Source organism: Carettochelys insculpta, chromosome 7, assembly GCF_033958435.1.
Source record: "Carettochelys insculpta isolate YL-2023 chromosome 7, ASM3395843v1, whole genome shotgun sequence".
Classification (NCBI taxonomy): Eukaryota; Metazoa; Chordata; order Testudines; family Carettochelyidae; genus Carettochelys; species Carettochelys insculpta.
In genome coordinates, this window is record NC_134143.1 from 780,436 (window position 1) to 848,968 (window position 68,533).

Here is a 68,533-nt window from a genome sequence, read left to right on the forward strand (position 1 = left end):
TGAATTTGAACGGCAGCATTTCTAGAGATCCCACACATGGAGCCAAACAAAACAAGGATTAAATGGTCAGCCTGGGCTGTGCAGCGACAATGTACATGTGCCAGAGACACCACAGCGACCTCATGTGCAGCCGCTCTCCCGTCAGGGCTGGTTCTCTATGCAAGGCAGGGCACAAACACCCTCCTGAGCTCCAGCTCTGAAAATGCCTCGGAGAAAAGTCATAGAATTAAATAAGCAAGAGACTGAAATTCTGTCTGTAGCCAGTCTCAGCTCAGGGAAACACCACTGCAGAACTATGAACTCTGCCTCCTCCGACAGGTGGAATTTCCCCATTTAGAGACCATCCCCCACTCAATGCAAGGGGCCAGATCCTTGCTGCACCTGGTGCAGCTCTGGGGGAACCCAAAGGAGCATCGATGTCACATTTCCACTTTCCCCTCCACACCCAGCTCCTGCAGAACTGAGAGCAGCACCAGCAATGCTCTCAGGTGCGCTTACCGGTCTCTGATCACTCGAGGCCTCAACGTCAGCGGCTCATCAAAGTGCGGCTACACCCGCATCTCTGTGGCTTGCTGTCCTCGCACAGCGCATCAGAGAATGCAGCTCACACGAGCGTTTTCTTCACACGAGTGTTTCCTACAGGCTGAGCGCTTGGGTCACCACCCAGGAGCAATTCAAATGCCGCCCAGCTGATTAGCAGAGCGCGCCCAGCTGGCAGTGTGTGTGTTCATTGGCGGTGCTGATCCGCACATGCCTCGGTGTCTGTCTGTCCCATCCCTCCCCTGGGAAGGGCAGGTCGTTTCGACAGGGCTCATTCCCGCCCCCACACTCTGCTGTCTCTGCTCATGGCCTCTCGTCTGCAGGCTGCTCTGAACATGCTCACCAAGTGCCAGGCCTTGGGGTGAAGTGGAGACGGGATCCTGAGTGGTGTTGTCCCTCCTGGCTGGGTGCAGACAGCCATGGGGAACTCCAGCTCCATCCAGGTAAGTACCAGCCTGGAAGAGGCCAGGGGTAGCCAATTATGTGGGGTAGATGTTCATTGTTGGGGTATCACCAATTCCTGGTGCTCTTTTCCTGCCCAGAAAGGTGGGTGTGCGGCTGCTGAGGGAACACATAATAGGCATCTCAGAAACATGGTGGAATGAGGACAATCAGTGGGACACTATCATACCGGGATATAAATTATATCGGAAAGACAGAACAGGTCGTGCGGGTGGCGGAGTGGTACTATATGTGAAGGATAATATAGAATCAAATGAAGTAAAAATCCTAAAGGAATCAAAATGTTCCATAGAATCATTATGGATAACAATTCATTCCTCTAATATGAATATGGCATTAGGAATATATTACCGACCACCTAACCAGGACAGTGATAGTGATGCTGAAATGTTAAGGGAGATTAGAGAGGCTATCAAAATAAAAAACACAGTAATAATAGGAGATTTCAATTATCCCCATATTGATTGGGTGCATGTCACCTCAGGACGGGATTCAGAGATTAAATTTCTTGATGCCTTAAATGACTGCTTCTTGGAGCAGCTAGTACAGGAACCCACAAGGGGAGAGTCGATTCTCGATCTAGTCTTGACTGGAACGCAGGATCTGGTCCAAGAGGTAACTGTTACTGGACCGCTTGGAAATAGTGACCACAATATAATAACTTTTAATATTCCTGTGTTGGGAAGAACACCGCAGCGGTCAAACAATCTGGCATTTAATTTCAAAAAGGGGAATTACACTAAAATGAGGAAGCTAGTTAAACAGAAACTAAAAGGTAGAGTAATTAAACTAAAATCCCTGGAAGCTGCATGGAAACTGTTTAAAGACACCATACTAGAGGCCCAACTTAAATGTATACCCCAAATAAAAAAACACAGTAAGAGACCTAACAAAGAACCACCATGGCTAAACAGCCATGTTAAAAAGGCAGTGAGAGAGAAAAGGGCAGCTTTTAAAAAGTGGAAGTCAAATCCTAGTGAGGAAAATAGAAAGGAACATAAACACTCCCAAATTAACTGTCATAATGTAGTAAGAAAAGCCAAAAAAGAGTTTGAGGAACAGCTAGCCAAAAATTCAAAAAACAATAGTAAAATGTTTTTTAAATACATTAGAAGCAGGAAGCCTGTTAAAAAAGCAGTGGGGCCCTTGGATGATAAAGATATAAAAGGAGCGATCAAGGAAGACAGTGCCATTGCGGAGCAATTAAATGATTTCTTTGCTTCAGTCTTCACGGCTGAAGATGTTACAGAGGTTCCTAAATCTGAGCCAGCCTTTTTAGGCGACAAATCTGAGGAACTCACTCAGATTGAAGTGACATTAGAGGAGGTTTTGGAATTAATTGATAAGCTGAATAGTAACAAGTCTCCAGGACCAGATGGCATTCACCCAAGGGTTCTGAAAGAACTCAAATGTGAAATTGCGGAGTTATTAACAGTGGTTTGTAACCTATCCTTTAAATCCACTTTGGTACCAAATGACTGGAAGACGGCCAATATAACACCAATATTTAAAAAAGGCTCTAGAGGAGATCCTGGCAATTATAGACCGATAAGTTTAACATCAGTACCAGGTAAAATAGTAGAAACACTAGTAAAGAGTAAAATTGCAAGGCACATAGAAGAGCACGAATTGTTGGGCAAAAGTCAGCATGGTTTCTGCAGAGGGAAGTCGTGTCTGTCTAATCTATTAGAATTCTTTGAAGGGGTTAATAAACATGCGGACAAGGGGCACCCAGTGGACATAATATACCTAGATTTCCAGAAAGCCTTTGACACGGTTCCACACCAAAGGCTTTTATGTAAATTAGGTGGTCATGGGATAGGAGGAAAGGTCCTTTCATGGATCGGGAATTGGTTAAAAGACAGAAAACAAAGGGTTGGAATAAATGGTAAATTTTCACAATGGAGGGGGGTAACTAGTGGTGTTCCCCAGGGCTCAGTCCTGGGACCGATCCTGTTCAACTTGTTCATCAATGATCTAGAAAATGAGGTAAGCAGTGAGGTGGCAAAGTTTGCAGATGACACCAAGTTGTTCAGGACAGTCAAAAGCAAAAGGGATTGTGAAGAACTACAAAAAGATCTCAGCAAACTGAGTGATTGGGCAGCAAAATGGCAAATGAAATTTAATGTGGGTAAGTGTAAGGTAATGCATGTTGGAAAAAATAACCCAAATTACACGTACTACATGATGGGGTCAAATTTAGCTACGACAGATCAGGAAAGGGATCTTGGAGTTATAGTGGATAGTTCTCTGAAGACATCCACGCAGTGTGCAGCGGCAGTTAGTAAGGCAAATAGGATGTTAGGAATTATTAAAAAAGGGATCGATAATAAGACAAAAGATATCATACTTCCCCTATATAAAACTATGGTACACCCACATCTCGAGTACTGCGTGCAGATGTGGTCTCCTCACCTCAAAAAAGATATATTGGCATTAGAAAAGGTTCAGAAAAGGGCGACTAAGATGATTAGGGGCTTGGAAAGGGTCCCATATGGGGAGAGGCTAGAGAGACTGGGACTTTTCAGTTTGGAAAAAAGGCGATTGAGGGGCGATATGATAGAGGTATATAAAATCATGAACGGTGTGGAGAAAGTGAATATAGAAAAATTATTTACCTTTTCCCATAATACAAGAACTAGGGGACACCAAATGAAATTGATGGGTAGTAGGTTCAAAACTAATAAAAGGAAATTTTTCTTCACACAGCGCACAGTCAACCTGTGGAACTCCTTGCCCGAGGAGGCTGTGAAGGCCAGGACTCTATTAGGGTTTAAAAAAGAGCTTGATAAATTTTTGCAGGTCAGGTCCATAAATGGCTATTAGCCAGGGATAAAGTATGGTGCCCTAGCCTTCATAACAAGGGCAGGAGATGGATGGCAGGAGATAAATCACTTGTCTTCTGTTCTCCTTCTCTGGGGCACCTGGCATTGGCCACCGTCGGCAGATGGGATGCTGGGCTTGATGGACCTTTGGTCTGACCCAGTATGGCCATTCTTATGTTCTTATGTTCTTATGTTCTAACACACGAGGGAGGCTGTTGGCATCATCATCACCATCATAATCAACCATGGGCTCAGCGCCCGTTGGTGTCCGATGCCTCCCTCACTGTTTCCTTCCATGGCTCCCTGCTGTGTGAGCAGCAGCCCAGGAGAAGGCCCAGCACAGTCACCTCCTGAATGGGTGGGGGTGGGGGAGGTGGCACTTGGCCGGACCAGATAGAAGGCTGTGGCCAGGAGCAAGAGGCTGGCAGGGAGGGTTTTGCCTGGGGTGGGTGAGAGAAGAGGCAGTTCCCTTCATTCTGAGCAGTGCTGGGCGAGATGTGCCGCTCGTATCTCTCTCTTCCAGGGTTACGATCGAAGCAGAGGGAGGGGAGGAGGGAGCTTTGCTCCAGGCCTTGCCCCAGGGCCGTGTCTCAGGGTTTCCCTTTCCGCTCTGCAGAGGCAACGGGTGAAGGGGTTTCAGGGACAGCCCTGGCCCTGGGTGCCCCACCCCTGGGAACCACTGGAACAGCTCCCCTGCTCTGAACTCTCCAGCACAGCCCAGTGTTTCTGCAAAACAGCTGAGAGGCTGCCAGAAATATTTGGCCAGGCACCAGTGAGTGCTGGTTCCCTCCCCTCCATTTGCCTGGCAGGTGCACGGCCAGGGGAGCCACAGTGCCTTGCTGGGACTTTTCTCCCAACTCATTTGGGTTTTGTCAGTGACAAAGGGACACGGGAGGAGAGTGACCCTTCTTGTCCTGCCCTGCCCCACCTGCAGAGGTTGCCATCTTCCAAGCAGCTGTCACAGACGCCTTTTCCCAAGCTCCAGGCTGCAACTGGATTCTTTCCACTGCTCCTCTCTCATCCGCCTTTTCCGACCCCATCATGGGCTGGGCCTGCCAAGGGGGGTCTCCTCTGCTCCCCTGCCAAGCATAGGAGAACTTTAGGGAATACATATGTCAGGAATGTGGCAGCAGGAACACAAGGCTGCTGAAGGCTGGGAGGAATGTGTCTCCCAGAGATCATTTGCATGAGAATGCAAAGGTGTGCATGTGTGATACCTTTTCAGGCAAAGCCTAATGGGTAGCAAGTCAGCCATGAGATTTGGTCTATTGTAAACATGTAGTTGTAAAATCACAATTGAAGCTGACACTCAGTGTGGGAGCTGTGAGCTCTCGCCAATGCTCTGGGTTGTTGTGGGGGACAGGGCAGTCGCCATAGCTGTGTCAGACATTGATTACACAGGGCTCCCTGGTTTAAAGCATTGTAAAAAAGAAGAGGAAGGGTAATGATAGAGTTAGCTTATTCAATGTCATGGTCTTGCTTATGTTTTGGCCATATAGCTATAAGCTCGTTTTGACTAATTTTTTCTATCTGTTCAAAGGTAGAGTTGGATACTCGGGTGTTTATGAAACCTCATATGAGAGCTATGAAGAGCTGGAATCACAGACTGGCAGCTGAGGCCCTGCAGAGCTGGAATCACAGGGTTCTGTCTTAGGGTGATCCCAAGCAGTGGGGTTGAGAGTGATGATGGTGATTGGCAGGCAGGAATGAGAGCAGCGGGTGGGCAGCTGGTAGGAGCAGCAGGGGACAAGGGCAACTGGTGGGCAGCTGGTAGGAGAAGCGGCATTGGACGAGTGTGGGCTGTGGCTGGTGGCAGGAAGGGGAGGCTGCAGACAAGTGGACAGCTAGTACTGCCCTGGTGATGTATCTGCGGGCTCTGGGTTTGGGACTGCACCGCAGAAGGTTCACCCTGTAACTGTGTGTGGGGTAAAGGGCCAAGAGCCCCAGCAAGAGACTGGGTTCTACTGCATATGGGGATGGGATCTGGGTGAAGGGGGTTTGTCTCTTCTTTGCTTAGATACACTGCGTCTGTCACTGTAACCTTGGGGTAGGTTATGGTCATTAAACAAGCCTTTTCTATCTCAGACTCTGTGCTTGCGACGGGGCTGGGGGGGGAAGAAACAGCCTTACAGGCACCCAGCGGTGGGCGGGGGGGGGCGTGAAATTGTCCCAGGCCACTGGGCGGGGGCTCGAGCCAGTTGGTTGTATCCTTGACAGGAAAACCCCACAAGAGCTGAACTGGGCCCTTCTGGCAGGCATCTGGCATTAATAGAAGGGTTACACATAGAACAAGACACCACTAGGGATTAAACCCCAGATCTCCTTCTTATGCGGTAGATATGGTAATCAGCTAAGCCAGGGTGCCCCTCTCTCAGGAGTGCTCTTTGGTGACTGGAAGTCGCTGTGTTAGTCTGTATCTTAAACCAAAAAACAGCCCTATGGCACTTTAAAGACGAGTGAAATAATTGATGAAGTGATGAGCTTTGGTGGGGCTGACCAACATGGACTGCCCAGAGCAACACCTTCCAGCTCCCCAGCACAGACATAAGGGCAGTGGGAGTTGCAGCCCAGAGGGCACTGAGGATTGGAGCAGCTGTTGGGTTTCTTATGTGCCTTTTTTGCTCCAGATCCTTAGGGGGTGTTTACACAAGGGGCTGCCAGGGGCAGGACATGAGCCCTGGAGGGCAGGGGTGGGTGTGGCAGTGACATCACAAGGGCTTGTTGAAGAATCTTAGCTGATTGGTTAAAGGCGGTGGGGAGGCGGTGACCTCAGACAGTCCAGAACAATAGGGCCATCTCAGAGCCCAGGAGAGGAGAACTGTCTGCCAGCGGGTCAGCCAAGGAACTCCTCGCACCCGGAGATGGCCGGCTTCCCAGTGACCGCCGTGCTGGGCGCAGCAGGCTCAGAGACGGACGGCCTCCTGACGGAGCCCTCTGGACTGAGCTCCCCCTTGGTGCTTGACATAAAACATCATGGCTGTATTGTCCATGAAGACCCAAACCACTTTACCTGCAAGGTGAGGGCGGAAGATCTCGCACGCTCTGTGAACCACCTGTAACGCTTTGACATTTCTGTGGAGGGGCACCTCCTGCACGGGCCAGCTACCTTCAGTGCACCAGCTGCACCTGCGCATGCAGCAAGCGCACACACCTCCACTGAATGGACACGAGCAACCGCCTGGAGAAGAACTGATAGCAATAAATAGAAATCAGATGGCAGAATGATAGAAAATTGATAATAGAAGCAAAAGGACACAGGAGAAAACGCTATGGGCAGCAAATTTAAGGACAATAAGAGGGAGTTATTTAAGCATTTTAGGCTAAAAAAGAATCAGTATTGGTCTATTGCTAGATTGAAATGGAGAAAAACATGAAGTTTTGTGCGTAAGCTTGTCTCTTTCACCAACACAGAATCACAGAACTGAAGGGAACCGCGAGAGGACATCTAGTCCAGTCCCCTGCACTCATGACAGGAGCATCCATTCATTCAATAAAAGCTCTTACTTTGCCCACCTTGTTGCTACTAAGTTTAGACATTTTAAATGCAGCAAATCTGAAAAGATCCAAGAGTTTTAAAGGAGCTAGCCAAGGAGCCTGCTGAACTATGAATGTTGATTGTGAGGAACTGGAAGAAAGTGAATGTGCCAATGTTTAAACAGGGAAAACAGAATGAACTGGGTAGTTCTAGGCCTGTTTGCCAGAACCTGATTTCAGGAAAAATAATGGAGCTTCTGGTATGGGACTTGATAAAAAATGAAAGGAAGATAATGCTAATCACATGGGTTTATGGAGAACAGCTCCTGTGAAGCTAACCTGAGATTTTCACCAGATTACAAAGCTGGTCGAATAACAGCATAGAGTTGATACAATTGACTTATTCTGGTGTAAAGCACTTGCCTTGGTACCACACAACATTTTGATTAAGAACCGAGAATGATCCAATATAAACATAACACACACGACATGGATTAAAAGAACTGTCTCACCAATTGGTTTCAAAATGTAAGTGTAAACAGGGAGTCCTACTCAAGCTGAGGGTGTTTCTCATGAGGCGTTACAGGGACTCTTGACTCACCGCTATGTAACATTTTTAGGAGTGACCTGGAAGGCAACATCAAGTTATTATGGACCAAGTTGAGAGAGGACACAAAGGGTGAATCTGCACTAGAAACTAACTTCAGAGTTAACTTCCAAGTTAGGCGCGACTTCGAAGTAGGCAGCAGAGAGTCTACACACATTTGCCCTTTGGGAGCTAACGTCGAAGTCTTTACTCCATTCCTGGGGATGGAGAAGTGCCCAGCTTCGCAGTCTGGTGTGTGTCCATACTTAACTTCATGGTTATTTTTGTAGTGTAGATGCAGGCAAAGACTGCGGGAGCAGTAAACAATGAAGGGGACAGACAGGTCACTAACCCAAACCAATCTGGACACCTTGATGAACAAAGTGCAATGAAATATGTGTTTCTGTACAGCCCAATTGAAGGTCATACATATAGGAGCAAAAGAAGGACCATTCTGACAGGGTGGGAAACTTACTGGCAGTGTGGGGCTCGGGCAGCTCAGGCTAGAGGGTGGGTGGCTGGCCCCAGCAGGGTGGGGCTTGGGCAGCCAATGGCTCGGGTGGCTTGGCCTGGAAGGCTGCCTACCCTGCTTGATGGCTCATCCTGTACCGCCTGCTATCTTGTTGGCCCATTGGGAAAACAAGGGTACAGCTGAAGGCTCAGCAGGTCGGTTTGGCCATGTCCATGCACATAACCCTGAGGCTTCCAGGCTACACGCTGGGCAGCTTGTGGCTGGGACAGAGGAAACACAAGCCACATGGCACCAGGAAGGTCAGAGGGAGGCTGCATCTATCCCAGGTTTCTGCTTCTTCCCTCTGGGGTCACCTTTGTACAATCAGAGCTCTGAGAAAAGCACTGAATGACCCACCCCAGATGGGGGTGTGTTGCAGAGGGACTTTCAGGCCTGCTAACTCCCCAGCACAGCATGGAAGAAGGCTTCTGAAAGCTTTGTATGCCTGTGACCTGCCTTGTAACACCTCCCGTCCTGTTCCTTTGTTTTCTCTTGGTCACAAACTTTTGTTTCCCACACTGCAGGGATGGGCGGCAGGGGGCCTATTGGGGTCAGAAGAGCGCTGTGTACATGCGAGTGGGGAGTTTAAATCACTTCTCACTGCACCAGAACCTTCAGCAGGAGAGACACGGCATTTCCAGGGAGGGCCGCCCCAGGCTCACAAGATCACACCAGCATCAGGACTCCAGGGAGCTCTGGGCACACTGCCAAGTTCCAGCGCACCAACCGATCGCCTGAACCCTTCCATCTGGCTGGGCGAAAGACCTGGCTCCACCAGGCGCCAGTCACCCCACTCACTCTCGTGCAGGACAGGAGAGGGAAGCAGCTCAGAGAGCTTTAGGGCTGTGCCTCAGTAAGGCAGCCCCAGGAGGTGCTTCTGACATTGAACTCAGACTGCAGGAAGCAGAGCCCTGAACAATGGCTCCAGCCCTCCCCACCTGCCCCTCACCCTTTGGGGCTGGCTGGCATTGCCCTCTGGGCACCTCTCACCCTCAGCTGGCAGCATGGACTGTGTCCTTATTGCTTCTCTGCAGATCCTGTGTCTCCCAGGTCTCCCTCTCTCTGCCCGGGGCTTTCTCAGCACCTGGGCCCACAAAGCTTCCACTAGACAGATAATCTGCTTTCCAGGCCCATTCCTGTAGCTATGGGCTTAGAACCACAGAATCCTGGGGCTGGAATGGACCTGAGGAGATCATTGAGTTCAGCCTCCTCCCCAAAGCAGGAGCAACCCCAACTAAATCATCCCAGCCAGGGCTTTGTCAAGCCAGGGCTTAAAAACCTCCAGGGATGGAGATTTCACCACCTCTTCAGGTAACGCATAGCAGTGCTTCACCGCCCTTTAGGGGAAAATAAAAGCGGTACCAGCCCTGTGCTATTACTGTCATGACTTGGAGTTGAACCAAGGTTTCTGCAGCTACGGTGCAGAGTACTCAGCACGGTACGACCATGGAAGATTTCCAGTGAGTTTTCCTTTCTAGGGCATCACCCCACAGTCTGGAGCCTGGACCACTTCTCCAGCTGTAGGCAGGACTCTTTGGGCTCCAGGGGCACAAAGCAAATTAACAGCCAGCTGCCCAGAGAAGGGCTTGAGCCCGGCACTGCCAGATTAAGAGCCTGATGGTCATCCAACTTCTGCTGGTAAAATGGGCTTTTCCTTTTGGCCCTCGATACAAGTGCAGTCAGGGCAGCATTAGAGGAATGTAAAATGTTCAAGAAGACCACATTGGAAAAGGCTGGGGGAGTTGCCTCAGGTGGGAAGCAGATGGTTCTGTCTTTTGTTGTACTTTTACATAACAGCTGTTCTCTGTGCAAGAAAGTGCCTCATTCTCCTGAAAAGAAAGAACCCTCTGGCTTCTTTTACAATGTGTCTCTTTTGACACAGATAGGCTATGTCTACACGTGAAGCCTACATCGAAGTAGCTTATTTCGATGTAGCAACATCGAAATAGGCTATTTCGATGAATAACGTCTACACGTCCTCCAGGGCTGGCAACGTCCATGTTCAACTTCGACGTTGCGCAGCACCACATTGAAATAAGCGTTGCGAGGGAACATCTACACGCCAAAGTACCACACATTGAAATAAGGGTGCCAGGCACAGCTGCAGACAGGGTCACAGGGCTGACTCAACAGCAAGCTGCTCCCTTAAAGGGCCCCTCCCAGACACTGTTGCACTAAACAACACAAGATCCACAGAGCCGACAACTGGTTGCAGACCCTGTGCCTGCAGCATGGATCCCCAGCTGCAGCAGCAGCAGCCAGAAGCCCTGGTCTAAGGGCTGCTGCACACGGTGACCATAGAGCCCCGCAGGGGCTGGAGAGAGAGCATCTCTCAACCCCCCAGCTGATGGCCGCCACGGCAGACCCCGCTATTTTGAAGTTGCGGGACGCGCAATGACTACACGGTCCCTACTTCAACGTTGAACGTCGAAGTAGGGCGGTATTCCGATCCCCACATGAGGTTAGCGACTTCGACGTCTCGCCGCCTAACATCCAAGATAACTTCGAAATAGCCCCCGACGCGTGTAGCTGTGACAGGCGCTATTTCGAAGTTAGTGCCGCTACTTCGAAGTAGTGTGCATGTGTAGACACGGCTATAGAGCCCTCAGCCTACAACCTACCCACACCTTAAAAGGGCAAAAATTATGCAGCACACAAAAAATTCAATAAAATCACAGATTCATCCACAGAGCATATAAAATACATTTGGAAAAAACGGCATGAAACATTCAAGAGCATACACATAAAACGCAAATTGTTAATACACATGAAACACAAACCAGGTAAAAATTCTCACACGTCTCTTTGCAGAGACATTTTTTCAAACAGACGAGAGAGAAAGAAGGAAAAAAAAAAAAAAACAAGGAAGAAATTACACACCAAACCCACTGAAGGAGCTGGAGCGGGGAGAAAGCAAGTTCTTCTCACATCACAGTGATGACACAGACAACTCCCAAAGCCTCCCCTTTGTGCAGTCCATTACCCAGAGGTGCTTCCAGCCAAATTTCAGCACCAGAACCAGGGGCTCCAGGAGCAAAGGCAGCGCGTGGATGAGGGACTCTGGACACACCACGCAATGAATTGTGGGTATGCAAAGGAGCATCACTGACTCTACCCCACAGAGCCGAGGAGCCGGGGTCTCCCAGCTGTGGTGGCTGCCCCAGAACAGGGGTGATGACAGTTTTTACGCTGTGCCCCCTTTTTGGCCCTGCACTAAGCTGGTCCCCACAACCTGTGGGAGAACCATAGGAAGGGACGCTGGCCTGTGTCCGGTTGTGTAGATCAGTCTATTGCTGTTGGGGCAGAGAGGAGATTGTGACTTTCATTCCCCTTGGGCAAGTGTCTGTCCCTTTCCCAGCTGTGTACTGCACAGCTCAGGAGCTGGGAGAGACCAGAGCCCCTGAGCCAGCTTTGGGAACAGGCCCTTCCCTTAGAGGCAGCTGCCCTATCTCTGGCTGCAGATGAACCAGGGCTGCCCAGTCCTTGCCAGGGCATTAAACAGGTGAGTGTCACACTGTCAGGCTGACGTAGGAGACAGGCTGGGCCCAGCAGCAGCCAGAGCAGTGACCATGCCCCAGGGTCAGCATTTCCCCCAGGCACAGACTCCCCTCACCTCTTGCACACACTGGTCACAGACAGCCCCTGAGCAGTGTCTCAGGGCCTGTGCTGCTGTATTGTCCTGGTTCCAGGATGTGGCTAAAACACAGCCCTCGCTGTAAGCAGGAACTGAACCTGCGTAGGGAAACCCTATTGAATTTCTAGTCCAATGCCTTAACCGCTCGGCCATCACAGCTGTGAGAATTTTTCCACCTCCAGGCCAGAAGCCCTGGTGAATGCTCGGTGGGCTGAGGCTGGTCAGGAACACTGCCAGACAGCTGGTGGGGTTTGCTGCCCTCCCCTTTCCTCAGCCCCGGCCCCGGCAGTGTCCCTGGAAGCTGTGTGCTTGGGCGGCTGCTCAGGAGAGATGCAGGTGCTGCTCGGCTAATTAGCAGAGCCCCACAGGCAGCAGCCGGTGTTTCTCTTGGAGGTGCACATCTGCCCAGGCCTTGGTGCACAGAGCAAAATGTATTTGACGTCCCCAGGGAGCATTCGAGGGAACTGTGGCCCTCGGGCAGCAGATGGTGGGGGAGGGGGATCATTCTGCCCCAGTGAAAGTTACATGGGGCAATCCATGGCCATTGACCACAGCCCTGTATCCCCCAGACCCCCCTTCAACCCATCTGAGGTGTGTCAGGAGCCCAGCCAGGGGACGCAGACGAGGGCCCCTCCTGGAGTGAGACGGAGTTTAAGGACTTCTGACACTGGGGAATGAGGAGCTGCTGCTCCACATGACTGGCTGGTGCCAGGATGCTGCAGCCTTCAGCCACCTGTTCTCTGGCCTGAGCTCTGAGGGTCACCCCACCTGAACAGCTGAACTACTGGGGAGAAAAGTGAAGGAACTGTGGCAGGCCGACTGCCAGGCCCAGGATGAGGCCAGCCACTCGAGGGGCAGTGGCCGCTACCTGCCCCACTTCCAGGAGCTCAACGGCCGCCTGGGACCCAAGGAGGCAGCACTGACCACCCACGTCCTACAAACCACCAGGTCAGATGGCGCTTGCCAGGGGGCTGCAGGAGGTGTCAGGACCAGTATCAGGCAGCAGCTCCCACCCAACAGGCACAGGAACAGAAGCCCAGAGCCATGACAGGGGTTCCAGCAATGGGGTCCTCATCATCTCTGTGTCCTCAGAGGTCTCCATCTGGGCCCCCTCCACCTGGGCCTCCCCTGAGTTCCTCTAGGGACACCAAGGTAGGTTTTGTGCATGTTGGATGCCTGGCACAAGGGGAGGGGAGGCCAGCAGTGGCCCACTCACACAGCCACCAGCTCCAGTCTGGATGCACCCCACATGGCTGTGCTCCCTGAGCCTCAATGGGGGCCTCATGCAACACTCAGCACCTGCCCCTGTGGACAGCACCACAGGCTGCATGCCCAGGGAGGGAGGCTGAGCTACACTGCATATGTCCCACCCTCGCAGGGACCCCCCAGCCACACAGATCCCTCAGGGACCCTGGGCCAGATGGGGGGACAAGGTGGAGTGGGGCACACAGCCCCCAGGGCCAGGTCATGGTACTGATGGCCTTTCCCTGGGTCCCCTTCTGTCTCCAGAGCTGCACCATCCAGGGGCCAGACAAGGCCTGTACACAAGCCAGAAAGGCCCACACCAGAGGGCGAGGGGGCTGGAACTGCACCCCTAAGAGCGCCCACATGGGGCCAGTGCTGGGGCATGTGCTGGTGCCACTGTGGGGAGGAGGAAGCTGCTGCTGTCACTGCTCACACCACCACCCTGCAGGACGTGACTGCTGTCATGCAGGAGAGGCTGGTGATGGAGCAGGAGGCCTGGGATTGGGTGGCAGGCAGCCTGGACACCCTCACACAGGCTGTGCCCACGTGCCTGGCTCAGCCTCCCACCCCATCACCAGTCCCTCCCACAGCCCCTGTAACTCCTACCTGCACATGTCCCTCACAGTGTCCCACAGTTCCCCCCACCCATCCACCCACAGTCCCTGACATTGGTGCCCTGCTCCCACCCAACCTTCCCCCATCCCCTCCCTCCCTTCCTGTAGCCCCCAGTGAGCCCAAGCCTGAGCCCACTGGACCCCTTCCTTGTCCCTACCTCCTGATGGTCCAAGCTCCATCCCAGCCCTTGTGAGAATATGGACTGTGGCCTCCCACCCGCTCCTCAGATCCCTTTCTGAGTTCTGTTACCCCACCCCCTCTCCAAGACCTCCTCTAAGTTCCATTGCCCCCACTGCCCACCCCAGGACCCCATTGTCTATAGTCCCCCATCCCTCTTATCAATCATTTACACTTCTGTTTATGCAGTTTGGAATCCATTGCCAGAGTTTCATGAAATACTTTGCTTAGCAACACTCCCTGTCCCTGGTGTCTATTGGGAGGCCGGGAGGGTATGGGAGTGTTGGGGGGTGGGGTTGATAGCGAGAGTTGGGTGTGTGGGAAGGGAGTTGTGGTGGTGGCTGGATGTTGGGGGGTCACATGGGCCCCCGCACAAAGGCCTCCCAGAGGAACTTCCTGACCTGCACCCTGACCCTCTGTTCCTGACAGCATGGGAAAGCAGCCAGCTGCTTGGAGCCGTGGCCAGACCCAAAACCCACCCCTGCATGAACGGCTCTTGCTTTACCTCCACGGTGTTGTGGAGGAAGCAGCATGTACCCACCACATCTGGTACATTGCACGGGATGACCTCCAGTATCCTGAGGGGGCCCTGAAAGTGCCCTTCAGCCACCTAATATTGCAAGCCCAGTTTAGGAACTAAATAAAAATGTCCTGGCTGGGCTCAGTGTGTCCCCTGTAGGGCCAACTCAGCCACTCATGCAAGGGGTAAATGGCATTGGGCATTATATCGGGGGGCTAGTGCTGTCCCCATTTGGTAGCTCCCAGGTTGGGATGGATGTCTTCTCCTGCATGCTGCAGCAGAGCCATGAGTTGGAAGATACGGGCATTGTGGGCTCACCCAGACAAACCCACCCAGAATGCCACAAATCGTCCCTTGGTGTCCACGCAGGTCTGGAGCACCCCAAAATGGTACCCCTTGGAATTGATGAAAATGCCTGTGCTGCATTCTGGGGCCTGGATAGCAATGTGGGTCCCATCCAGAGCTCTGAAGCACTTGGGGAAGTCCAGCTTCTGAGCCCCCATTAGGGTGACTTGCAGATCCCAGACATGGACAACCCAGTAAAGTAGGTTGTTTTTGATTGCCCAGAAGACCTGAATGGTGTGTGGGGAGAACATGTCCATGTGTGCGTGGTGGAGTGCCCCATGCATCCCCTTCCCCTCCTGCCACCAGGTCCCAGCCACCCCCCGTCCCTCTCCCCTGTCTCTGAGGGTACCCCTTGCCTGGTAGCCCTCCTCCCCATGGTGGGGAGGTGCCCCAAGCATGCCCTACCTCCAGCAGAACAGCCGCAATGGTGGCCCTGCCCACCCCCAATTGATGGCCAAATGACTGGTGGCTGTCCAGGGTAGTGAGCCTCCACATAGCAATGGCTACCCCCTTGTGCAAGGGGAGTGTGGGCTGCACCTGTGTGTCATGGTGCTGGGGGGCAGGGGACGGCCAATGACTTAACTCCAGAAATAGCCTCTTTGTCATACTGAAGTTGTGGGGCCAGCGGGTGTCATTCCAATCCCCCAGAACCAGCCTGTCCCATCACTCGCTGCTGGAGGGTGGCAGCTCGGAGCAGTGCCTACAGGCTGACCATGGCCTGGATGGGTCGGGCATCAGGGAGTCTCTGGGGGCCATTGTGTGCCACCAAGTGGCTTCTCCATGTGGTTGAGTTCTTGGTGCTCTGGGTACAAGCCAGCCCTTGGCATATGCAGAATGAGTGTGTTTTGGAGGAGCCCTTTAAAGGAGCACCAGGCTGCAGCCCCCAGAAGGGCTTATCTGCCTTGCTAGCGCAGCCACGGCATTTTCTTCCCCTTTTCTCCCAAAAGAGCACCCGGTGATATGTAGCTGCTTCCTTGCAAACCAAGGGCCTGGTCTTTTCAAAGAGCGGCTCACAATCTCCTTTCGCTTGGGGCGTGCGGACGCTCGCTTTCAAAAGCTGATCTGTCAGAAGGTGGCTTTGGAAAGTTTGCCTTTTGACATCACTCTGTGGTTCAGATTCAGCCAGCCACGGAGAAAAGGGTAGAAAAGCAGAACCAGGTCCCCACGTGAAAATTGCAGCATAGTGTAACAAAGGAAATGTGTGTGTATATCAAAAAAGGATAAAATTCTTTTAATAACTAAGAAACAGAAACTTTTAAACACCATTTTCACTCTCTCTGCTCCTGAACATTTCATGCAAAAGCAGCTAACACAATTCTCCCCACTCTAAAAACTTCTTTTAAACTTTACAATAAAAACCAACCACTCAGACTAGGTTCTCTTCTTCTTGCTTCCAAAAGAAAACAAGAACAATCATCAAGAACAAACAGCAGCACTGCCTGTTTATCTCAGGCTCAAAAGAGAACACTTCAATTCATCATCAAGGTTAGTAAGACCAAGAACACCCACATGCACTTCTCTAGCTACACACTACAGAAATGATCCCTAAAAGTACAGTCTTAAACACATACTCCTCAGCTGCACACGCAGCAGAACAGGCACAAGTTTCCCGCCCATGGGGAACGTTTTCAAACAGCTGCTTCCACCCTCCTCCAACTAAGGGACAAAAGTCTAAAATCAACCACCACTTTCGCTGAAGCCCAATTCATCCGCTTTGGGACGCAGTGTATCAGAGGTGGTTGCATGTGGCTGTTTGCAGACACACCCCTCCTGATTAGCATACAGCGCCCTTTGGAGTCAATCAAACCCTCTCACTTTTACTTCCCCAATCTGCCACTTTTCTTACAGGCTCTCATGTGACAGGTATCAGGCACAGAGGACTCTGACAGGTTAGTTCCTTCTTGCGAGCTGTGCAGGTGATGTAAAAGGAAAGTAGAGAGGCACTGAAATCAACAGGCACCAATTGAAATGAAAACAAAAAAGCAGTCAAGTAGCATTTTAAAGACTAACAAAAGAATTTATGAGGTGAGCTTTGGTGGGACAGACCCACTTCTTCAGACCAGAGCTAGCCCAGAACAGACTCAATATTTTAGACACAGAGAACCAAAAACAGTAATCAAGGTTGACAAATCAGAAAAAAACTATCAATGTGAGCAAATAAGAGAGCAGAGTGGCAGGGCGGGGTGAGGGTCAAGAATTAGATTAAACCAAGTATGCAAAAGAGCCCCTATAATGTCCCAGAAAATTCGCATCCTGGTTGAAACCAAGTGTTACTGTGTGGAATTAGAATATGAAAGAGAGTTCAGCAGTTTCTCTTTCAAAAGCAGACTGAAAATTCTTTTTCAATAAGACGCAAACTCTTCAGTCATTAACAGAATGGCCCACTCCATTAAAATGTAGACTAACTGTTTTGTGGATCAGGAGTGTTTTGATGTCTGTTTTGTTCCCATTAACTCTTTGTCGCAGAGAGTTTGAAGTCTGTCCAATACACAAAGCACCCGGGCATTGTTGGCACATGATGGCATAAATGATGTTAGCAGAGGAACATGAGAATGTGCCTGTGATTCTGTGAATACTCTGGTTAGGTCCAGTGATGGTATCTCCAGAATAGATATGTGGGTAAAGCTGGTAGTGGGCTTTGTTGCAAGGAAAAGTCCCAGAACTGGTGTTCCTGCGGGCTAGACTGTAGATATTGGTCAGAATCCTCGTAAGGTTGGGAAGTTGTCTGGAGAAGAGAACAGGCCTGTCACCAAGGGCCTTCTGGAGTGTGGCATCCCGATTAAGGAGAGGTTGTAAGTCTTTGACAATGCATTGCAGTGGTTTGAGTTGGGGGCTGTAGGTGATGACCAGTGGTGTTCTGTTCTTGGCTTTTTTGGGCCTGTCTTGGAGTTGCTGGTCTCTGGGTATTCGTCTGGTCCTGTCAAGTTGTTTTTTTTATTTCTCCTGGTGGGAAATTCAAGTTTATGAATATTTTCTAGAGATCTTGTAGTTTTTGGTCTCTGTCAGTTGGATCAGAGCAAATGCGATTATATCTAAGGGCTTGACTGGAAACAATGGATCTCGTTATGTGTGCAGGATGGAAGCTAGAAGCGTGTAGGTAAGTATAGCGATCAGTGGGTTTCCGGTACAGTGTGGTACTGATCAGACCATCCTTAATTAGTACTGCAGTGTCCAGGAAATGTATCTCTTGCGTGGAGTAATCGAGGCATAAGTTGATGGTGGGGTGGAGATTGTAAAAGTCTCTGTGGAATTCTTCTAGAATCTCTATACCATGAATCCAAATCATAATAATGTCATCAAGGTATCTTAAGTAGAGGAGGGCTAATAGGGGATGAGAGCTGAGGAATCGTTGTCACTTCCACAGCTAGGTCAGTGCAGGGCAGCTGATGTTAACATAATGGTGTAATATAGACAAGGTCTTAGTCTCACTTCCCAGGTGGTGTTTCCAATTCAGCCGAAGCTGGTGGTGGTGGTCGTATTTGGCTAAAATCAAGGCAACTCATCTTTTAGGCTCTTGTGGACCCAGCTCAGGCATCCTGATGCTCATGGTCTTCCGGCCCCAAATGGTGAAAGCCTGGTCTGTGCCCTTTGCCTTGGGCTGGAAATATTATTTACTAAGCGATGATCTGGCTCTTTCTGGCCCAACCCAATCTGATGAGGACATTTTTCAGGGCTGGGATGAAAATGGTGTCGGGTCCCAGGAGTTGGGGGGTCAATGTTCCCTCTGACCTTTTCCGTCCAGGTGTGGAATGCATTTTATGCACACTCGTGACTGAGCAAATGTGCACCATCAATAGAAACAAGAAACCGAGCTGGGGATGCTCTGCGAAGGGGCTGGGGAGCATTGGAAACTCTGCTGAGCACTCGCACGAGCCCACAGCTTACAGGGAACACCGACGGCGGCTGCAGCACAAAGATGGAACTTGCTCAAGTAGGTGATTTTTCTCCCCATGTCTCTTTTTGTAAGGCAGCAAAAAGGGAAAGGTGGCTGGGACCCCCCCGTCGTTTGTCTGCCAACTAGGCCTGATTTGGGACAGAACAATTGTGGTGACTTAACATGGAGTCTTGGCCAGGGGCCTGAGACAGGGGAGCGTAAGAGGGGGAGCAGCAGAAGGCGCTGCTGGAGAGGTGCCAGTGAGTGCACTGTGGTTTGGTGGGAGTGAAGTGAGTTTGCTGGGTGTTTGCCGTTTGATGCTGATTGCAGGTGATTTCTGTGATGGTGTCAGGTGGGATTGTGTGTCTGGGAGGGTTTGATCCCTTTTTCCCTTTGTTGCCTTTGATCAGCCTGAGGCTCAGCCTGCCCCTGTGTGGCTAAGGAGGGGGAAGGCCTGAGCTGGGTGAGCAGCTTTAAAAGCCACAGGCAGAGCAATAGGGGAGGGATGGAAACAGGGAAGTGTAAAAGGGAGTTTGATGGGATCAAGTTAATGCCTTTGGCTCTTTCTGAGCCCCTTGATGCTATTGAAATCTCCACAGCAGTTCCCATCCCCTGTGTGAGCAGAGAGGGACTCAGCCTGTTTTCTTTTCTCCCTTCCCTTCCACACCCCCAGGGCGTTGCAGGCACCACAGACAGGTGTGTGTCTCCCTCCCATTCCCGTGGCATCCTTCTGGCCACAGGCTGAGACCAGCCAACTAACCCAAGGCTCAGCTACCAGGCGGAGCTGGTGACACAGCTCCTGTGCTGCATTACAGAGCTGGCATTCATGCAGTTCTCAGAGCAGAGAAGAGAAGCCTGGTGCAGATGGTGGGTGTTGGGCCCTTGACTGTGTGGTCACACTGCCAGAGTGGGAGGTTCACCTTCACTCTCCCGAGAGGTTCATATCTGAATTCTGCCTCACTCTTGCCCCTGATCTAACAGAAATCCAAAGCAACCACTGGTGCGCTGTTCGGTGAGGCATTGAATCAAGGCCAGTTCAGCATGTGGAGAAAGCCACTCGCCTCAGGAAATGGATTTGAACCCACCTTTCCTTCTGGAGGCCAGAACATCCAGGGAAAGGAAAGACAGTATTTTACATCTGGCACCTTAGACCACGCAGCCATCTCGACACTGCTGGAAAGAATGCTCTTGAGCCACTAATTTTCTTTAATATTTTATGAGTCAGGCAGACAGTTTCCATACACAACTGTAGCACAACTCTTTCAACACCAAACAGCCGTTCTTCAGCACAGCAGGTTTTTATACAGAGTCACCCTGACCTAATGCTGGGACGTGCCTTGACATTAGATGAAAAGAAATGGATGAAGGAGAAACTGCCAGTTTGCCACCCTGAGGGTTGGAATTCTTCTATCATCATCTTTGCTAGGAGGTGGCAACCAAGCACCCAAGTGATGGGAGCTCTTATTGGCTCATATTCTCCCCCATCCTTAGATATTAAAGTTTCATGAAAGGAAAAAAAATAACCAATGAGGAAGAAGGCAGAGCTCTTAAGGATTCTTCCAGAAATGAGCTGGCCCCACAGAAGAGGTAGCAGGACTGTTTCTACCTGGCTTAGAACAAGCGACTAGTTACAAGTTAGACCCATGTGCTAACCAGTACACTGCAGAAAATACACACTGGTGTTTTGGTGCTTTTCTGAAGTGTTCTCGGGAGCCAGTGCATCAGCAAGTTTCCCTTCGAAGAACGGGCAAGCAAAGGGTACGAAGAACTTCTAAAAACTTCATCAGTAGCAGTGGTGCAACAGCTTCTCCAATTCGCCTTTCTCACAAGGAGGAGAAACAGAGACAAACCTTCCAACCAACAATGTTCATATCTGCTCAGTGTTTCCTGCCACCGCCCAGGGACCCCTTCAACAAACCAGGACAGCAAAATGCAAGACCCTCAATGGATTCTCTTCTTTCCATTGGTTGCACCCACAGCACTTAGGAGAGGCAGACGTGGTGTTCCCAGGCTCCAGCCCCAGTGCACAGGAGGCCCAGCAGCACAGTCACAGCCCTGCCAGGCCCAGGAGAGGGAGCAGATGGAAACAAGCCCTAAAGGCAGAGTGCAGCGTGTAAGCTGGGGGAGAGAAGAGTCAGTGATACACAAGCAGCCGGTCCTCTGGTGTAAAGCACAGAGCTCAGGACTCTGCCTCTTGCAATCTGAGTTAAACTCCTCAGTAGGACTGCCTCAGTGTCCCTTCCTCACAGCAGTGCAGGCTTGTTCCACCTTTACTGCTCTACCCAGCTCTGAGCCCCTGCACAGGTAATGGCGCACAAGCTGCCTGCTTCAGTGACTGCTCCGCTCCTGTCCCCAGCGTGTGCAAAAGCTTTCTCCCAATAGCATGTATGTTCCATACTGTTCAGGGGGTCACCGTCATGCCTGCCCTGCAGACAGCCACAGACACCCCAGCCAGGCTGCCACCTCCCCTCCGGCAGCCCCAGGTTTATTTAACACAAACCATCACCTTCCCCTTCTCAATGACACTTTTCCCATCACGCTATTGAACTCTCCATCTCTTGTCCTTGTGTAAGTGAGTCGGATGAGCACCGAGCTCCACATTTCTCACCGTCCCCTGGATAGTCATAGCTCATGTACATGCCCAGTGCACAGCTGGAGCGAATGCAGAAAGCCCTGAAGCTGCAGAGCACTGAAGGGGGACAGTCAGCTGGGGAAAAGTTTTCTTCTCTCCTCCTTGGGCAGGGGAGGATAGAAATGAAGAGAAGAAAATCCTCTGCCACACTCCAAAGAGGATGAAATTATCCATTTGTACTGTCTTTGCTTCCACCAAATCGGAGAACAAGAACAGCTGTGTGCTACCAAAGGCCAAGACATCAGTGCAAGCTGGGAGAGAGCTGCTGTATTGGCTGAGAAAATCAATATCCAGGCGGGAAAGAAACTGCCTGGGATGTGATGTGAACCCCTGACACTGGGGGGTAGAAGCCTTTCCACCATCTACCACAGATCACAATCACGACACCAATACACCTCACATTCTGCTCCCCAGCAGGTGGAGTCAAGGGTGTATAGGTGTAGATGTGTATAAGTGTGTATAAGTGTGTTGCACAAAGTTCAGATCTCCTCAGGGTCTCTCACTACTACTGAGATGGAAACACAGGTAATATCAGGCAATTCTATGATATAAATCACTGATAGCAACTCCAGTTCCCAATTTCCTCTCCTCCAGCCCAAAGGCAGCTCTCTGGCGTAAACCACACCCCAGCCCTTAGGATTTAGCCTCACTGTCCCTTAACCCCTTCCCCTCAGTCCCAAGTGGCCCCAGCTCCCCAGCGGGGGCTGCCCTGCAGAAGGGTTTAGTACCTAACAGGAAGTGCCCCACACCAGCTCTCCTTTGACACTGCAGAGTTTGCCTCTGTTCCCGCACTGAGAGATCCGTTATTTCCTTACAGCCTCTCCTGTGCCAGGAAGGCTTCACGGGCTGAATGTCGATTGTGTCAGGAAGGTGCCAATCAAATTAGCCAGTGATTTGATTTAAATGTAAGACTGAATTTCCCGCCCTTGTGCTCCTGGGCAGCCTCCTCTGTGGGCAGCACCGTGGGAGCGCGGTGAGCCCAGGGTCCGTCACAGACCACACAGATGGGGCTTTGATCCTCTTCACAGAACAGTTTCAGAGCCTCCTGGTGCTCCCCACACACCCCGTCCCCTCCGGCTCCCTTCACTGCCAGCAAACTCAGCCCTCTGAGCAGTTCCACTACGTTTGCAGCTTCCTGTTGGGCCGGAGGTGTCTCTGCCACACAGTCTCTCTGCACTGAGGGCAGGAGGGGGCTGGATCGTCCCCCCCCAGCACTGGCTGAGGCAGGGTGGGCAGAAGTTGTACCCACACTCTGTAATCACGTGGTCCTTGAAATTCTCCAGACAGACGGGACACGTTGCTTCCTCCTGGAGACTTTTCACAGGGCTCACTGCAGCCCTGGCTCCCTCTGGGCTGGGGAACAGGGCTAGTTTCAGCTTCCTCACTTCAGACTAGGCCCGGCCTGCAGCAAATACTGGTCATTCCCCTTCCCGGAACTGACTCGGCTCTTGGCTGAAGTGGGCAGAGCCAGCTGGTGTCATTGCAGCCCTGGGGGCTTTGGGGAAAAGCCGACCATACTTGGGCGCCCAGCCTGCAATCTGCCACTTGTGCTGCTGTGGCAGGTCACTGGGGCTGCACGTGGACACCAGAATCCCCCACTCCTGATAAGCTGCCAGAACTGGGTGTGTCTAAGGGGTGATATTCAGCCCTAGGCAGAATTCAGTGAATTTAATACATAGTTCTGACAGAATTAATATTTACAGTATTTTACATTTATCTCCTGACACACTCCCAGCTGCAAAGGTTTTATCCATTTCAATGGGCAGAGCCATGGGAAGCTCTGCATGGTAGGAGGTGAAACAATCCGGTGCTCAGACAGTATTTACTGAACGGCAGCAGACACCCACTCCAAACTCCAAACTTTGTAACCGTTAAAACCAAAACTGTCTAGAGCAGATGTGGAACCCTCAGAACTCCACAGCCTGACATCCAACTCTGCCAAGGGCTCCCGTCGCCTCATTCCTCTGGGCCCTGTCTGTGCCCTTCAGTAATTCCAAATCGGAAAAGAAACATCAGTTTCTGGAGTGAAATGGATATTTAGTGGCATCTACTGATCACAGAATCATCGAGTGCTAGGACAGGAAGGGACCTTGAGAGGTCATTGAGTCCAGCCCCCTGCCCTCATGGCAGGACCAAGCACTGTCCTAGACCATCCCTGATACACATCTACCTAACCTGTTCTTAAATATCTCCAGAGATGGGGATTACACAACCTCCCTTGGCAATTTATTCCAGTGTCTGACCACCCTGACAGTTAGGAACTTTTTCTGAATGTCCAACCTCGACCTCCCTCGCTGCAGTTTTAGCCCAATGCCTCTTGTTCTATCCTCAGAGGTTAACAAGTACAAGTTTTCTCCCTCCTCCTTATAACATCCTTTTAGATACCTGAAAACCGCTATCATGTCTCCCCTTAATCTTTTTTTCCAAACTAAACAAGCCCAATTCTTTCAGCCTTTCTTCATAGCTCATGTTCTCGAGACCTTTGGTCATTCTTGTTGCTCTTTTCTTGACCCTTTCCTGTTTCTCCACACCTTTCTTGAACTGCGGTGCCCAGAACTGGACACAATACTCCAGCTGAGGCCGAACCGGCGCAGAGCAGAGGAACAGAATGACTCCTCCTGCCTTGTTCACAACACACCTGCTCACACATCCCAGAATCATGTGTGTGTGTTTTTTTTTTTGCAACAGCATCACACTGGTGACTCATATTTAGCTTGTGGTCCACTAGAACCCCTAGATCCCTGTCTGCTGTAGTCGTTCCCAGACAGTCTCTCCCCATTCTGTGTGTGTGACACTGATTGTTCCTTCCCAAGTGGAGCACTTTGCATTTGTCCTTATTAAACTTCATCCTGTTTACCTCAGACCATTTCTCCAGTTTGTCCAGATAATTTTGAATTATGACCCTAACCTCCAAAGCAGCTGCAACCCCTCCCAGCTCGGTATCATCTGCAAACATAATAAGCGTACTTTCTATGCCAATATCTAAATCATTGATGAAGATATTGAACAGAATCGGTCTTAGAACAGACCCCTGCGGAACCCCACTTCACTTTGATGTGATTTGTTCTCTACAAATCCATGCTGACTGTTTCCTACCACATTACCACCTTCCAAGTGCTTGCAGATTATTTCTTTAATTTCCTGCTCCATTATATGTCCTGGAACAGAATTTAAGCTGACTGGCCTGTAGTTTCCTGGGTTATTCTTATTCCCCTTTTTATAGATGGGCACTATATTTGCCCTTTCCCAGTCTTCTGGAATCTCTCCTGTCTCCCACGATTTTCCAAAGATGATAGCTAAAGGTCAGATACCTCCTCTATCAGCTCCTTGAGTATTCTGGGATGCATTTCATCAGGCCCTGGTGACTTGCAGACATCTCCTTTTTGAAGTGATTTTTAATTTGTTCTTTTTATATTTCAACTTCTAACCCTACTCCTTTCCCTCTAGCACTCACTGTGTTAGGCAATACTTCCTCAGACTTGTCAGTGAAGACCGAAACAAAGAAGTCATCCACCCTAAGACTCTGGAACAAGAAAGGAACATAAAAAATAATCTGTCTGTCTGTCTGTCTCTTCAAAATCTTATGCCCTGCATGGATCAATCTCATTTTTGAATAGTTTTTCTAAATGCTGGGGTCTCAGAGGTGTGTCACTGTGCTGTGAAGGGCACAACCCCAGCTGGGTGCATGAAAGAATGAGCTAAGTCCCTGGAGGATAGGTGCGTTGATGGCTCTTTAGCCAGGCCTGTCAGGGAGGAGACCCCATATGCTGGGTGCCCCTGGCGTCTGAGTGCCAGAGGAGAGGATGTGCTGTATAGCACACAGGGCTCTGGGGTGCAATGGAAAACAAGTTAGACTCCTAAGCTGCCATGGCTGTGTGGAGTTAAGGACAGTCATTCAAAGGCTGTGGGTTGAAATGCCACCAGAGTCACTGTAATGCACATTGCCTGTTGGGAGGGCTGGGGAAGGTGGAAGGGCAGGTCCTCCACACAGCAGGGATCTGCCCTCCAGAGACCTCAGCTCTGTCCACTCCCTCACTGGTACTGCCACAGTTGCCACATGTTTAGGCTGTTATTTCCGCCAGTCACTCTGCTGCCAGGAAACTCCTCCATGGGGCAGCTGCCTCATTCACCAGCATGTCACAACTCAGGGGGCAGCTCCTGCTATGGGGAAACTCCTCCATGGGACAGCTGCACCTTTACCCAACGTGACAGCCCCACTACGAGGGATCCCTGCCATGGGGTGGCTGCTGCATTCCCTGGCCCCCCTCCTGGGAGGTTTCAGGGACCCGATTCTCAGCACACACCCCCCACGAGGAGGCTGTGGATCCCCCATTCTCTGCTCCCCTTCATCTTGCTGTGGCACCTCTATCTCTGGGGCATCATCATGAGGCAGCAGCCCCCCATCACGGAAAAGCCCTGACACATGAGAGCAGCTCCCCTATCCCCAGAGACTGGTGTCTGGTGTTTGCCAGAGGGCCATGTGGTCACTCTCTGGAGTTCCCTTTCTACATTGTCCCAGTTTCCCTCTCCTCCGTCTCCGGGGAGTCCAAACTGCCCACCCTTAGATGGAACCACTTCTCCAGCGTGACACCAGCTTCCGCACACTGAGCCCTTTTATCCCTCCCAAGGCCAGTTCCCTAAGTGCCAGGTTGCAACCCTCACACACCAGGGAGTAAACACCCGCTCCGATGAAAGGCTTCAAGTCCCAGCACGGCTACTTTGGGGCTCACCAGAGACGTCTCCACCCACTTCCCAAAGATCTCAGTTCAGCTCCAGTCTTGTCACTGACGTGTCTTTATTTGTCACCTCTCACACGGCCAGTGTTCCCCAATCGGTGTTCCCCAAAGTGACAGTCAGGGTTCCCCGGTCGGGGTCAGCAACCTGTGGCTCCAGAGCTGCACGGGACTTAACGCATCATTTGCTGGTCTGGATGCTGCCACTGCTGACTCCTCTGCCACTGCTGGAAGGGGAGTCAGGCAGGTTCTGCGTTGTCCTATGTCGGGCCCTCCGGACTAGAGTTGGAGGAGCAGGGGTATATTCAAGCCTCAGATTGGGTGAGGTATTTTGGAGGGTTTGGGGCTTAGAGGGGTTAAACCTGGGGGTGAGGGTGTCAGATTTGGACTGAGAGGGATTAAGCCTGGGGATGAGCGGGGCAGATTTGGTCTGAGAGGGGTTAAAGCCGGGGATGAGCGGGTAGATATTGGCTGAGAGGGATTAAGCCTGGGGAAGAAGGGGGCAGATTTGGTTTGAGAGGGATTAAGCCTGGGGATGGGGAGGGCAGATTTGGTCTGAGAGGGGCTAAGCCTGGGGATGGGGGAGCAGATTTGGGGCTGAGAGTGGTTAAGGGGTTATTTGGGATTCTGTAAAATTCTTTCAAGTTTAAAAGGGTTCTGTGGCCAAGTAAAATTGGGAAACACTGACCCAGGCAATCACACACAGCCGGCGTCCTCCGCCTCCCCCGCCAGCCCCCCGTGCTCAACAAGGGAGTGCAGCTCATCCCTTCCAGGGTGGGGGTCTCAGCTGACTGCAGAGAGAAAAAGTGGGTCCTGATGTCGAAAGTTTGCTCCTGCCTGATGTAAACCATCAGAACAGCCCTTATGGGTCACAGAAAAGGATCAGAAAGGCAAGTGGCCTGATAGTGGCCAAAGCCAAGTGCAGCAAAACCCAACACCCAGGCAGCACTGGGAGTGGAACGTAGGGTCTCCTCTTTACAAGGCACCTGCTTTAACCAGCTAATTCATAGAGCCCGTCATCATCAACAGCCATGAGCTCAGCGCCCATTGCCGCCCAACGCCTCCCTCACGATTTCCTTCCGTCTTTCCCTGTCCAGTGCGGAGTGGCTCAGTTTGCGTGTCGACCTCTGCACCCATCTACTGTGTCATCCCCCCAATCTCTGTGGGCTCTGCCTCTCCTACAGAAACAGTCTGTTACTGCAAATACCAGCAGTGTGATTGCTGGTTCATCGTTCATTCTGCAGATCCACCCAAACAGCTGTAACTTCCGTTGTGTAACCTTCTGGAGCAGGGTCTCTTGGGGGTATCTTCCTGTATAATTCCTGGATAGGTCCCCATGTGTTTCTCCCACACATTCTTGTTTGTGAACTGTCCAGAGTGTGAAGTTGGTTTCTTGCTTCAGGACTGTGAAGAGACCTTGGAAAGGTGAATTTGGAAGCAGCACTTAGCTGAGCACTGGCTGTTTGTTCAAACCTGTTTCTGGAGAAAGCCTTTCAAGGGTGGCTTGTTGGTCTAGGGGTATGATTCTCCCTTTGGGTGGGAGAGGTCCTGGGTTCAAGTCCCAGACAAGCCCTTCTTCTGCCTTTCTCTAATAACTCACCTGTGCAGTTGGGGTCCCAAATCCTCAGCTATGTCCTTCTTCTTCCTTTGCTCAGTGCAATGGAACAGTCAGTTGCCACTGGATGGCTCAGCTCTGTGAAGATGAGGCTCTGCCAGTGACTACACCCTTCGTGCCAGAGGTCACTTTCACAGCCCTGAGCAGAGGCACAAACAGGGCACATCTCCACTACTCCCTCCCTTTGGAAGGGGCAGGACAATGAGGGATTTTGGAACATGTTAATGAGGTGCTGACATGAATATGCAGAGCCTCATTAGCATAATGGAGGACGTGCAGTTTGTGAAAGTGCCGCTTTGGACGTGCAGGCTGCACACGCAGACTGGGGCCCCCAGGCTCCCAAAGCCCTTCTTCACAAACAGCTGCTGCCAGCGCTGGAACCTCCCGAGAAGTGGAACCTTCATTTGAGCACTTGGAGCTCTGTAGGAGTGCGGGGGGGTCACTGGTTTGCTCACTGGGCCCCGTCCCCTCCACACTCCTCGCTCGGCCTCCTCCCTCTGAGGCCCCACCTGTGCTCTCCCCTCACTCCCGGTTCACCTCCTCCCATCCCTGCTCTGCCTCTTCCACTGCAGTCTGCCTGCTGCTCTCACCTCTCCTCCCACCGGCCCACCCATCTGCTGCTCTCTCCCCTATCCCCCCAGGCCTCCCCACCTGCTGCTCATGGCTCTCCCTGCCCTACGCCAGGGGCTGCCCACTGCCCAGGGAAGCCCCAACATTACAAGGGGAAGGACCCCTGTTTAGCCTCTCCCTTTGGAGAGCGGTGGGTGCCGCTCGTTCACAGGTCGTACCCCTCAGCCCGGGTGGGTGCTTCAAACAGCTCTGGCTCGTGAACACACCCGGGTGGGGCACTCCCAGAACAGCTCCACAAATAAATCACAGACATGGCCTGTAATTAAAAGCATAAAAATATGCCCCAGAGCCCCAATGTGAACCCCTCCTCCCACAGACACTGACTGTTCATCATCTCCTCTGCAGCTGCTCTCAGAAATGAAGCGTCTGCCAAAGCAGCGCGTGCTACAGACCTCTGCAGTTCACAGAGCCACCCCTGTTGCATGTCGATCACCTGCCCAGGCAGCTCAATGAAAGTCTGAGCCCAGGGAGGTGACACAGGCAGCGGAACCTGGTCAGAGGACACCAGGCTCTGCAAAGCCAGGCTGCCAGGCACCAGCACCCCCAGGCAGTGGCATTGTGATGCAGGCAGGGACTCCCTTACAGCCCTCCCACAAGGCTGGACCTGCACAGCTCCCTGTGCCTGCTGGAACCTCCCCATCCACAGCAGCCAGGCCACTTAGTCAAGATGCCCCAAGGGCTCACCTAGAGCTTGAAACCGCCACCGTGGCCTTGTTAGCAGCTGTGTCTAAACAGCTCAGCCAGCTGATAGGAACTGGTTTTACAAATGTCATCTTAGGAAAGGAGCCAGGGGAGTGGCAGGGACAGATGGACTCAACAATGAGGTGACTGGGGCACAGGCTTTACTTACCCAGAGGGGAGTTAGCTCAAATGGCAGAGCGCTGGTTTAGCATGTAAGAGGAAGTGGGATCGATATCCACATTCTCCGCTGAAAGTCATTTTCTGCAGCCTTTTCTTCCAAGGCAATGTGAGACCAGTGCCCCCTTCCTTCTGCTTGGCTGCTCCCCAGGAAGCTCTCAATGTAGAGGGGGCATTTGGAGCTGTCTCTGCTTGGCTGTGTGCAATGGCACAAAAGAGCATTTGAACATCTCCTCTCCCACCTGCTGAGAAGAACAGCTCTGACCTGGAGGCTGAGTTTGAAGGAGGAAGCCATGGCCATGGGCTGCCTCAGGTGAGAGAAAGTGGTGATGCACATGTGAGCCATGGACCTAATATGGTGATGCCCCAGAGCGGGTGGCAGTGAGTTGTAGGTCAGTCATTGTGGTGGGCAGGTTCAGCACTGCACACACAGAAGGTTCTGGAGTTGGGGTGACAGCTGTGGGCTCTGCTCCTCTGGGCTCTGTGCCTGTGGGTAGGAGAGCAGACAGGGCAGCTGCTGGTGCAAGGCCATGTGCTCTGGGTGAGCTGGAGCAGCTGAACTCAGGAGCAGGCAGAATGCTGGGGGTCCCTCCATCGGAAGCACCGTGCAGCAGGGGGTGATGGTGTTACCCTCTGCCAGGGAACATGGGCTGTGTTAATCTCGTGATCAAGGCAGCGGAGGGAGGGGATAGGCAGGGTCTGTGGGGACATCTCTCAGGGGCCTGGGACAGGGGGTGAGGGGCAGCAGGGTCAGAGGGAATTCCCAGCCATGGCTCAGGGTAGTGGGGAATGCGAGACAGAGTGTGAGGGGGGATGCCGGGTTGGGGTTCAGGGTGGTGGGGGAGGGGCAGAGGGGATGCCCAGTTGGGATTCTGAGCAGTGGGGGAGGGGTAGCAAGCTAACTCCAGACCCTGCAGCTCCCTGTTGCTCCTTTCTGAAAGGGCCCTTGTGAGCTGTCACTGTGCAGGCCGGCTCGCTCAGTTGCTCATTCCTATGAGCAGATGGGAATAAGGGGCCTTCGAAGCAGGCGGGGTCCTGTCGAAAAGGAGCCCCGTCGGGACGAGACGTGCGGCAGTGAGACGCGTCAATTTCGAAGTGCCGCGGCCGCCCATATGCTAATGAGGTTTTGAATATGTATTTCAGCGCTTCATTACTAAACTTCAAAATGGCCATTTCGAAGTTTTTGGCTAGTGTAGACACGGCCATAGAGACGCTCCAGTTTGGTCAATGTAAATCGCAGTGAGGCGTTGCTGGTGCATGATGGCATATATTATATTAGTAGATGTGCAGATGAAGGAACCCCTGAAAGTGTGCTTGCTGTTCGGTCCTGTGATGATATTTATGGTGTAGATATGTGAGCACAATTGGCAGCAAGGTTTGTTGCAGGGCTTGGTTCCCGGTTTTAGAGTTACTGTGGTGTGACCTATAGTTGCCGGTGAGGATTTGTTTAAGGTCGGCAGGCTGTCTGCAGGCAAGGACAGGCCTGCCTCTCAAGGGCTGTGGGCGTGAGGGATCATTGTCCAGGATGGTTTGCAGATCACAATTTATTCATTGGAGAGGTCTTAGGTAGTAGCTCTGTGTGACGGCCAGTGGTGTTCTCTTGTTTTCTTTGCGAGGCCTGTCTTGAGGCAGGCGGCGTCTGGGGGCCCGTCTGGCTCTGTCAATCTGCTTCCTCACTTCCTTAAGTGGGTGTTGTAGTTTGAGGAAAGCTTGGTAAAGGTCTTGTAGATGTTTGTCTCTGATGGAGCAGAGCAAACATGGTTGTGCCTGGGTGCCTGGATGAGCCGCGTCAATTTCGAAGTGCAGCTGCCCCCCGCATGCTAATGAAGCGCTGAATATGCATTTCAGCGCTTCATTAGTAAACATTTGTGTGGCCATTTGGAAGTTTGGGGCACGTGTAGACGTAGCCATACACACTTGACTGCATCTGCTATGCACTAGAATAGGAGCTGCGTTTTAGTAGGGATTACTACCTCTGGTAGAAAATGCAAAGGGTTTTATCCCCAGTGTCAGGGGTTCACATCCCATCCTAGACGGTTTCTTTCTTGCATTGATATTGATTTTCTCAGCCAATACAGCAGCTCTCTCCCAGCTTGCACTGACGTCTTGGCCTTTGGTAGCACACGGCTGTTCTTGTTCTCCGATTTGGTGGAAGCAAAGACAGTACAAATGGATAATTCCATCCTCTTTGGAGTGTGGCAGAGGATTTTCTTCTCTTCATTTCTATCCTCACCTGCCCAAGGAGGAGAGAAGAAAACTTTTCCCCAGCTGACTGTCCCCCTTCAGTGCTCTGCAGCTTCAGGGCTTTCTGCATTCGCTCCAGCTGTGCACTGGGCATGTACATGAGCTATGATTATCCAGGGGACGGTGAGAAATGTGGAGCTCGGTGCTCATCCGACTCACTTACACAAGGACAAGAGATGGAGAGTTCAAAAGTGTGATGGGAAAAGTGTCATTGAGAAGGGGAAGGTGATGGTTTGTTTTAAATAAACCTGGGGCTGCCGGAGGGGAGGTGGCAGCCTGGCTGGGGTGTCTGTGGCTGTCTGCAGGGCAGGCATGACGGTGACCCCCTGAACAGTATGGAACATACGTGCTATTGGGAGAAAGCTTTTGCACATGCTGGGGACAGGAGCGGAGCAGTCACTGAAGCAGGCAGCTTGTGCGCCATTACCTGTGCAGGGGCTTAGAGCTGGGTAGAGCAGTAAAGGTGGAACAAGCCTGCACTGCTGTGAGGAAGGGACACTGAGGCAGTCCTACTGAGGAGTTTAACTCAGATTGCAAGAGGCAGAGTCCTGAGCTCTGTGCTTTACACCAGAGGACCGGCTGCTTGTGTATCACTGACTCTTCTCTCCCCCAGCTTACAAGCTGCACTCTGCCTTTAGGGCTTGTTTGCATCTGCTCCCTCTCCTGGGCCTGGCAGGGCTGTGACTGTGCTGCTGGACCTCCTCTGCACTGGGGATGGAGCCTGGGATCACCATGTCTGCCTCTCCTAAGTGCTGTGGGTGCAACCAATGGCAAGAAGAGAATCCATTGAGGGTCTTGCATTTTGCTTTCCTGGTTTGTTGAAGGGGTCCCTGGGCGGTGGCAGGAAACACTGATCAGATATGAACATTGTTGGTTGGAGGGTTTGTCTCTTTTTCTCCTCCTTGTGAGAAAGGCGAATTGGAGAAGCTATTGCACCACTGCTACTGATGAAGTATTTAGAAGTTCTTCGTGCCCTTTGCTTGCCCGTTCTTCGAAGGGAAACTTGCTGATGCACTGGCTCCCGAGAACACTTCAGAAAAGCACCAAAATGTCAGTGTGTATTTTCTGCAGTGTCGTGGTCAGCACATGGGTCTAACTTGTAACTAGTCGCTTGTTCTAAGCCAGGTAGAAACAGTCCTGCTTCCTCTTCTGTGGGGCCAACTCATTTCTGGAAGAATCCTTAAGAACTCTGCGTTCTTCCTCATTGGTTTCAACCAGGATGCGAATGTTCTGGGACATTATAGGGGCTCTTTTGCATACTTGGATTGATCTAATTCTTGACTCCTCCCTGCCCCTCTGCTCTCTGATTTACTCACCTTGATAATTTTTTTCTGATTTGTCAACCTTGATTACTGTTTTTGGTTCTCTGTGTCTAAAATATTGTGTCTGTTCTGGGCTGGCTCTGGTCTGAGGAAGTGGGTCTGTCCCACCAAAGCTCACCTCATGAACTATTTTGTTAGTCTTTAAAGTGCTACTTGACTGCTTTTTTGTTTTCATTTCAATTGGTGGCTGTTGTTTTCAGTGCCTCTCTACTTTCATTTTGCATCACCTGCACAGCTGGCCAGAAGGAACGAACCTGTCAGAGTCCTCTGTGCCTGATACCTGTCACATGAGAGCCTGTAAGAAAAGTGGCAGATTGGGTAAGTAAAAGCAAGAGGGTCTGATTGGCTCCAAAGGGCGCTGTATGCAAATCAGGAGGGGTGTGTCTGCAAACAGCCACATGCAACCACCTCTGATACACTGCATCCCAAATCGGGTGAATTGGGCTTCAGCGAAAGGGGTGACTGGTTTTAGACTTTTGTCCCTTAGTTCGAGGAGGGTGGAAGCGGCTGTTTGAAAATGTTCCCCATGGGCAGGAAGCTTGTGCCTGTTCTGCTGGGTGTGCAGCTGAGGAGTATGTGGTTAAAACTGGACTTTTAGGAATTTTTTCTTGAGTGTGTAGTTAGAGAAATAATTGTGTCTGTTTTTGGGTTTATCGACCATGACGATGAATTACAGGGTTTTCTTTTGAGCGTAGAGTAAGCAGGTAGTACTGCTGTTTATTTCTGATAATCGTTCTTGTTTTCTGTTGAAAGCAAGAAATAGAAATTTTAGTCTGGGTGCTTGGCTCTTATTATGAAGATTAAATGGAGTTTTTAGAGTGTGGAGAATGGCTTTAACTGCTTTTACATGAAATGTTCAGGAGCAGAGAGAGTGAAAAAGGTGTTTAAAAGTTTCTGTTTCTTGCTTGTTAAAAGAATTTTGTCCTTATTTGATGTGCACACACATTTCCTTTGTTACAATGTGCTGCAATCTTCACTTGAGGACCTGGTTCTGATTTTCTACCCTTTTCTCCGTGGCTGGCTGAGTCTACACCACAGTGTGATGTCAAAAGGCAAACTTTCCAAAGCCACCTTCTGACAGATCAGCGTTCGAAAGCGAGCGTCCACACGCCCCAAGCGAAACGAGATTGTGAGCTGCTCTTTGAAAAGACCAGGCCCTTGGTTTGCCAGGAAGCAGCCACATGTCACAGGCTGCTCTTTTGTGAGAAAAGGGCCAGAAAATGCCGTGGCTCCGCTAGCAAGGCAGATAAGCCCTTCTGGGGGCTGCAGCCTGGTGCTCCTTTAAAGGGATCCTGCAAAACATACTCATTCTGCACATGCCAAGGGCTGGTTTGCACCCAGAGCACAGAAAACTCAACCACGTGGAGAAGCCACTTGGTGGCACACAATGGCCCCCAGAGACTCCCTGATGCCCGACCCATCCAGGCCATGGTCAGCCTGTAGGCACTGCTCCGAGCTGCCGCCCTCCAGCAGCTCCAGGGGTCTAGCCTAATGGCTGCCCTGGCACAGGCCACTGCCCTGGGGAGACGCTTGCTCTCCCTCCCCTGGGTTGTCCGGCCCTGTGGGACGAGCCCTCCAGCAGCGAGTGATGGGACAGGCTGGTTCTGGGGGACTGGAGCGACACCCGCTGGCCCCACAACTTCAGTATGACAAAGAGGCTATTTCTGGAGCTAAGTCATTGGCCCTCCCCGGCCCCCCAGCACCATGACACACAGGTGCAGCCCACACTCCCCTTGCACAAGGGGGTAGCCATTGCTACGTGGAGGCTCACTACCCTGCACAGCCACCAGTCATGTGGCCGCCAATTGGGGGTGGGCAGGGCCACCATTGCGGCTGTTCTGCTGGAGGTAGGGCATGCTTGGGGCACCTCCCCACCACGGGGAGGAGGGCTACCAGGCAAGGGGGACCCTTGGAGACAGGGGAGAGGGATAGGGTGGGGTGGCTGGGACCCGGTGGGGGGAGGGGAATGGGATGCATGGAGCACCCCACCACGCACACATGGACATGTTCTCCCCACACACCATTCAGGTCTTCTGGGCAATCAAAAACAACCCACTTTACTGGGTTGTCCATGTCTGGGATCTGCAAGTCAAACTAATGGGGCTGAGAAGCTAGACTTCCCCAAGTGCTTCAGAGCTCTGGATGGGACCCACATTGCTCTCCAGGCCCCAGAGTGCAGCACAGGCATCTTCATCAATTGCAAGGGGTACCATTTTGGGGTGCTCCAGACCCACGTGGACACCAAAGGGCAATTTATGGCATTCTGTGTGGGTTTGTCTGGGTGAGCCCACAATGCAGGTATCTTCCAACTCATGGCTCTGCTGCAGTATGTGGGAGAAGACATCCATCCTAATCTGGGAGCTACTAAATGGGGACACCACTAGCCCCCCAATATAATGCCCAATGCTGTTTACCCCTTGCATGAGTGGCTGATGTGGCTCTACAGGGGACACACTGAGCCCAGCCAGGATGTTTTTATTTAGTTCCTAAACTGGGCTTGCAATATTAGGTGGCTGAAGGGCACTTTCAGGGCCCCCTCAGGATACTGGAGGTCATCCCGTGCAATGTACCAGATGTGGTGGGTACATGCTGCTCCCTCCACAACACTGTGGAGGTAAAGCAAGAGCCGTTCATGCAGGGGTGGGTTTTGGGTCTGGCCACGGCTCCAAGCAGCTGGCTGCTTTCCCATGCTGTCAGGCACAGAGGGTCAGGGTGCAGGTCAGTAAGTTCCTCTGGGAGGCCTTTGTGCGGGGGCCCATGTGACACCCCCAACATACAGCCACCACCACAACTCCCTTCCCATGCACCTACCTCTCAATATCAACCCGCCCCCCGAAACTCCCATACCCTCCCGGCCTCCGAATAGACACCAGGGACAGGGAGTGTTGCTAAAGAAAGTATTTCATGAAACTCTGGCAATGGATTCCAAACTGCATAAACAGAAGTGTAAATGATTGACAAGAGGGATGGGGGACTATAGACAATTGGGGTCCTGGGGTGGGCAGTGGGGGCAATGGAACTTAGAGGTGGTCTTGGAGAGGGGGTGGGGTAACAGAACTCAGAAAGGGCTCTGGGGAGCGGGTGGGAGGCCACAGTCCATATTCTCACACGGGCTGGGATGTAGCTGGGACCATCAGGAGGTGGGGACAAGGAAGGGGTCCAGTGGGCTCAGGCTTGGGCTCACTGGGGGCTACAGGAAGGGAGGGAGGGGATGGGGGAAGGTTGGGGGGAGCAGGGCAGCAATGTCAGTGACTGTGGGTGGATGGGTCGGGGGAACTGTGGGACACTGTGAGGGACATGAGGAGGGAGGAGCTGCAGGGGCTGTGGGAGGGACTGGTGATCGGGTGGGAGGCTGAGCCAGGCACGTGGTCACAACCTGTGTGAGGGTGTCCAGGCTGCCTGCCACCCAACCCCAGGCCTCCTGCTCCATCACATGCCCCAGCACTGGCCCCATGTGGGCGCTCTTCGGGGTGCAGTTCCAGCCCCCTCGCCCTCTGGTGTGGGCCTCTCTGGCTTGTGTACAGGCCTTGTCTGGCCCCTGGACGGTGCAGCTCTGGAGACAGAAGGGGACCCAGGGAAAGGCCATCAGTATCATGACCTGGCCCTGGGGGCTGTGTGCCCCACTCCACCTTGTCCCCCCATCAGGCCCGTGGTCCCTGAGGGATCTGTGTGGCTGGGGGGTCCCTGCATGGGTGGGACATATGCAGTGTAGCTCAGCCTCCCTCCCTGGGCATGCAGCCTGTGGTGCTGTCCTCAGGGGCAGGTGCAGAGTGTTGCATGAGGCCCCCATTGAGGCTCAGGGAGCACAGCCATGTGGGGTGCATCCAGACTGGAGCTGGTGGCTGTGTGAGTGGGCCACTGCTGGCCTCCCCTCCCCTTGTGCCAGGCATCCAACATGCACGAAACCGACCTTGGTGTCCCTAGAGGAACTGAAGGGAGGCCCAGGTGGAGGGGGCCCAGATGGAGACCTCTCAGGACACAGAGATGATGAGGGCCCCATTGCTGGAACCCCTGTCATGGCTCTGGGCTTCTGTTCCTGTGCCTGTTGGGTGGGAGCTGCTGCCTGCTACTGGTCCTGACACCTCCTGCAGCCCCCTGGCAAGCGCCATCTGACCTGGTGGTTTGTAGGACGTGGGTGGTCAGTGCTGCCTCCTTGGGTCCCAGGAGGCCGTTGAGCTCCTGGAAGTGGGGCAGGTTGTGGCCACTGCCCCTCGAGTGGCTGACGTCATCCTGGGCCTGGCAGTCGGCCTGCCACAGTTCCTTCACTTTTCTCCCCAGTAGTTCAGCTGTTCAGGTGGGGTGACCCTTGGAGCTCAGGCCAGAGAACAGGTGGCTGAAGGCTGCAGCATCCTGGCACCAGTCAGTCGTGTAGAGCAGCAGCTCCTCATTCCCCAGAGTGTCAGAAGTCCTTAAACTCAGTCTCACTCCAGGAGGGGCCCTCGTCTGCGTCCCCTGGCTGGGCTCCTGACACAGCTCAGATGGGTTGAAGCGGGGTCTGGGGGATACAGGGCTGTGGTCATTGGCCATGGATTGCCACATGGAACTTTCACCGGGCAGAATGATCCTCCCCCCCCACCATCTGCTGTCCCAGGGCCACAGTTCCCTCTAATTAGCTGAGCCCCACAGGCAGCAGCCGGTGTTTCTCCTGGAGGTGCACATCTGCCCAGGCCTTGGTGCACAGAGCAAAATGTATTCTATGTCCCCAGGGAGCATTTGAGGGAACAGTGGCCCTGGGGCAGCAGATGGTGGGGGAGGGGGATCATGCTGCCCTGGTGAAAGTTCAATGTAAAATAGGAAAAATCATAGCTGTAGCCGGTCTCAGCTCAGGGAAACACCACTGCAGAACTATGAACTCTGCCTCCTCCGACAGGTGGACTTTCCCCATTTAGAGACCATCCTCCACTCAATGCAAGGGGCCAGATCCTTGCTGCACCTGGTGCAGCTCTGGGGGAACCCAAAGGAGCATCGATGTCACATTTCCACTTTCCCCTCCACACCCCGATCCTGCAGAACTGAGAGCAGCACCAGCAATGCTCTCAGGTGCGCTTACCGGTCTCTGATCACTCGAGGCCTCAACGTCAGCGGCTCATCAAAGTGCGGCTACACCCGCATCTCTGTGGCTTGCTGTCCTCACACAGCGCATCACAGAATGCAGCTCACACGAGCGTTTTCTTCACACGAGTGTTTCCTACAGGCTGAGCGCTTGGGTCACCACCCAGGAGCAATTCAAATGCCGCCCAGCTGGCAGTGTGTGTGTTCATTGGCGGTGCTGATCCGCACATGCCTCGGTGTCTGTCTGTCCCATCCCTCCCCTGGGAAGGGCAGGTCGTTTCGACAGGGCTCATTCCCGCCCCCACACTCTGCTGTCTCTGCTCATGGCCTCTCGTCTGCAGGCTGCTCTGAACATGCTCACCAAGTGCCAGGCCTTGGGGTAAAGTGGAGACGGGATCCTGAGTGGTGTTGTCCCTCCTGGCTGGGTGCAGACAGCCATGGGGAACTCCAGCTCCATCCAGGTAAGTACCGGCCTGGAAGAGGCCAGGGGTAGCCAATTATGTGGGGTAGATGTTCATTGTTGGGGTATCACCAATTCCTGGTGCTCTTTTCCTGCCCAGAAAGGTGGGTGTGCGGCTGCTGAGGGAACACACGAGGGAGGCTCTTGGCATCATCATCACCATCATAATCAACCATGGGCTCAGCGCCCGTTGGTGTCCGATGCCTCCCTCACTGTTTCCTTCCATGGCTCCCTGCTGTGTGAGCAGCAGCCCAGGAGAAGGCCCAGCACAGTCACCTCCTGAATGGGTGGGGGTGGGGGAGGTGGCACTTGGCCGGACCAGATAGAAGGCTGTGGCCAGGAGCAAGAGGCTGGCAGGGAGGGTTTTGCCTGGGGTGGGTGAGAGAAGAGGCAGTTCCCTTCATTCTGAGCAGTGCTGGGCGAGATGTGCCGCTCGTATCTCTCTCTTCCAGGGTTACGATCGAAGCAGAGGGAGGGGAGGAGGGAGCTTTGCTCCAGGCCTTGCACCAGGGCCGTGTCTCAGGGTTTCCCTTTCCGCTCTGCAGAGGCAACGGGTGAAGGGGTTTCAGGGACAGCCCTGGCCCTGGGTGCCCCACCCCTGGGAACCACTGGAACAGCTCCCCTGCTCTGAGCTCGCCAGCACAGCCCAGTGGTTCTGCAAAACAGCTGAGAGGCTGCCAGAAATATTTGGCCAGGCACCAGTGAGTGCTGGTTCCCTCCCCTCCATTTGCCTGGCAGGTGCACGGCCAGGGGAGCCACAGTGCCTTGCTGGGACTTTTCTCCCAACTCATTTGGGTTTTGTCAGTGACAAAGGGACACGGGAGGAGAGTGACCCTTCTTGTCCTGCCCTGCCCCACCTGCAGAGGTTGCCATCTTCCAAGCAGCTGTCACAGACGCCTTTTCCCAAGCTCCAGGCTGCAACTGGATTCTCTCCACCCCTCCTCTCTCATCAGCCTTTTCCTGCCCCATCATGGGCTGGGCCTGCCAAGGGGGGTCTCCTCTGCTCCCCTGCCAAGCATAGGAGAACTTTAGGGAATACGTAGAACAAGACACCACTAGGGATTAAACCCCAGATCTCCTACTTATGCGGTAGATATGGTGATCAGCTAAGCCAGGGCGCCCCTCTCTCAGGAGTGCTCTTTGGTGACTGGAAGGCGCTGTGTTAGCCTGTATCTTAAACCAAACAACAGCCCTATGGCACTTTAAAGACGAGTGAAATAATTGATAAAGTGATGAGCTTTAGTGGGGCTGACCGACATGGACTGCCCATAGCAACACCTTCCAGCTCCCCAGCACAGACGTAAGGGCAGTGGGAGTTGCAGCCCAGAGGGCACTGAGGATGGGAGGAGTTGTTGGGTTTCTTATGTGCCTTTTTTGCTCCAGATCCTTAGGGGGTGTTTACACAAGGGGCTGCCAGGGGCAGGACATGAGCCCTGCAGGGCAGGGGTGGGTGTGGCAGTGACATCACAAGGGCCTGTTGAAGGACCTTAGCTGATTGGTTAAAGGAGGTGGGGAGGCGGTGACCTCAGACAGTCCAGAACAATAGGGCCATCTCAGAGCCCAGGAGAGGAGAACTGTCTGCCAGCGGGTCAGCCAAGGAACTCCTCGCACCCGGAGATGGCCGGCTTCCCAGTGACCGCCGTGCTGGGCGCAGCAGGCTCAGAGACGGACGGCCTCCTGACGGAGCCCTCTGGACTGAGCTCCCCCTTGGTGCTTGACGTAAAACATCATGGCTGTATTGTCCATGAAGACCCAAACCACTTTACCTGCAAGGTGGGGGAGGAAGATCTCGCACGTCCTGTGACCCACCTGTAACGCTTTGACATTTCTGTGGAGGGGCACCTCCTGCACGGGCCAGCTACCTTCAGTGCACCAGCTGCACCTGCGCATGCAGCAAGCGCACACACCTCCACTGAATGGACACGAGCAACCGCCTGGAGAAGAACTGATAACAATAAATAGAAATCAGATGGCAGAATGATAAAGAAAACTCTATGGGCAGTAAATTTAAGGACAATAAGAGGGAGTTATTTAAGCACTTTAGGCTAAAAAAGAATCAGTATTGGTCTATTGCTAGATTGAAATGGAGAAAAACATGAAGTTTTGTGCGTAAGCTTGTCTCTTTCACCAACACAGAATCACAGAACTGAAGGGAACCTCGAGAGGACATCTAGTCCAGTCCCCTGCACTCATGACAGGAGCATCCATTCATTCAATAAAAGCTCTTACTTTGCCCGCCTTGTTGCTACTAAGTTTAGACATTTTAAATGCAGCAAATCTGAAAGGATCCAAGAGTTTTAAAAGAGCTAGCCAAGGAGTGTGCTAAACTATGAATGTTGATTGTGAGGAACTGGAAGAAAGTGAATGTGCCAATGTTTAAACAGGGAAAACAGAATGAACTGGGTAGTTGTAGGCCTGTTTGCCAGAACCTGATTTCAGGAAAAATAATGGAGCTTCTGGTATGGGACTTGATAAAAAATGACAGGAAGATAATGATAATCACATGGGTTTATGGAGAACAGCTCCTGTGAAGCTAACCTGAGATTTTCAGCAGATTACAAAGCTGGTCGAATAACATCATAGAGTTGATACAATTGACTTATTCTGGTGTAAAGCACTTGCCTTGGCACCACACAACATTTTGATTAAGAACCGAGAATGATCCAATATAAACATAACACAGACGACATGGATTAAAAGAACTGTCTCACCAATTGGTTTCAAAATGTAAGTGTAAACAGGGAGTCCTACTCAAGCTGAGGGTGTTTCTCATGAGGCCTTACAGGGACTCTTGACTCACCGCTATGTAACATTTTTAGGAGTGACCTGGAAGGCAACATCAAGTTATTATGGACCAAGTTAAGAGAGGACACAAAGGGTGAATCCGCACTAGAAACTAACTTCAGAGTTAACTTCCAAGTTAGGCACGACTTCGAAGTAGGCAGCAGAGAGTCTGCACACATTTGCCCTTTGGGAGCTAACGTCGAAGTCTTTACTCTATTCCTGGGGATGGAGAAGTGCCCAGCTTCGCAGTCTGGTGTGTGTCCATACTCAACTTCATGGTTATTTTTGTAGTGTAGACACAGGCAAAGACTGCGGGAGCAGTAAACAATGAAGGGGACAGACAGGTTACTAACCCAAACCAATCTGGACACCTTGATGAACAAAGTGCAATGAAATATGTGTTTCTGTACAGCCCAATTTAAGGTCACACATATAGGAGCAAAGGAAGGACCATTATGACAGGGTAGGAAATTTACTGGCAGTGTGGGGGCTCAGGCTAGAGGGTGGGTGGCTGGCCCCAGCAGGGTGGGGCTTGGGCAGCCAATGGCTCGGGTGGCTTGGCCTAGAAGGCTGCCTGGCCTGCTTGATGGCTCATCCTGTACCGCCTGCTATCTTGTTGGCCCATAGGGAAAACAAGGGTACAGCTGAAGGCTCAGCAGGTCGGTTTGGCCATGTCCATGCACATAACCCTGAGGCTTCCAGGCTATATGCTGGGCAGCTTGTGGCTGGGACAGAGGAAACACAAGCCACATATCACCAGGAAGGTCAGAGGGAGGCAGCACCTTTCCCAGGTTCCTGCTCCTCCCCTCTGGGGTCACCTTTCTACAAGCAGAGCTCTGAGAAAAGCACTGAATGACCCGCCCCAGCTGGGGGTGTGTTGCAGAGGGACTTTCAGGCCTGCTAACTCCCCAGCACAGCATGGAAGAAGGCTTCCGAAGGCTTTGTATGCCTGTGACCTGCCTTGTTACACCTCCCGTCCTGTTCCTTTGTTTTCTCTTGGTCACAAACTTTTGTCTCCCACACTGCAGGGGTGGGCGGAAAGGGGCCTATTGGGGTCAGGAGAGCACTGTGGACATGCGAGTGGGGAGTTTAAATCACTTCTCTCTGCACCAGAGCCTTCAGCAGGAGAGACACGGCATTTCCAGGGAGGGGTGCCCCAGGCTCACAAGATCACACCAGCATCAGGACTCCAGGGATCTCTGGGCACACTGCCAAGTTCCAGTGCACCAACCGATTGCCTGAACCCTTCCATCTGGCTGGGCCAAAGACCGGGCTCCACCAGGCGCCAGTCACCACACTCACTCTCGTGCAGGACAGCAGAGGGAAGCAGCTCAGAGAGCTTTAGGGCTGTGCCTCAGTAAGGCAGCCCCAGGAGGTGCCTCTGACATTGAACTCAGACTGCAGGAAGCAGAGCCCTGAACAATGGCTCCAGCCCTCCCCACCTGCCCCTCACCCTTTGGGGCTGGCTGGCATTGCCCTCTGGACACCTCTCACCCTCAGCTGGCAGCATGGACTGTGTCCTTATTGCTTCTCTGCAGATCCTGTGTCTCCAGGACTCCCTCTCTCTGCCCGGGGCTTTCTCAGCACCTGGCCCCACAAAGCTTCCACCAGACAGACCCTGTGTTTTCCAGGCCCATTCCTGTGGCTATGGGCTTAGAACCACAGAATCCTGGGGCTGGAAGGGACCTCAGGAGACCACTGAGTCCAGCCTCCTCCCCAAAGTAGGAGCAACCCCAAGTAAATCATCCCAGCCAGGGCTTTGTCAAGCCAGGGCTTAAAAACCTCCAGGGATGGAGATTTCACCACCTCTTCAGGTAACGCTCTGCAGTGCTTCACCGCCCTTTTGGGAAAAACAAAAGCAGGACCAGCCATCTATTACCACTGCCATGACTTGGATTTGAACCAAGGTTTCTGCAGCTACAGTGCAGAGTACTAACCACTGTACGATCATGGCCAGCTGGGGGATCTTTCTAGAGAATTTTCCTTTCTAGGGCATCACCCCACAATCTGGGACCTGGACCACTGCTCCAGCTGCAGGCAGGACTCTTTGGGCTCCAGGGGCACAAGTCAAATTAACAGCCAGCTGCCCAGAGAAGGGCTTGAGCCCGGCACTGTCAGATTAACAGCCTGATGGTCATCCAACTCGTGCTGGTAAAAGGGGCTTTTCCTTTTGGCCCTTGACACAAGTGCAGTCAGGGCAGCATTGTAAGAATGTAAAATGTTAAAGAAGCCCACATTGGAAATGGCTGAGGGAGTTGCCTAAGGTGGGAAGCAGATGGTTCTGTCTTTTGCTGCACTTTTACATAACAGATGTTATCTGTGCAAGAAAGTGCCTCATTCTCCTGAAAAGAGAGAACCTTCGGGTTTCTTTTACAATTTGTCTCCTCTAAGGCTGATAGAGCCATCAGCCAACTGCCAAACCACCCTGTTCTTCCAGAACACACAGCTCACAGATTAGCAAGGCAAAAATTGTACAACAGATAAAATGTTTAAAAAAATCACTGAACCATCTACACAGCTGTGATGGAGTGGGGGATACCTGTGTGTGTGTGTGTGAGTGGCTCACAGAGGGTGTGGGGCTCCTGCTGAGGGTAACCCTGACGACCAGGTGACACCTTTGTACTGCAGACAGAGGAGGAGGTGGAGCCTGAGGGGTTTGAATTGGAACTGGGAGTTGGAAGCAGTTAGTCTGGCCTGGGAGAGAGAGAGACAAAGGAGGGGGCCAGGCCCCAGCTCTGGGGGCCCCTCGGGGCCTCCTCTCCCCAACATAGATTGGACTGGTTGTCTCTGCCTGCTGTACTGACTCCTCTGTACGATGCTGTGTCCTGTCGGCTAATAAACCTGCTGTTTTCCTGCTGAGTGAGAGACTCTCCTGCCTGCGAACAGGGTGCAGAGCTTGGGGGACCCCAAAACCGCATCACAACAGCATAACAAGCATATTTTGCAAAAACTAGGATCAATGCAAAAACCAGAAAAAATGTGTACATGAAATACAAACTGCTAACGTGCATGAACTATACAGAGAATTTTTTCTGTTACTCACAAGCAGCTGGAAAAGCTCCCAAAAAAAGACACCAAAAACCAGGAAACAATCTTGTGTGTTTCACTACACCAAAATTTTTAACAAAAGAGAAAAGATGCACACAAATTGAAAAGAAACCAAATCACACAGCACCCCCTGTAAAAGAGCTGACAGGGAAAAGGAAGTAGCAAGGAACCCCCCAAAAATCGGCACTAAAGAATTGGGTAAAAATTTTACAAGTTTCCCAGCACAAAAACCTTTACAAAAAAGCAAAAGAGACACATGAACTGAAAAAAAAAGCAGATTATACAGCACCCCCTGTGAAGGAGCTGACGGGGAAAAAGCAAGTTCTTCTCACATCACAGTGTCAACCCGCAAAGCCTCCCCTTTGTGCAACCCATTGCCCAGAGGTGCTTCCAGCCGAATTTCAGCACCAGAACCAGAGGCTCCAGGAGCAAAGGCAGCTCGTGGATGAGGGACTCTGGACACACCACGCAATGCATTGTGGGTATGCAAAGGAGCATCACTGACTCTGCCCCAGAGAGCAGAAGAGCCGGGGTCTCCCAGCTGTGGCGGCTGCCCCAGAACAGGGGTGATAACAGTTTTTATGCTGTGCCCCCTTTTTGGCCCTGCACTGAGCTGCTCCCACAACCTGTGGGAGAACCATAGGAAGGGATGCTGGGGGGCGCGTGCTGGCGGGGGCTCAGGTGCTGGGCCAGCAGTGGCTCCTCTCTGGGGGAGGGGGAAGTGCTATGAAGCCAGGCCGCCTGCAGTGCCCCTGGGGGATCCTGTGCACCACACTGGGGCACCTGCCAGCCAGGAACCAGCCGCCTCAGCCCAGCAGCAGGGAAGTTGTCACAGGTGCACCTGCCTCCTCCCCCTGCTTGGCCCATCACAAACAGCTCCCATCCCCCAGCTTCTGCTCTGTCCCCTGCGCTCTGGTGCAGAGGCTGAGATTTGGCGACACAGCAGTAGCTGCGGGGGGAGGGGGCAGGGGATGGTGCTGAGCCCTGGGCTGGTCGGGTCACAGTTATGCCAATGCACATCAGCCCAGCAAACCTGTCCCTCGGCTGAGATCTGGGTACAGAGGGGAAGTGACAGTTGCTACTCATATTGAATAGGAACAGAGAGAAAGCCGGGCTAGTCTGTGCACTATCAAAGCCAAAAAGCAGTCCAGGAGCACTTCAAAGACTGACACAATAATTGATTAGGTGCTGAGCTTTCATGGGACACAAAAACTCATCACCTCGTAAATTATCTTGTGCACCTTTAAAGTGCGACTGAACTGCTTTTTTCTCAAAATCATAGAATGATACAATACTAGGATTGGAAGGGACCTCGAGAGGCCATCGAGTCCAGCCCCCTGCCCTCATGGCAGGGCCTAGTACTGTCTAGACCATCCCTGACAGACATTAGTAACCTGATCTTAAATATTTCCAGAGATGGAGATTCCACAGCCTCCCTAGGCAATTTATTCCAGTGTCTGACCACCCTGACACTTAGGAACTTTTTCCTAATGTCCAACCCAAACCTCCCTTGCTGCAGTTCAATCCCATTGCCTCTTGTTCTATCATTAGAGGCCAAGAAGAACAAGTTTTCTCCCTCCTCTTTATGACACCCTTTTACTTAACTTAAAACCGCTCTCATGTCCCCCGCTCAATCTTCTCTTTTCTAAACTAAACAAGCCAAATTCTTTCAGCCGTCCTTCCTAGCTCATGTACTCTAGATCCTTGATCATTCTTGTTGCTCTTTTCCGATCCCTCTCCAATTTCTCCACATCTGTATTGAAATGGGGCTCCCAGAACTGGACACAATACTCGAGCTGAGGCCTAACCACCACAGAATAAAGCAGAAGAATGACTTCTCGTGTCTTGCTCACAACACACCTGCTAATGCACCCCAGAATCATGGTTGGCTTTTTTGCAACAGCATCACACTGTTGACTCGTATTTACCTTGTTGTCCACTAGAACCGCTACATCCCTTTGTGCTGTAGCCATTCCAAGACAGTCTCTCCCCATTCTGTATGTGTGAACCAGATTGTTCCTTCCCAAGTGGAGCACTTTGCATTTGTCCTTATTAAACTTCATCCTGTTTGCCTCAGACCATTTCTCCAATTTGTCCAGATCATTTTGAACTTTGACCCTGTCCTCCAATGCAGTTGCAACCCCCTCCAGCTTGGTATCATCTGCAAACTTAATAAGCATACTTTCTTTGCCAATATCTAAATCCTTGATGAATATAGTGAACAAAACAGTTTTTAGTTTTCCTACTGATATGAGCAATTTGAGTACCATTTTTAGATGAAAGGGCTGTGCCAGCAGGAGCTCCGTATTGCTGAAGGGTTTGTGGAATGTGTCCTTGAGAGAGCGTCTGCATGAAAATGCAAAGGTGTGCTTATGTAATGCCTTGGAAACAAAGCCTGATGGGAACAGGCAAAGCAATGAGCCTTTGTCTATTGTAAACACCATGTTGCTGTAAAGTCACAATTTAGGCTATCACCCAGTGTAAGAACTCAGGGGGTCTCATCAATGCTTGAAGTTGTTGTGAGGGTACAGGGCAGTCATCACTGCTGTGTAAGATATGGATTGCGCAGGGCTCTCTCCATGGAAGCATTGTGAGGTAAGAACCGTGGAGGGAAAGGGGATCTTGGGAAAGGCAGTAGGGCAGGTTCTTGAAGCAGTCGGCAAACACACTTGAGGGACCTCAGTTCTGCCAACTCTGTCAGTGTTGCTCCTGCAGTTGTTTCTTCTCTTGTGTTTGGGCTGTCATTTCTGTCAATCACTCTGCTCCCAGGGAGATCTTCTGTGGGGCAGCTGCCTCAGCCCCGGCATGCTGCTACTCAGGGAGACAGCTCCTGCTATGGGGAGTCTTCTCCATGGGCAGCTGCCTGTAGGCCAGGACCCCTGCTGTGAGGTGGCTGCTGGGAGGCTTTCCAACCCTTGTTTTCAGCACATTCTGCACCAAGAGGGTACAACCCACCCTGCACTCCCCTTTGTCTCTGCTGTGTCATCTCCATCTCTGGTGCCTCACTGTGAGTCACCAACACGCCATCGACGAGGAGCCCAGAGACAGGACAGCAGCTCCCCCGTCCTAGAGATTGGTGTCTGGTATTTGCCATAGTTCCAATCTCAGTGGGACCTGGTGGTGCTCTACTGTAAATCGTCTTCTCCAAGGGTTGGGCTATTTTGTCCCCAGGGGTACCTGAGTGAGGTCTTTTTCCTCCTGCTGCATGAGTGAGGCCCACTGGAGCCAGGACTCTGGTTGGGCTGGCTCGTCAACCTGAGTGCAAAAGGTTGGGGCTCCAGGACTCAGCAGTGTGTGTAGAGATAAATGAGGTCTGAGGTTGTGTTTCTCATGGCTTCTCCTGATGCCCTCACAACTGGTCCTGGAGCTGCCAGGCTATTCCTATTGCACACATGGCACTTAAATGAAGGAGCATCAAGACCAGGCTAAAAATTCAGGGGACGGAAGGGGAGAGGAAGAGTCCCAGGCTGGAGCCCAGCTCACCTGTCCTCCTCTGGGCACCTGGAGGTGGGCCAGCTGGTACTGACACCTTAAGGGGAAGGCTCAAAAGCCACAGAGCACCTGAGGGCAGTGGAACAGGAGGGGAGGACCATGACTGCATGTGGCCTGAGAATCTTCATAATGTCTCTGAGCCAGGCTGCTCCCCACCACCAAACCCTCAGTAAGGACACCCCAAAGCAGCGCGTGGTCTGCAGCCAATGTCACAAGGTGGGAGAAAATCAGCTAGTCCCTCAGTGGGGTCTCATAACTGTGGGGCTCATTTCAGCTGTGGGGCAGGAGATGTGTCCTGAAGAGGGGCTGTTCCCCATCTGGAGACAAGCACAAAACAAGCCAGAGCTTGCACAGGGTTAGGCACAGTCACATGGAGACCTGCCCCAAGCCCTGTGTCTGGTTCTGCAGATCAGTCTATTGTGTTGGGGCAGAGAGGAGATTGTGACATTCATTCTCCCTTGGGCAAGCGTCTGTCCTTTTCCCTGCTGCGTACTTCACAGTTCAGGAACTGAGACAGACCAGAGCCCCTGAGCCAGCCTTGGGGAAAGGCCCTGTCCCTTACAGACAGCTGCCCCCCTATCACTGGCTGCAGCTGAACCAGGGCTGTCCACTCCTTCGCAGGGCATCACACAGGGGAATGTCACACTGTTGGGCTGCCATGGGAGACAGGCTGGGCTCAGCAGCAGCACATCAATGGCCACACCCCAGAGTCAGCATTTCCCCAAGGCACAGCCTCCCCTGATCTTTTCCACACACTAGTCACAGGCAGCCCCAGGGCAGTGTCTCCGGGTGTGTGCTGCTGTAGTGTCCTGCTTACAGGATGTGGTTAATACACAGCCCTCGCTGTGAACAGGATTTGAACCTGCACAGGGAAACTCTATTGGATTTCTAGTCCAACACCTTAACCACTCAGCCATCACAGATACAAGACTGTTTTTTCCACATGGCCAGAGACCCTGGTGAACACTCATTGGGCCGAGGCTGGTCAGGAACACTGCCAGACAGCTGGTGCGTTTGCTGCCCTCCCCTTTCTTCAGCCCCGGCCCCGGCAGTGTCCCTGGAAGCTGTGTGCTTGGGCGGCTGCTCAGGAGAGATGCAGGTGCTGCCTGGCTAATTAGCAGAGCCCCACAGGCAGCAGCCGGTGTTTCTCTTGGAGGTGCACATCTGCCCAGGCCTTGGTGCACAGAGCAAAAGGTGTTCTACGTCCCCAGGGAACATTCGAGGGACCTGTGGCCCTGGGGCAGCAGAGGGTGGGGGAGGGGGATCATTCTGCCCGGTGAAAGTTCAATGTAAAATCGGAATAATCACAGCTTTCTAATTCAGAAAATATTGTTGCAACAAGGTGCAAATAGAAGAACATTTTCATTTCATTTCATTTCTCTCCCCGACCAGGCACAGCTGTGGCTGTCAGTGACCACACCCTGGGCAGTGCCGTGGACAGAGGCAGGCGGTGGTTGGTTCCTGGCATGGGTCTGACTCTCGCTGGCTCCCCAGCAGTGCCTGCAGCCTCCGGCTGGCAGTGTGAGGGGAGCCCCACATGGATAAGAACCTAAGAAAGGCCGTACTGGGTCAGACCAAAGGTCCAGCCAGCCCAGTATCCTGTCTGCCAACAGTGGTCTATACCTGGTGCCCCAGAGGGAGTGAAGTGGACAGGTCACGATCTCTCTCCTGCCATCCATGCCCAGCCCCTGACAGACAGAGCCGAGGGACAACATTCCTTCCCAGCCTGGACCTAACCTCCATGAACTGATCGAGCTTTTTTATCCCTGCTATAGCCCTGGCCGTCACAGTCTCCCCCAGCAGGGAGAGCCGCGGGGCGGCTGTGTGCCGGGTGCAGAGCTTCCTGTTAGTTGTTTTACACCTCCTGCTCATTCATGTCACTTGGTGGCCCCTAGTTCTGATACGATGGGAACAAGTCAATCATTTTCCTTGTTCACTTTCTCCCTCCTCTCTCAGACCTGCTCTGACCTGGCTGGGGGGGAGCCGAATCCTGTCTGGCCATCGGAGCAGGGCCCTGGGCAGCCCCCCACTCAGGGACAGAGCGGCCCCACGGGGGTGTCTGAGAACAACACACTAGGGGCACAGGGGGTGGGTATTGTCCTCCCCTGGGACCATTGTACCTCCCCCTCCCCCAGCTGGGTCCATTGGACCTCTCCTTTCCCTCCCTGGAGCTATTGCACCTTCCCCTTCACCCACAGGGGCCAGTGTACCTCCCCGCAACTGGGACCATTGTAGCTCACCATGCTGGGGACACTGTTCCACCCCTCCCCTGCTGGGGCCATTGTACCTCCCTCCCCCACAGGGACCATAGTACCTCTCCCTCCCCCTGCCTCTGGGGCCATTGTACCTCCATCCCTGCTGGGGCCTTTGTGCCTCCCCCCACTGGGACCATTGTAGCTCACCACGCTGGGGACAACTTACCTCCTTCCCATGCTGGAGCCATTGCACGTCTACCCACCCTCCAGGGGCATTGTACCTCCTTCTCCCCCACTGGGGCCATTGTACTTCCCTTCCACTGGGGCCCTTGTACCTCCCCACCACTGGGGCCATGGTACCTCCCTCCAACTAAAACCCTTGTACCTCGCCCCACTAGGAGTGCTGTTATGTCGGAAGGGGTTAATGGAGGCCAGCACTGCATTGGTTCATCTCTGAGCGACTGCAGAGGGCCATGTCCATGCTAATCAGAGCCACAAAAAAGGGGGCTCAAAATAACTGATCCGGTCTTCCTCTGGAGAGTGGCCACACAATCCCCACTCAGAGGAAGGAAAGGGCCAGGGACTGAAAAATCCAGCACCATGAGGACAACATTTTCGGAAAAAGGGCCCCTGCGTCATCTACCCACATTCTGGCTGTAGCCACACTTGTCCAAAACTTTGAAATTGTCATGCAAATGGCCAAATCAAAGAATACTAATGAGGCACTGAACTGAATGGTTAGCACCTCGTTAGCATTCGCACGCTTCTGGCTGTAGCACGTGTAAAGTGTGGCTTTCAAACGTGTGTGGCTCTGCGCAGCTATATGGGGGGGTACTCATTAGTTTTCTTGGATCTGGCCATTAGCGTGGCCATTTCGAAGTTTTGGCCAGGTGTGGCCACAGCCTTATTTCTGAAAGACTCTTTTGGCAGAGGCGCTCTTCCTCATCTGGGAGAGGGAGACAGCTGCCAGGGAAAGTGCAGTGTACTTCTCATTTAACATGGGAGGAAAGTATTTTGTGTGGAGCTGCCCTGTGGGATTTTTCAAACAAGCCCCAACTTTGCCTTAAAACCCTGCTGATGCGTAGACATAGACTAGCATGTGCTTTTGCATTAGTTTTTGAAAGGAGGGGCTCTTCTGAGGGATGCTGTGGAGCATCTACACACAGAACACAGTCTTTCAATAGGGCTTCAATGGGGCAAATTGAAGAGGAATTTGGAAAGAACATGGTGCTCCTTTCAAAATCCCTCCTCCCTTCCCCTTCCAGGAAGAGCCCCTTCCCTGAAAGGCTCTTTTGAAAGAGAATGAATGGAGATGAGCTGTGCATCGCTCTTCTGAAAGAGGGGGTCCTCCATGGTGCTGGCTGTCTGTCACGCAGAGATGCCTCTGCCAGCACAAGCAGGGCTCTGTGTTCAGTGTGTCCAGCTGCATTAAAAGATGCAGGGACCCAGAAACCCCATGGATTGAAGCTGAGAGGGTGCTAGCAGCACAGACAGCACAAGCTCCCACCAGGAAACCATCCAGTGCACTCTATGGCTCCCCAGAGCAATCCTGTGGCAATCCCTGGCCAATGACCTGGAGCCTTGAATCCCCCAGACCCTCCCCTTCAACCCATCTGAGGGGTTTTAGAAACCCAGCCAGGAGTGAGGCCAAGGCCAAGGAATTCTGGTGCTCTGAGGGGATGAGGAGCTATTGCTCCACATGACAAGCTGGTGCCAGGATGCTGCAGTTTTCAGCCACCTCTTGACTAGCCTGAGCTACAAGGGACACCCCACCTGCAAAGCAGACCAACGATGGAGCAAAATGAAGGAACTGTGGCAAGTCGACTACCAAGCCCATGATGCTGCCACCATCTGCCCCACCTCCAGGAGCTGAACAGCCTCCTGGGACCCACCTGGGATACCACCAGGTCAGATGGAGCCCAAATGGATAAGAGGCTGTCTGGACACCCTCACACAGCCTGTGACCACCCAGCTGGCCCAGCCGCCCACTCTCTCACCAGCCACTTCTACAGCCCCTGCCCAACATGTCCTCCACAGTGTCCCACAGCTTTCCCCACACATCCGCCCACAGTCCCTAATTTAGGGAATGTGGCAGAAGGAACGCAATGGTGCTGAAGGCTGGGAGGGACGTGTCGCCCAGAGATCATTTGCATGAGAATGCAAAGGTGTGCATGTGTGATACCTTGCAAAGAAAGCCTGATGGGTAGCAAGGAAGCAATGAGCTTTTTCCAATTGTAAACACATTGTTGTAAAATCACAATTTATACTAACACTCAGCAGAAGAATTGTGAAATCTCACCAATGCCCCAAGTCATTGTGGGGGACAGGGCAGTCGATGTAACTGCCTAAGACATGGATTGCACAGGGCTCCCTGGTTTAAAGCTTTGTGTGCGGGTGGGGTTTCAGTTAAAGTATAATGCAGTTCTTTGTGTTGTGTATAAGTTGGTGCTCTGTATATGCATATATGTAAATAAAAGTTGTGTTTGATCAACTTTTTTTGCCTGTTATAAAATAGAGTTGGGTATTAGTGATTTTCTATGAGGCTGTGCTTTTATAGATATCAAGAGCTTAAATCAGAGGCTTTTACTTCAAGCTTGACCCACATGGACAAACAGGTGGCATCACCAGTGGGCAGCTGGAAGGAGAAATAGAAAGTAGACAACTGGCGCATGGCTGGTAGGAGCAAGCAGAACACTGGACTGGAGCAAAGGTGACATGAGGGAATGCATCAGTGTGAGGTGTCAGTGCCCACATGGACTGGACCAAGTCATAAGCGGGGCATTTGAATTCGGAGGTGCAGAGAAAGTCCGGTGTGTGGATTGACTGTAGTGGACTGGTGAGCCTGAGAGGCCAAGGACATTGCTCAAGGCAGTTGACCTGGGCCAGTTACTTGAGGATTGGTTATGAACTCTGGGTGTGATAAATTTCCCAAGCTGTTGCTAGTTGACTTTTCTGCCTCTTTTCTTAAAAGTCCTTTTCTACACTCAGACTCTGTGCTTGCGCGTGGGGAAGCATTGCCTGTGCGAGGTGCCCAGGGGTGTGAGAATTTCCCAGCCTACTGGGTTGGGCTCAAGCTGGTTCTGCGTGAGAGGGATGAAAAGGAAGCCCTAGCTGTTGAACCCAGCCCTGGTTGCTCCCAATGCCTTCCGTCAGCAGGGTTCCACTCTATATGAGGTCTTGGACCGGGGGCTGCAGCCAGGGGAGCGTAAGAGGGAGAGCAGGAGATGGCGCTGCTGAAGAGGTGCCCGTGAGTGTACGATGGTTTGGTGGGAGTGAAGTGAGTTTTCTGAACTGTGTGAAGTTTGATTCTGATTGGGGGTCATGTCAGTGATGGTGTCAGGTGGGATTGTGTGTCTGGGAGGGTTTGATCCATTGTTCCCTTGGTTGCCTTTGATCAGCCTGAGGCTCAGCCTGCCCCTGTGTGGGGCAGCTTTAAAAGCAGCTTTAAAAGCCAGCGGCAGAGCAATAGGGGAGGGACGGAAACAGGGAAGTGTAAAAGGGAGTTTGATGGAATCAAGTTAATCCTTTGGCTCTTTCTCAGCCCCTTGATGTTATGAAACTCCGCACAGCAGTTCCATCCCCTGTGTGAGCAGAGAGGGACTGAGCCTGTTTTCCTTTCTCCCCTCAGGGGGCTGCAGGCACCACAGACAGGCGTGTGGCTCCATCCCCTTTCCATAGCCTTGTTCTGGACACAGACTGAGCCCAAATAACGAACCCAAGGCTCAGCTGCAAGGTGGGGCTGGTGACACAAGGGGATACAACCCCTTTGGTGCATTACAAGCCTGGCATTTGTGCAGTTCTCAGAGCAGAAAGCAGGAGCTTGGTAGAGATGGGGGGGTCTTAGCCACTTGACTGTGTGGCTGCACTGCCAGAGTAGGAGGTTCGCCGTCACTTTCCCAAGAAGTTCATGTCCGAATTATGCCTCAGTCTTGCCACTGCTCTCACAGAAACCTGGAGCAGGGGCTGGGGCAATGTCAGCAGAGACATTGAAAAGAGGCCAGATGGGGATGTCAAAGAAATCAAATTGATGTCATCAATGGGATTTGAACCTACACTTCTCTTTAGAGAGCAGAACACCCATGGAAGGTGAAGACAATATATCAAAACAGGTGCTTTTACCCACTCAGCCATTTTGACAGAGCTGAAAGCAACACTCACTCTACACAAGTTTTCTTTAATATTTTATGAGTCAGGTTGACAACTTTCTGTACCCAACTGCAGCATGTCCCTGTCAACACCCAGCAGCCCTTCTCCAGCACAGCTGGTTTTTACACACAATCACCCTGACCTAATACTGGGACGTGCTTTGGCATTAGCTGAGAAGAAACCGCCAGTTTGCCGCACTGAGGGGTGGAATTTTTCTGTGCTCATATTTGCAAAGTAGGTGGCAACCAAGCACCCAAGAGATGGGAGCTCTTATTGGCTCTTATTCTGCCCCATCTTTAGATGATAAAGTTTCATGAAAGGAAAGAAACCACATTGAGGAGAAAGGCAGCGCTCTTAAGGATTCTTCCAGAAATGAGTTGGCCCCAGAGAAGAAAAAACAAGAGAAAAGAGCACTGTTCCTCAACAAGTGACTACTTACAGGTTAGCCCATAGTGGTAACCACAACACTGCAGCGCACACTGACAGTTTGGTGCTTTTCTGAAGTGTTCTCAGGAGCCAGTGCATCAGCCAGATTCTCTTTGAAGAATGGGCAAGCAAAGGGCACCAAGAACTTTTCAAAACTTTGCCAATAACAATGGTGCAATCGCATCTCCAATTTCCTTTTTCACAAGGAGACGAAACACAGCCAGACCTTCCAACCATCAATTTTCATATCCACTCATTGTTTCCTGCCACTGCCCAGGGACTCCTTCAACAAAACAGGAAACCAAAATGCAAGACCATCAATGGCTTCTCTTCTAGCCACTGCTTGCACCCACAGCACTTCGGAGAGGCAGACACGGTGTTCCCAGGCTCCATCCCCAGTGCACAGGAGGCCCAGCAGCACAGTCACAGCCCTGCCAGCTCAGGAGAGGGAGCAGATGGAAACAAGGCATAAATGCAGAGCACATTAAGCTGGGGGAGAAAAGTGTCAATTAAGCACAAGCAGCTGCTCCTCTTGTGTAATGGACAGCACTCAGGACTCTGACTCTTGCAGTCTGAGGTAAACTCCTCAGTAGGACTGCCTCAGTTTCCCCTTCCACACAGCAGTGCAGGCTTGTTACGCCTTTGCTGCTCTACCCAGCTCTACGCCTGTGCACGGGTAATGGCTTATGAGCTGCAGGTCCTGTGACTTCTCTGCTCCTGTTCCCAGAATGTGCAAAAGTTCCCCCCAAAATCATCCATGGTACACACTGTGAAGAGGTTTACCATCATGCCTGCCCCACAGACAGCCACAGGCCCTCAAGCAGGACCAATGTTTATTGAACACAACTATCATCTTCCCCTTCTCAATAAGGCTTTTCCCAGAACACGTTTCAACCCTGACTCTCTTGCCCTTCTGGAAGTGAGTAACATGAGCTATGAGCTCCACATTTCCTTACCCTCACCTGGATAGGTGTGTCTTATTTATACCCTCTGTGCACAGCTGGAGCGAATGCACAAGGGCATGAAGCTACAGAGCACCCAAGGGGGAGAGTCAGCTGGTGAGAGGTTTTCTTCTCTCCTTGGGCAGGTGGAAACAGAAGTGAAGAGAAGAAAATCCTCTTCTATATTCCAAAGATGATGGCAATAGCAATTGGTAATGTAGTCGCTTCTGCTAGAGCTGAGGACAAGAACAGTCATTTGCTACCAAAGGCCAACATGTCAGTGAAAGGTGTGAGCAGATTGCTGTGTGGGATGAGACAATCAATGCAAGAAGAAAACTGCCCACTATGGGCTTTGAACCCCTGACACTGCATGGAAACAGCTCATTCTCAACCAATAGAGCTAGCCAGGCCCCAAGAAAAACCTTTCCAACCTTCTGTCACACAGTTGAAGAGTTAAGTTTGTAACAGTCAAATGCATGTGGCAAAGTGTTCACAAGTGCCTGACCAAAGTGTCTCCCTTGCCCTCAATTGGGTGTTCAGGTCTCTGTGGGGAGACACAGCTTCAAACTCCTCTCCTGACACACCCACTTTTTGGCCACAAGAAACAGCCTCAGTTCAACCTCTCCAGTCACATGAGAAAAGTCCGTGCTCAGGATTTCTCTCAGAGGCCCTTTCCCGCCCTCTCCCTCTTCAGCTCCTGTGATGTGAGATCAACCCTCCTCCCTTGGCCTCTGGGAGAGAACTGCAGCCAGCTGGGTGTGTGCTCCTGGAAAAGACTCCATGCGAGGAGCAGCAGCTGAGGTGGAGAGGGCAGAGCTGGGTTAAGTGAAAGCAAAGGAGTGATGGTCCTTTGGGGGTTTGTCTATTATCAGAGCTGTTCAATCCATAGGACAAAGGGGGGTGGCTGCACTAGAACCATAGAACAGGGATGGAAGAGACCTAAAAAGGCCATCAAGCCCAGCCCCCTGCCCGAGGCAGGACCAGACCCATCAGATCAGCCCCGCCAGGTTTTGTCAAAACGAGACTTAAACACCTCCAGAGGTGGAGACTCCACTACTTCCCTGGGGAGACCGTTCCAATGCTTCACCACCCTCCGAGTGAAAAAGTTTTTCCTCATGTTTAACCTGCACCTTCCCAAATGCAACTTGAGTCCATTGTTCCGTGTTCTGCCATCCGTGACCACTGCGAACAGCCTCTCTCCAGCCTCTTTGCAGCCTCCCTTCAGTAAGCTGAAGGCTGTTATCAAGTCCTGCTTCAGTCTTCTCTTCTGCAGACTAAACCGTCCCAGTTCCCTCAACCTTTCTTCATAGGTCACATGCTCCAGCCCCCTAATTATTTTGGTCGCGGCCTCTGGACCCTCTCCAGTGTATCCACATCCTTCCTATAACTGGGGGCCCAGAACTTGACACAGTACTCCAGATGCGGCCTCACCAAACCTGAATAAAAAGGAATAATCACTTCTCTGCATCTACTGGCAACCCTCCTCTTGATGCGACCTAATTTTCCGTTAGCTTTCTTGGCTACAGTGGCACACTGTTAACTCATGTCCAGTTTCTCATCCACTTCAGCTCCCAGATCTTTTCCTGCAGAACTACTACTGAACCAGTCAGACCGCAGCCTTTAACAACGCTTGGGATTCTTCCGGCCCCGGTGCAGGACTCTGCACTTGTCCTTATTGAACCTCATCAGATTTTTTGCAGCCCAGTCTTCCAATTTGTTGAAGTCACTCTGGACCGTAGCCCGACCCTCCAGCATATCTACCTCTGCCCCTAGCTCATTGTCATCCACAAACTTGCTGAGGGTGGAATCCAACCCCTCATTCAGGTCATTGATAAATATGTTGAACAGACCAGGCTCCAGAACTGAACCGAAGTGGAACTCCACTAGAAACCGACCGCCATCCCGACATTGAGCCGTTGATCACGTCCCACTGGGCCCAACCTTCTAGCCAGCTTTCTATCCATCTTACTGTCCATTTATCCAATCCACATTCCTTTAACTTGCCATCCACACCACCTGTGAATGCTGAAGTTGCCTCCCATCAGGTCTCTTGATTGCTCCCTGCCAGCCACTCAGCCTGTGTCCTTTTTTTTGGGCCTCTGCTCATAGCAGCCAGAGAGAAAGGACAGGCTCCCTGGCCAAGGCTGTTGGTGGATGGTTTTTGTTTCACTTAGAACAAAAGTGTTCCCTTGGCTCATTGAAAGGTACCGCAGGCTGTCTGATTGCTGGCACTCATAGGGGCAGGGAAGGCCAGGCTCCAGGCCAGCCATACAAGCAGGAACACATGCCAGGACACAAATGACATCCTGTGTTTGTTGCTGATTTCAGCTTGGAAACTTTTGGGATAACCAGTGCTCCACAGAATCTCCGCTGGCTTCCTCTGAGCCTCCCCTGCAATGCCATCCACCTGTGTGGCATGTGCCATGACACATGGATAGGCCAACCTAGAGAAAGTGGTGGTGAGAGGCCCTAAGAGCTGCCTTTCACTAGCTCAGCGGGTGGAGCAGTGGACTTTCGGGAACTCTCAGCAAGTTCTGTGTAGTTGACTGGATGAGAGTGGGCACAATGGGGTCTTTTTACCCTCCCCTTGCTGAGGAAGAGCAAGAGAAGAAATGAAAAGCCTTCAAGCACCAAGGTGTGTGGAAAGGTCTGACAACGTCCTTTTCAGGAGCATTTGCCAGCAGCAAGGACCGACGTAGTCACTAATTGCTCTGGGGCCTATGTTAGGAAAACCTCTGCTGAAGCCTGGGGTTGAACCAAGGACCTTTAGATCTTCAGTCTAATTTTCTCCCAACTGAGCTATTTCAGCAACTGCTCAAAAGTTATCACCTCACTATTGGAAATGTTTTTCTCAGCTATTGTTGCCTTTGCGAGTGTCCTTGAGAGGCAGGAGGAATATTGGCAACTTCCTTCTACTTGAGTTCCTCTTTTGCCCCATTTCTGCCTTACTTCCTGGTTCACCCAGTGGCCGCAGGGGACTGCAGGATACTGATGGTAAGGAAGAAGATGGGATCTGACCCTTTCACCACAAGAGTATCTTACCACATCCTGGCCACTTAGCCTCAAGATCATTGTGTGACCGGATGGTGCCCAAGCTTTTGAAGAGGGACAAGAAGTAAACAGGGCCACTCGTGTGTAAAGGCCAAGAGTTACAAAGCAAAGCAACCCCAGGAAGAGTCTTTGAAGAAGTGACCCATCGGGATGAAGCATCCAGAGGTCCTCAAGTGCTCTCGGCCATTCTCCCTGTTGAAGGAAAAGATCCAGGATCATTGAACCATGGAGATAAATGTGTGGTTGTGCAGATCATGTCGGAGAGAGAGCTATGGTTTCTTCAACCATGGGATTCTCTTCTGGGCATACACGTTGCAAGGAGGAGATGGGATGACTTAACAAAGAGAAGATTCAGGGGAAGAAAGAGTCCCAGTATGGGGTCAGGAACAAGGTGAGTGGGTTAAGAGAGTTGTTCCCAGGCAGAGGAGTTAGCTCAAGTGGTAGAGCGCTCAAACCCTTGTCCTGGTATAAGTGAATAACACGAATTCAGAGCTCCTCCTTGCCTGGCTATGTGTAGATCATTTATAGGTCCAGGGCACAAACGGAGCTGATGTGGAAAGACATGACACGACAGAGTGCTGAGGAGGACAGTGAGCTGGCACAGGGTTTTTTTCTGCCCTCTTGGGGCATATGGGGATGGAACTGAAGAGAAGAAAATCCTCTTTTGCTCTCTGAGGGTGACAGAAACATCAGTTGCTCCTCTCCAGACCTGAGGACAAGAAGAGACTTTTCCTGCCTAAGGCCAGGAGGTCAAAGGAGACAGAGAGGGAGAGAGGGAGAGCAGAGCCCTGGCTGGGCATCTCCTGGGATCATGATTCTAGCTAGTTCAAATAGTTCTTTTGACAAATGGGCTTCAAAACAGGTTCCATTGTTTGTAGATGCTGAATGTCCAAATAGCAGAGCAGTATTTCCAAACCCATGTTGTGTGTAGCTCTGCGATATCAGAATCGACAACTCTGGAATCCCTCTTCTGGAATCGCTTACTGAGGCAGAACTCTGCTGTGCACACACAGCCTTTGTGTCCCTCAGCCGTAGCCATGGGCAGCCACAGGGATGCTGTGGCCTCTGGAATAAGATCGGCGAGTCAGAAATTATGTTCAGACACAGGGGAATTAGCTCAGTTGGCAGAGGGCTCATTTAGCATGCGAGAGGCTTTGGGATAAATGCCCACGTTCTCCAACAGAAGTGGTGTCTTTTTTCCTTCTTTTCCAAGGCCGTGTCAGGCCGGGAGCGAAGCTTCTCCAGTGCTCTCTTCCATTTCCCTCCATTTTGCTCCCTGCAAAGAAACAGCCCATTTGGGTTCGAAAGCTGCTGGACCCCGGCCTCCTTGGCCTTAACGATTTCTCTTTAAAACAAAGGTTAACCTGGGTCATGTGCTCTGATGACCTAATCTTTCAGATGTCGCCAGTTCCCCATTTCTAGGGACCTTCCAGCACTGACCACAGTTTCCCCAGTACAGCAGTCCCAGGACACCTGTCCTCTGGGTCTTCACTGGCCAAGAGCCTTCCCCAAGCAATGTGGACCATAAAAGCCCTGTGGTTGCCATGACAATCTGGGCACTGGAGTAGGTCTTCCGGAGGTGGGGGACAGTTTTTTACACCCCTGAGAGACACCACCCAATTGTCTAGCGCGGAGCTGTGCAAAGAGTCACCCCCCTTGGGAGTTAAACCTCCCCAGCTCCTCTGCCGGACAGGATCTAAACTCCAGCAGAGCGAAGCAGGCCCAGGTGTGGCTGGCAGGAGTCAGGTGTGGGCAGACAGCAGAGCTCAGGCTGAGGCAGGCCTCATGGCTTAGCTGGCTAAAACACCTCCCTTCTCAACAGGAACCCCTGGTTTCCTGTCCCAGGGGTGCCCAACTACTGCCCTTTCAGGAAACCTGCCAGGACATTGCACCACACGGATGTGAGATATAACCCCCAATGCCCATTCTGCTGGTTTCCAAGATGCTGACAGGGACTCGTAAGAGAGCTGCTGACACTTCAGTGCTCCTCTGCTGAGGTCCAGGGATCATAGATTCAAGTCTATTGGTCAGTAATTATTGTTTGTGTTCCTTCATGCTGGTCCCTGCGTGTCAGCAGCCACCCCACATGCTACTGGCGCCTGGGGGGTGGGGAGGCTGTTTGTGGCTGTGTCCTGGCCAGGGCTCTCCCCACCTTTGGTTCTCTGTGTTTTTAAGCCTCCCCATGGAGTTGTGAGCATTAGTTGCCTCCTGCTCCAGCTTCCCAGAGGAGGGGAGCTGTGGTGGGCTGCAGCCTGCAACTCCTGCTCCCTCCTGCTTTCCCCTGACTTGTCAGCCTGGCCCTGGGCCTCTTTCCTTTCGCATCAGAGGGACGAGGGACAAAGCTGAGTTGAAGTGCAAGGGCCAAACTTGCGGGCGTGAGGTGAAGCTGTGAGAAAAGCAATGCCTGAGAGTGTGTGAAAAAAGGGGAAGACTTTATCTTATTGTTTCCCCCAATATGAGCAGCTGGCAGGATTCTGACCAGGGATGCCCTGGGAGGGACCTGTGAAAAACATATCGTTTGTCACAGAAGCTGCTCTTGTTTCTGTGCTGGAAATCACCTCGTCCTTAGGAGTTCTAAATCTGCCCTTCCCCAAGCAACGTGGACCACAAAAGCTCTCTGATTGCCAGGATGATATGTGCGCTGAGCGAGGTCTACATTGTACTGGGGGGGGTGACAGTTTTTACATGGAGTCATGGAGTGACACCACCGAATTTTCTAGCCAAGACCTGTCCAAAGAGTCACCCCCCTTGGGAGTTAAACTCCACAGGCTCCTCTGCCTGACAGGATCTCCACTCAAGCAGAGCTGAGCAGGCCCAGATGGGGCGGCAAGGAGTGAGGTGGGGGCAGACAGGAGAACTTGCCTGGGAACAGGCACCATGGCTTAGCTGGCCAAAACACCTGCCTTATAAGCAGGGGATCCTGGGTTCAACTCCCAGTGGTGCCTTGTTACCATCTCTTTTCGGGGTTGGCTACTGTTAGCAGACAGGACTGGTCCATGTGTGTATTTGATATGACCCACCATGTACATTCTAATGATATCCGTGATGCTGACGGACTCATAGCAGAGCTGCTGACAGCTCCTGGCTCCTCTACTAGTGGGGGCAGGGTTCTGGTGGGGGGGTGAGGCTCTTCCTGGGGGTCTGCAGGCCAGGGATCTCTCTACCTTTGATACTGTGTTTTTCAAGCCCCCCCCATGGAGCTGTCAGCATTGGCAGCCCCCTGCTGCAGGTTCCCAGAGGAGGGGAGTTGTGGTGGGCTGCAGCCTGGGATGACTCCTCCCTTCTGCTTTCCTCTGACTTCTGAATCCTGGATTGAATGCTGGACTAATCTCGACCTTCACAACCTCCTCTGGTGAGGGGCTCCATTGGTTGGCTGTGAGCTGTGTGAAAAATGCTTCCTTTTTGGTTCTGGTTGAACTGATGTCTATTAATTTCATTCAGTGATGCTCGTTCTCGTGTTATAAGGAGTAAATGGTATTTTCATATTTATGGTCTTGTGAGGGGTGGTGTATTCAGAACCCCCTTTATGTTTCACAGGGCAGCGTAAACTTGCGGCCACAGTCAATAGTCCAAGTGCTGTCTGCAGGGCAGCCTGGCCTTGCAGACAGAATCAAGACAGCAAGGTCCTTAATGGATCGGTGCTTTGGAAGGGGTTATGGGGTCACAACCACAGACCCCACAGCAGGGAGCTGGTTTCTGGCTTAATCACATGGCTAAGCAAGTCCAGCAGTCTCTGCAGCTGTGCCAGGATTGTGTTCCCAGCACCCCCACAGAACGTGAAGTTTGCGTCAGTTGGGAACCGGCTGTTTTCCTGGCAGAAGGCCCCTTCTGCAGCCTGGGAAGCAGCAGGAGCATCTGAGCTCCTGGAGCTCCTTTTGAAAGGTAAGTCCTGGGGTTGGGGGGCAGCTGAGGTGGATTAAGCCTGGCTGCTTGTTGGGGCCGTGGCAGGGGAGTAGCAGGGTGAAGCTTGGGGTGGGTTAAAGCTGCAGATGGTGAAGTTGAGCCAGGGCCATGCAGGGGATTGAGCTGGAGCTGAACGTGGTGGGGGTGAGTCAGAGCTGCACGGTGGGTGGTGATCCAGAGACATGCAAGGGCTTGAACTGAGACTGCACAAGGCCAGGTGTGGGGAGCCAGGGCCAAGGGGGTGGGATTTTGAGTTGTGTTTAAGGTGCATTAACCAGTGAAACCTAAACCTCCCACACACCTGAACCACTGAAACACAACCCCCACTCTGCCCCCTGCACCCTGAACTGCCAAAAATCAACCCCCCCACCAGCCCTGCAGCCCCAAACCTACACCTCCCACACACCTGAACCAACAAAACGTAACCCCCCTGCCCTGTGCACCCCGAACTGACAAAACTTCACCCCCCTGCCAGCCCTGTAGCCCCAAACCTAAACCTCCCACACACCTGAACCACAAAAACGTAACCCCCCCGCTGCCCTGTGCACCCTGAACTGCCAAAACTCAACCCCCCACCAGCCCTGCAGCCCCAAACCTAAACCTCCCTCACACCTGAACCACCGAAACATAACCCCCCCCGCTGCCCTGTCCACGCCGAACTGCCAAAACTTAACCCCCCGCCAGCCCTGCAGCCCCAAGCCTAAACCTCCCACACACCTGAACTACTGAAACGTAACCCCCCCCGCTGCCCTGTGCACCCCGAACTACCATAACTCAACTCCCCGCATGTGACCACTATTATTCTAATGAGGTGCTGCATATGCATGGCAGAGCTTCATTAGCATCTGTTGAAATGGCTCATTAGTATCCCCCTTTTGAAAGTGTAGCCACGGCCTAAGTGATCAGCTCTTCTGAGAAAGTTTTGATATCGATTTCATACTGCTGAGAATTACTTTTTTTAAAGCACGTGTGAGGAGAGAGAATAAATCTGGTGTTTAAACATTTCTATGTTCTGAAGTTGTTGAAAGAATTCTCGTGTTCTGTTCTGCACACGCACATTTCTTTGTGATAACCTGTTGCAAATGTTTAGGCTGGAGCCTGGTTCTGCTTTTCTACCTTTTTCCCCACAGCTACGTCTGCAGTGGAGAGCTTTTTTTTTTTTCAAAAAAGCTGCAGCTCTTTCAAAAAGTCCTGTGGAGCATTGACACACGAAGCCTGTGGCTACACTGCCCAGCCCTTTTGGAAGTGGCATGGAAATGTGGCCAATAGGAAATGCAAATGAGGTGCAGATTTAAATATTGTGTGTCTTAGTTGCAAAACCACTCAGGACCTCAGTTCTGGAAGAGCTGAAATTGAAAGTCCCAGTTGTGAGTGCAGCTGCTTCCCTCTCCTCTAGCAGCTGAGCCGGTGAAGGACTCCCCCCAGTTTTGATAAGGGCCCCCACCTGCCTGTGGCAGGGCAAGCAGTGGCTTCAGGGTGCGAATGAGGGGAGGGCAAGGTACCACACAGCAGCAGGTCAAGCTCCTGTAGTGGAGTCGTTATTCCATTTACCTGACGCACAAAAGGTCCTTCCTTCAAAACCAGGCAGAAGCCTCAATGCCTCTGTTTTTCGAGCTCCCCCTTATGCCCACAAGGGCTCGTCTCTTTCTGCCATAACCTTTCCCTCTGATAAGCCCAACGCCCCTGTGACAGGAGTTGAACCAGACCCTGCTCTGCAGCAGGAGAGCCCAGCAGGTGCATTGCAGCGAGTGCACAGAAACCGTGTCCCTGCACGTACCTGAAGGCTTTTCCCTCACTGATGTCCCTGGCGAGGAACCACAGAGCTGTCTTTGCCTCTCAGCCAACAGAAGCTGTGCCAGGCAAGTGCCCCTGCCCTCTCCCACACCTTCCCTCCCAGCCCCAGCCTGCTCCTGAACCTGCCTCCCACCCCAGCCTGCTCCCCATCCGCCCCCTCCCTCACAGCCTGGCCTGGCAGAGAAGGGGCCAAGCCAGCTGGAGTTGCTGTGCTAACGGAGCAGCTGGAAAGGAGCAGAGCATGTCAGGAGCAGACACAGAGGCTGCAAACCCTGCCGATGTCCGGCCATGGCCCTGGTCCGTATCCACCCAGCAGGGACACATGGAGAGAGCCGGTGCAGGGCCCAGCCCCAGAGCAGAGACTGACCACGGCCGGGCTGTGCTGCTCTCAGGACAGGGCACAACAGGGCCCTGCTCACCCCAGCAAGCAGCACTGCAGGGTACAGGAGTGAGCGTAGCCCTGTTGGGCAAAACCTGCCCCTCCTGTGTCCCCGGCCGGCCAGCGAGTGGCAGAAAGGTTCCTGGCAGGGTGAAGTTGGGCCGTACAAAAAGGTTCCAGGCATGTTGGGTGAGGTGGCTGGGGGGTGAAGGCAGCGGACTGCTAATCCATTGTTCTCTGAATGCACGTGTGCAAATCCAGCTCTTATCGAACCTTTCCAGTCACCAGCCGGCTGAGCTGTGTTGAGTTCCAGGCTAGTGTGTGATGCCACTTCCACTACAGCTGAGCCTGCCGCCTCCCAGCTCCTGTGCTGGGCAGACTCCAAGCACAGGCCATCTGTGTGAGGCTGAGCTCAGCTCTGGCTGCAAGAGGTGGGATGATTTCATTTGCCTCACAGACCCCAGGCTGTCTCCAGTGTGAGCCCAACAGTGCTGTGTTCACCTCAGTCCCCTGCAGTGCTGCTGCCCGGGGAGAGCAGAGACCCAAACACTGCCAGGGTGCAGGGGTGCAGTACCCAGCCAGACATGGGGGCCAGGTGGGGGCAGCCCTGGTTCAGCTGCAGCCAGTGACATGGGCAGCTGCCTCTGAGGAAGGGCCTGTTCCCAAGGCTGAATCAGGGGCTCTGGTCTCTCCCAGCTCCTGGGCTGGGCTGGGCAGTGCACAGCTGGGAAAAGAGCAGATACTTGCCCAGGGGAAAGAATGTTTCTCTGCAATAGGTCCTTCCACAGCACCAGCTCCAGGCCCTGAGGCAGGTCTCCATTCAACTGTGCCACCCTGGGCAAGCCCTGAGTTCTTCTGTGCTTCTCACCAGCTGGGGATGCCTCTTTGGCACATATCTCCTGCCCCTCTGCTAAAAGGAGCCCTGCAGTAAAGAGGCCCCACTTGGAGATTGGCTGATTTTGTACCACCTTGTGATGCTGGCCTCAGCGTGCAGGCTGCTTTTGGGGTGGGTTTGGTGGAGGGGAGGAGCCAGGTGGGGGGGCTCTTTATGGAAGTCCTCTGGACACATGTAGTCATGGTCCCCCTTCTTCTTCAGCTGTCCTGAGGTGCTCTGTGGCATTAGAGCCATCCCACGGATGTGTCACTACCAGCAGCTGCACCTCCGGGTGCCCGAAGGAGGACAGGTGAGCTGGGCTGCTGCCCGGAGCCATCAGGCCCACCAAGAGTGGGTCCATGTCTGGGAGGCCCTATGGGAGTACTTTGACTGGGGTGGTCCGAGTGAGCACCACCCAGGCCACCCCCTGCACACTCACACCACGGCCTGCACACCGCCCCTACCACCCACTGACCATCCCCACCACCCGCTCACTGTCCCCATCACCCACACACCAGCCCCACCACCTCCACACCGCCCCCACCACCCACTGACCACCCCCACCACCCGCTCACTGTCCCCACCACCTCCACACCGCCCCCACCACCCACTGACCATCCCCACCACCCGCTCACTGTCCCCACCACCCACACACCAGCCCCCACCACCCACTGACCACCCCCACCACCCGCTCACCGCCCCCACACGTAACACGGGTGTGTGTGAAAATAAAACTGATTCCTTGTTAAACAACCAAAAAGCTCACCTCTGAGTGTGGAACATAACAAACACCATCATAACTCAGTATGGACATGGGGGAAACGAGATACACTAACTATTTACACGGGGGGACGGGGCACATGGGACTGCCCAAGGGTGTGGGTGCTGATGGGCTCTGGTGGCCGTGGCCTAATCCGTGGGCTGTCGTCTGCCAGGCCCAGGCATGCCAGGGTCATGCCCTGGGGTGTGTGTGCCCTGTGGGGTACGTACCTGACAGTCCAGCGCCGTGGTCAGGGAACGCCCGTTGGGCAGATGCCTGGCTGGAGCCGTAGGAGGGGATGTCCAGCACAAGCTTAGCCTCACTGTTGGACCACTTGGACGGTGGGTGACTGGTTCCTGCTCTGGCCCTGGGGGTGCGGGGCTGGGCTCCGGTCCAGACTCAGGCTCCACGTCCTGCTGGGTGTCCTCAGCCATGGCGTCAAGGAAGGCCGGGGAGAGGAGGTGTCGCTGGGGCCCAGGATGGCGATGAGCTCGCAGTAATAGGGGCAAGTGGTGGGAACAGCCCCACACCAGCTGGCCGAGTCCTGCGCCCAGGCGTAACCCTGCTGCAACTCCTTGACCTTACTCCTGATACGGTGAGGGGTGTGGGCAGGGTGACCGCGGGTGGTCAGGCTCTTGGCCAGCTGGGGAACACTTCTGCGTTCTGCTGCTTGTTTCCCATTACGTGGAGCACCTTCTCCTCACTCAGAGCCCCAGAGGTCACGGAGCTCAGAGTCAGTCCAGGAAGTGCTCCTAACAGCCGACTGCTGCCATTGCGGACCCCACTATTTTGAAGTAGAGGGACGTGGAATGTCTACACACGTTCTACTTCGATGTCAGATATCGACGTAGGGCTCTGTTCCCATCTTCTGATAGGAGCTGCAGCTTTGACATCACACTGGCTAACATCTATTGCAGCTTTGAAGTAGCGTGTCTCACGTGGAGATGTGGCACGTGCTATTTCGAAGCTGTGCTTGCTACTTCCATCTCGCTTTCTCATGTAGACGCACCTTTTGTGTTCTTTCCAAATAACTACAAATCGCCCCATGTGCCCTTTCCATGTGAGAGCCATCTAGTGACTGACACTCACCTTTCCACTGCCCTGGCGAGACGGGCGGCAGGAGTGAAGAATCAGAACATTCCAAGCAGAAATCTCCATCCCTCCATTGAACACAAACCATCACTGCCCCTGTCCAATAACACTTTTCCCATCACACTTTTGAACCCGCAATCTCTTGTCCTTATGTAAGTGAACAACAAGAGATCCTCATTTCCTCACCATCCCCTGGATAGTTGGAGCTGGTTTGTACACCCAATGCCCACCTGGAGCCAATGCAGAAAGATGCGAAGCTACCGAGCACTGAAGAGGGACACTCAGCTGGGGAGAGGATTTCTTCTCTCCTCCTTGTGCAGGTGGGAATAGAGACGAAGAGAAGAAAATCCTCTTCCACTTTCTGAAGATGATGGAAATACCAGTTTGTACAAGAGATGAGAACAAGAACACACATTTCCTGCCTTAGGCCAGGACGTCAGGAAGAGCTGTTTGAGAATTGCTCAATCAGCTGAAAACATGAGTGCAAGAAGGGAAGCGCCCAGCATGGGGCTTGAACCCATGATCCTGAGATTAAGAGTCTCATGTTCTACCAGGCCACAAGGATAAAAATGTCTCATGACCTATCACAGAGGAGAAGGAGTCAAATCTGCATGTCAGGTGGGTCAAAGTCAAATGTGTGTGGCAAAGTGCTCACAAGGGCCAGACTCCAGTCTTTGTTCTTTGGGCTGCCGCAGGTGCGATGCAAAGAAAACAGACTGTTGGAGTGAATCTTGGCCAAGCCTCTCACTGCTGCTGCGAGCTCTCCCGAACACCTCACACACCTACGGCCATTTCTGCACAACAAATTAATGCTGACACCGTTTCCCCCAGCGCAGAGCCGGTGCAGGCAGTCGAACACTTTTCTTTTTCATACAGAGAGAACACGCAGGTGAAGAGAGTTTTCCGTGGGAAATTGGCTGTTAGTGACTCTCCAGAGGAAGGGGCGTTAGTGGCTCACAGGCGGTTGTGCTTTACAACGCTGGGCGAAGGGAGCAGAAAGGGGGAACTGATTCACTCACCCTTCAGTTCCACTGGGGAGGGCAGAACCCTAACCGAGTGTTTCCTGCCTTCAATGTGCCCAGCACCAGCTGGATCAGGCTCTGACCTGCCCCAGATGAACGTCGGTCGTCCAGCGCAGTAAGTTATGGGGCAGGAGAACGGGACAAAGAGGCTCCTCCTCATGCTCGTTTTCCTCACCCTGATTCCTCTCCAGCCTCGTGGGCAGAGCTGAGGAAGGAGAGTCCCTGCGGCAAAGCCCCGCGGGTGTCTGAGATGTCACCTGCCCTGCAGCCTG

General features: G+C 52.5%; 5 non-coding genes and 2 pseudogenes across 5 annotated transcripts; 3 read left to right on the forward strand and 4 right to left on the reverse strand.

Moving 5' to 3' along the window:
• Positions 1–12,109: 12,109 nt before the first annotated feature.
• TRNAS-AGA (transfer RNA serine (anticodon AGA)) lies at positions 12,110–12,191 on the reverse strand. Its single transcript has one exon. It is a non-coding gene; the product is annotated as a tRNA-Ser (tRNA).
• Positions 12,192–16,295: 4,104 nt separating this feature from the next.
• LOC142016242 (small nucleolar RNA U3) lies at positions 16,296–16,495 on the reverse strand (annotated as a pseudogene).
• An 11,179-nt stretch (positions 16,496–27,674) lies between these two features.
• TRNAP-UGG (transfer RNA proline (anticodon UGG)) lies at positions 27,675–27,746 on the forward strand. Its single transcript has one exon. It is a non-coding gene; the product is annotated as a tRNA-Pro (tRNA).
• Positions 27,747–33,424: 5,678 nt separating this feature from the next.
• On the forward strand, positions 33,425–33,624 carry LOC142016265 (small nucleolar RNA U3; annotated as a pseudogene).
• Positions 33,625–43,020: 9,396 nt separating this feature from the next.
• TRNAY-GUA (transfer RNA tyrosine (anticodon GUA)) lies at positions 43,021–43,092 on the reverse strand. Its single transcript has one exon. It is a non-coding gene; the product is annotated as a tRNA-Tyr (tRNA).
• A 5,427-nt stretch (positions 43,093–48,519) lies between these two features.
• Positions 48,520–48,601, reverse strand: TRNAS-AGA (transfer RNA serine (anticodon AGA)). Its single transcript has one exon. It is a non-coding gene; the product is annotated as a tRNA-Ser (tRNA).
• Positions 48,602–61,308: 12,707 nt separating this feature from the next.
• On the forward strand, positions 61,309–61,382 carry TRNAI-UAU (transfer RNA isoleucine (anticodon UAU)). The gene has a single exon. It is a non-coding gene; the product is annotated as a tRNA-Ile (tRNA).
• The last annotated feature ends 7,151 nt before the right edge of the window (positions 61,383–68,533 follow it).